This window comes from Pinus tabuliformis, chromosome Q (genome assembly GCF_031772625.1).
Source record: "Pinus tabuliformis cultivar Carrire ecotype Pingquan chromosome Q, CPIR1, whole genome shotgun sequence".
NCBI classification, from domain to species: Eukaryota; Viridiplantae; Streptophyta; class Pinopsida; order Pinales; family Pinaceae; genus Pinus; species Pinus tabuliformis.
This window is the reverse complement of record NC_142296.1, coordinates 1,227,526,839-1,227,598,927: the sequence shown is the minus strand read 5'-3', so window position 1 is coordinate 1,227,598,927 and position 72,089 is coordinate 1,227,526,839. Positions and strand designations below refer to the sequence as shown.

Genomic DNA, 72,089 nt, shown 5'->3' with positions numbered 1-72,089 from the left:
TACTGGTTTCACAGTGTGTTACTCCACAACAACTTTTGTTTTACTGGATAAAGGACTCGCACCCTCCATATGAATGTATTTCATGTATTCGAAAAAACGAATAGTTATTCACACCCTCCATAAGAATGTATTTCAAAAAAGTTTTATTGTGCTGCTCTAATTTACTCTGTTTAAATGCGTTGATGTCTTGAGAAAGACTCCTCTGGGAGTGGGTGCATTGATGTCTTGAGAAAGACTCCTCTCAAAGTGGGTGAAACTTTGTTAGTGTAAGAACAAGTGTTTTTACTGGGGTTAAAGGTTGTTTAGTGATGAGAAAGTTTTTTTTACAGTCAGAAATCAGCATCAAGCACAAGCTTTACTAATCCTCAGATACCTCAATTTAATGGGAAAAATTATGATTATTCGGCTATAACAATGAAGCTCTGTTTTCTTCCCAAGATATTTGGGATTTGGTGGAGAATGGGTTTCAAGAACCAGCAGATGCAGCAACATACAATGCCTTGTCACAAGCAGAAAAGGATTTGTTGAGGGAAAATAGGAAGAAGGATTTAAAATCCCTCTTCTACATCTTTCAAGAAGTTCATCAAAGTAATTTCCCAAGGATTGCAACAACAACAAAGTCCAAGCAAGCATGGGACACGCTCTAGAAATCGTACCAAGGCATGACAAAAGTGAAGACAACAAAACTATAAATGTTGAGGAGAGACTTTGAGAAAATTTGTATGAAAGAGTCTGAGAATGTAGACTCATTTTTTACACAAGTAATTGGACTAGTTACTCAAATCAGGTCTTATGGTGAGACACTTGAGGAAAGGAGAAACGTTGAGAAAATTTTGAGAAGTCTACGAGCAAGATTTGATGCCATTGTTATGGTCATAGAAGAGACAGAGGATCTCTCACAATTTTCAGTGGATCAGATTCATGCATCACTAATTTCTCATGAACATAGATTGAACAGAGCAACAAAATCCTCATTGGAGCATGCCTTCAAGAAACAAGTTTCATTTTCTTAAGGTAGAGGCAGAGGAAGCTCAAATTCTAGAGGAAGAGGAAGAATCCCACACAAAGGTGGAAGAGGTGGCCCTTCAAACTCAAGTGGAAGGGGCAACAATCAAAATTCAAGTCAAGGCCCAAGCCAGAATCAAGCATATGGTCAGAGGTATGATAAATCTGAAGTTCAGTGTCATTATTGTAAGAAATATGGTCATTATGAAAATTAATGTAGAAAGAAGCAACATCACATAAGTAACAAACCAAGTGCAAATTTCACAAAGGAAAATCAAAACCAAGATAGCATGTTTTTAGCTTGTAATGTAACACAAGAAAAATAAAGGGATGTATGGTTTCTAGATTCAAGGTGCAGCAACCACATGACAGGGAAGATAGAAATGTTTACCAATCTAGATGAAAGTGAGAAGTTTGAAGTGACATTAGGGATTGATAGCATAGTCTCTGTCATGGGAAAATGAAGAGTCAATATTATAACCAAGAAGGGGGATAAGAAGTACATTTCTGATGTTTATTTTTTCCCTGGTTTGAAGCATAACCTCATAAGCATTGGACAACTCATGCAAAAGGGCTACAATGTATTTTCAAAAAATTTATTGGGTGCACAATTTTGGATAAGTCTCCAAGCAGACAACTGATTGCAAAAGTTCAAATGAAAAATAATAGAATGTTTACCCTAAATATAAAACCAAATTTGGAGGAAGAAGGTGCCCAAGCACAATTGCCAATGAATTCACAAGAAGATGAAAGAGAAGTTGCAGCTGTCACACAAGTAAACTTACAAGCAGAGGTCAAAGATGAGAATTGGTTATGGCATTTGAGATTTGGTTATCTCAACTTTGGAGGCTCGAATTTGCTACATAGGAAAGGCATGGTGAATGGATTGCCACTCATAGAAAAACCGGAAAGCCTATGTGAAGGATGCAACTTGAGCGAATAACATAGAGAGACATTTCCAGCAGGAAAGTTAATAAGGGAAAAGAAACCTTTGGAGTTTGTCCATTTTGATTTATGTGGACCAATGAAGACACCATCAATTGGGTGCAACTATTATAATTTAACTTTTATAGATGATTATATAAGGAAGACATGGGTCTACTTCCTAAAATAGAAAAGTGAAGTGTTTGAGCACTTCCACCCATACAAATCCCTTGTTGAGAAGCAAAGTGCACACTACATCAAAGTCTTAGGGACTGACAAAGGTGGCAAATACATCTCAAATGACTTCCTTTGCTTTTGCAGGGAGCATGGAATTCACAAACAATTTACAACGAGGTATACACCTTAGAAAAATGGTGTCGTGGAAAGAAAAAATATGACCATTATGGAAATGGAAAGGAGTATGTTGAAGGAAAATAATTTTCCAAATGACTATTGGGTTGAAGTTGTCACTTGTGCAGCATATATCTTTAATAGGTGTCTAACAAAAAGTGTCAATAATATGGTTCCTGAAGAGGCATGGAGTGGAAGAAAGCATAGTGTCACTCATATGAGAGTGTTTGGATGTGTGGAATATGCATATGTCCTGGATGAGTTGAGGAAAAAATTGGACAACAAAGGGGACAATGCATATTTGTTGGATATAGTGATGAATCCAAGGCATACAAGCTCTACAATCCATCAACCAACAAGGTCATAATCAACAGAGATGTGCATTTCATAGAAAAGGAAGCATGGGATGGAAGTTTAGAGAAGACAATCAGTGCGAAAACATGTATACCACATGAAGACAAAGAGGAATTGACCACAACAAGTAATTCATCAACGGTGACTCCTCCTGCTCCTATTCAAGCTCAACAAAGCAATCAAGAAGTGGTATGGTCAACAAATAATAGGACAATGTCATGTATTCAAGAGAGTACTACTCCAAGCACACCGCAAAGACCCGCAATGTCATCTACCTCAAGCACAACATCAAGTGACATGTCAAGCCCATCTTCTACAAGAATAAGAAGACAAAAATTCAAAAATTTAAGTGAAATTTATGAGCAAGATGAAGTTGATAGTAGCATTGTTCTAAATTCCTTATTTGCATTATTTTGTCATGTAGATGACCCAATCCATTTTGAGGATGCATTCAAAGAAGAAAAATGGGTTGCGACAGTGGATGAAGAAATAGAAGCAATAGAAAAGAATGACACATGGGCGTTAGTGGACCTTCCGCAAGGAAAAGAAGTCATTGGAGTGAAGTGGGTCTATGAGACCAAGAGCAACGCTGAAGGAAAGAATAAAAGGAATAAAGTAATGCTAGTTGTTAAAGGATACAAGCAACATCATGGAAGATACTATGCAGAGACATTTGCGCCAGTCGTGAGGATAGAGACAGTGCATACAATGTTGTCAATTATCATGCAACATAAATGGAAATTCTATCAAATGGATGAAAAATCAGTGTTCTTGAATGGAGTGCTGAAAGAGAAAGTATATGTTGCGCAACCACCTGGTTATGAAGTAGAAGGTCAAGAAGACAACGTGTATAGGTTGAGGAAGTCTCTTTATGGGCTGAAGCAAGCACCACATGCATGGTATAGTAGGATAGATTCTTACTTGTTGGAAAATGGCTTTGACAAGTGTGACAGCGAGCCTACTCTCTACACTAAAGAGAGTGACGGTAAGCTTCTTGTTATTGTCTTATATGTAAATGATTTGATTTTTTGAGGCAATGATGTTTTCCTCATCATTGATTTCAAAGAAGTCATGAAGAGTGAGTTTGAAATGACTGACTTGGGGTTGTTTAGGTATTTTTTGGGCATAGAAGTGAAGCAGACATAAAATTATATTTTTATTTCTCAAGAAAAGTATGTATCAGAAAGTTTGGAGAGGTTTAATATATATAAAAACAAGCCCACACCAACTCCAACTATTATGGGGTTGAAGTTGAGCAAAGAAGATTGTAGCAGCAATGTCAATGTGACATTATACAAAAGTATGGTGGGAAGCTTGATGTATTTGACAACAACTAGGTCGGATATAATGTATGTAGTAAGATTGGTGTCAAGGTTCATGGAGATACCCAAGGAGATGCATTGGGAAGCAGCCAAAAGGATTTTAAGGTATGTCAATGCGACATAGGAGTATGGTATTTTTTACACCACAACAAATAATTTTAGGATGGTTGGTTACACTAACAATGACTGGGCAGGAAGTATTGATGATAGAAAGAGTGTGTCACGATATGTTTTTCATTTAGGTTCAAGAGTCATTTAATGGGCCTCCAAGAAGCATCCAATAGTGTCATTGTCAATAACATAAGTTGAATATGTCATCGCAACAGTAGCAGCATGTCAAGCAGTTTGGATGAGAAGAATGTTGTGGGATTTATGCCATGAACAAGAGGGAACAACCACTATTTTTTGTGACAACAATTCCACAATTTCACTATCAAATAATTTTGTTTTTGACAAGAGGACCAAGCACATTGACGCTAAATATCATTTTATTAAAGAATTTATTAACAATGGTGAAATTGTGTTGCAGCGCTGCAAGTCGCAGGAAAATTTTGCAGACATCTTCACAAAGCCATTGACACGTGAAAATTTTGTTTATCTTAGAGACTGTTTGGGAATTGTCAATAGCGGTAGTTGTGATTAAGGGGGGTGTTGGAAAAATTAATATCAACCACAGGAATTGCTAAACTGACAGCAACCATACTTTCCAAGTAGATTTTTATTGTATGTTGTGGATTTTGTTTGACATAATAAGTGAATAACTGAGTAGGAGTACAAATTCTCCATTCCGCAACACATATCAAATAATTAAGAACACATGTGCATTTAATGAAGGGTTGGTGAAAATGTATGGTCAAAAATTTATTCGGCAACTGTTATTTGTATTCTGCAACATGTACAAGTTTAGAAAATTATGTTTTAGAACAAACGCCCATCCTATGTTTTAATACTTTGACTTTTCATCCATTAAAATATTAGAAAATGTATGTTTTGAATATACATGTATGTAGAAGTCTTTTTCTAAGTTGTCGATGCAAAGTCTGAGAGGTCAAGGTATAAAAACTGTGGAGAAAATTTGAAAAAGAATTGTTACTGGTTTTATAGTTTGTTACTCGCAACTCAAATTTGAAAAAGAGTTGTTACTGGTTTTACAGTTTGTTACTCCGTAACTCCTCGTGAAAAGTAAATAGTAGTAAGAACTTGTTTTTACAGGATGAAGGAGCCGAAGCCTCCATATCAATGTATTTCATGTATTCGAAAAATAATCCAAACTTTTATTGTGATGCTCTCATTTACTCTGTTTAACTGCACGTAAATTTCTGATTTTTTATCTATGCTTAGTTGCAAAAGTCAATTGTGATTTAAACTCCAACTGAAGTCTTGAGAAAGACTCCTCTACCCTAAATCTTTCATGCTTTATGTATTAGTGTTCATGTATAGTTAAATCATGTGTAAGTAAGCTTTTTACTCTGGGTATTGTAAAAAGGATTTCTACTTTACTTCTTATAATATGCGTTATAACGCCCTATATACAACCTATAAGTTGCGTTATGGCATTAACCATGAGAAAAAATATATTTTGCCCCTCTCACATGGATTGCTACTAATCTGTTCTCTGTGACTCTTTGTAACCTCACTCTGATACCAATTTGTTGGAAAGACAGAGGAGACAAAACAAAAATTCACACACAAATCACACAAACTGCATCTGTTCTATTGATCACACAAAAGTTGATACTTACAATGAACCCGGTGAAGGGTATTTAACCTTTTCCAACTAGAAACTTGCCTAAAATATCTTGACATGCAATCACACACTAAAAGTATTGTATCACTTAACTCGACTTGACTCAACACTCCAACACTCAACTCTTAACACTTAGTGATAAGCCCCAAAAATGGGTAACTTATTGGGCTCAATTTTTCCTATTATTCTCAATTAATCCACCATTCTTCATAGTTTTATGCATGCTTTTGAATATATTTATGTTAATTGAATGAATGAGAATAGTCACTTGACCACAAAGTCTAATATGTGCTTATTGCAGATTTTTGGACATCTTTTGGACCAAGGTCAAGCATTTACGAGCCAGTTGACAGCCAAATATGAGGGAACAAGGCTGAGGATTGGTAGGAAGGGTGTCTCTTGCACTAAATGACGCCTTCCTCGAGTTCTCCACCATCAGCTCGTAGTTCCACAGCCCACCAAAGATGATTTCTAGGGGTAGCCAAGTAGATTTTGTGAAGTGGCTGATTAACTGCAGTTTTGAGTAGCCAAGCCCCTCAAGTTAAGGAGGGCTATTGGGAGTCCTCGTGGTGCATAAGTAGGAAGGCTTCAAGCCTTGGTAGTTTAGCTATTGAATAGTTTTTTTTCGCACTTTAGTGCAGCTCTACCTTTCAGCTCATTTTCGAGCTCTTGCTGTAAACAGTCTTGTGACATGATTATTTTTTGAGTAATGGAGATAAATTTCACTTTGCACCAGCTCTGATCTTCTTCTTAGGAGGCTGTAGCTCTTGGGGTTGGGCCCAACCCAAGTGCCAGTACCTCATTTGTGTACTATTATGTGTTTTCTTGCATTCATAGAATAATTTCTGCTATTTAGGTTAAGATCTTGCTTCGTTACTTAGGTTGTTTTTGATGATTAAGATAGCTTTTCATGCTTCAGGTTGATTTGACAGTTTGGTAACAGAAAATATTTGCAAAAATGCCATTAAGCAGTCCTTGATCTCATCTCTCCCTCCTTGGGACCATGAGCTTTGACCAAGGCATACTTGCTGCCACAAAAACACTATTTTTGCCTTTCAATGCAATTGCTAGTGTTAGATTTTTAATTGGAAAAGTTGATACCAGTTGCACTTGCATGTTTAGATCTATTTTTTCTTAGGTTTCCATAGTTATCTTGCATGATTTCCTATTTATAACCTTTTGTTCATCATGTTTCTGGTTTTTAGGTCAGATTAGGTCAAAATAGATATGTCTCTGGTTTTTCTAGTCTTTCTTTGATCCGTTTTGAGAAGTAGTGTGCAGAGAATTTGTAATACATCCCTACATATCCTTCCTCCATCATACCACCGATCCAACCCCTGATTCAAGATTTCTTCCCTTCATTTTCCACACTTTCCCAACTTGCCCTAATTTCTACATTTCTGTGCAACATTGCTCTCTCCATCCTTGAACAAATCTAGCCATCTTCATCACTCCTTAGCTTCATTTACCAAGTCCTAGACCCCTTCACATCCTCATCCATCCTCCATTTTCACTTTCCCACCATTTTTCCACCATCAACCCACTAAAATCCTCTTTCGGCTCTTCCTGTAGAACTTCCTGTAGAACCCTTGTAGACTTCCTGTAGAAGTTCACGTGAGCAGTTTTTCAAGATCCGATTGTTGTGAAACTCTCTGGAAGGGTGCTAGGGACCCCTTAGGCCCTCTTCTCACCTTCCCAACCTCTTGCAAGCACCCAATCCATTTCCTTTCGCCAATCAACCTCTGCACAATAAAAAACAGTTAAAGCACATGCATAATAATTCTGCAAAATTACTCAAAAATACAAAAAGATGTTTTTTCTAGATTTCACTTTAGAAGTAGCTTAGTCACATGCATTTTACCTTTCCAAGAGTCAATTGTATCCATTTCCACCACTTTCATCTCTTTTCTTGCATCAGTAGGGTTAGTCGGTAAAACTAGGGTTTGCTAGGGTTTGCATTTCCTTTCAGCTTTCAGCTTCTTTCTGCAAATAGACTAGCCTCTTTTGAGTTAGCTTTCATCCATCACAGTTAAAAGCTTCTTCTAAGATCTCATAGAAGTTGGCTTAAGCTCCTAGCGGACTTGTGCCAGTTGATCAAGTGACAGCTTGCGGTAAGAGCTAGTACTTGTGCATATAGCACCGTCGCTTCCAAGTTTGTTACGAACAACCAGGTTGATAAAAGTAAAGAAGGGAGTCCCATGAGTTGTCGCATCATTGCTGCAATACTGTAGCCCACCATCTTTTTGGCGCCGTTGCTGGGGAAGCATCATAGTATTTGTGATTGTTGCTTTGCTTCTATCTTCTACTACAACCTTCTACTAAATAGTTCATTTCCGCAAAAGTAGATTAGACATTTCCTGCTTTCCTAGACTAGCATTTCAATTTTGCAAGCATAGATTAGCATTTCAATTCCGCAATTTCAATTCTGCAAGCATAGATTAACATTTCAATTCTGCAATTTCAATTTTGCAAGTGTAGATTAGCATTTCAATTCCGCAATTTCAATTCTGCAAGTGTAGCTTAGCATTTCAATTCTGCAAGCATAGATTAGCATTTCAATTCTGCAAGCGTAGCTTAGCTTTTGATTTCTGCAATTTCATTTCAGCAACATAGATTAGTCATTTCCCGCTTTCATTTCAATTATGAAATTTTCATTCCAGCAAGGTTTACCTTAGTTAGTCGCAATTTGTTGTTCAATCACTTTCAGTTTTGCAGGTACAAGTAGAGAAAAACACAAAAGTCAACCAAAAATATTTCATTTCATGCCTCGTAGGAACAGAGACAATTCAGGAAAATTCTTACCCAACACCCCCACCACATCACTGAGTCACCCTTCTCTCTTCTTCAGTGGTAGTGATCCAGAGGAACCTATAGGCGAACCTCCAGATATATACGAAGATCCTATAACAGAAGAAGAGCAAGAAAATATTGCTCCTGAGACTATGGCTGAACACAGAAACAACATAGGAGATGAGGAGAGAATAGAAGGTGCCTTTCCCATTTGAGAGACCAATGGGGACACAAAAATGAAAAACATAAGTCCCTCAGCCTTGCTTCACTTCCATGGATTGACCATTGAAGACCCTGATACCTTCTTGTTTGAGTTTGCTATCCTTTGTCGAACCTATGACAATGCAGAAGATGAGCAAAAGTTGAAACTCTTTCCCTCTACCCTCAAGGATGCAGCACTGCGCTGGTTCATGGGGTTACCTGGAAACAGTATCACAACTTGGGCTCAGATGCAGCAAGCCTTTAACAACAAATATCGGGATTACTGTAGGTCAAAGGAAACGAAGGGAGAAATCTTTCGGATGACCATGGGAAGTGATGAATCCTTAGAAGACTATGAAGAAAGGTTCCAACTCAGTTATAAAAGGGCCAGGTGCACACTTGACCCCAAATCTCTGAAGCTGGTTCTGCTCCGAGGAGTCCCTGAAGACCTTCTAGATACCCTCCATTTGCTGGCTGGAGGAGACATCTACCAACTACCTTATGATGACATAAAGGCTGTGTTTAGAAACCATTCTATGGTAGCCCGGAAAAGAGGTAGGTGGAATCAAATTTAAGCTAGTGCCACCTTCTCCAAACATGTGTTTACAAATCAGATGGAAGACCTTAAAAGTGAGATGAGACAAACCATTGCCATGCAACTGGATACTTTCTGAGTCCAACAAAAGAAAGAGGAAGCTGAAAGGGCTTTGGCCATCTTTTGTCCCAGATGTACAAGGAAGCATCCTAGGAATGAGTGTCCATTGCACTCCGTAGAGGTATGTTTCATTTGTGGGGAAGACCACACTACAAACCAGTGCCCAACCTTACCCGGACTTAAAGCTATGTACCAAAGGGCTGAAGGAGCCACTGAACCACTCTACTTCCTGAACCAAAGGAGGCCACATGGATCCAGACCTTACCAGCAGGGGATGCAAGGGACATCCCAGACTTATTACAACCCCAACCAATCCACTCACATACCTTCTTGGGGTTCCCCTGCTCATCCTTCCTGGTCCGCACCCCCTCCTTGGTCATATCCATCTCAATACCATACTCAACCTGCTGCTCATTCATTTCATTCTCATGTTCAGCCACAACCTCAATGGAATGCACCTCAACAGGGGTGGAGGCCCCAGTACAACTCTCCTCCTGCCATTTTGCCTCCACCACCTGCTCAACCACAACCATTGCCTCCTGCTCCTCCGTCACAACCCTAGATGCCTACTCAACCGAACCCGAACCCCAATAACAGAGAGGCCCAGTAGGTATATACTAGAGAGACAACATGCCCTACTTATGTTGTGGATATTTAGGAGATCAACCTACGATCTGGGAAGGTCCTCCCAGATAGCCAACCTCCTCCTAAGGAGGATGAGGAAGAGAAACATGAAAGTGAGCCCAAAACCATTCCACCCTTTCCTAAGAGACTAACTAGACCACGCAACCAAACCCAAAAGAGACTGAAATTCTGGGAGAACTTAAATAGTTGTGTGTAAAAATACCACTTCTCTGAGCCATCAAAGATGTACCAATATACAACAAATTGATCAAAGAGAAGTGTTTCAGGCACCCAAGCAGGTGCAAGAGAGATGCCCCAACTATCAATGTCATAGGACAACTATCCGACCTGATGTTGGGATAAGTAATCTGTCCAAAATATCTGGACTCTGGGAGTCCTGTAGTCGATGTCCACATCAATGGCACCATAATCCCCCACACCCTGATTGATCTAGGAGCTGCCATTAATGTGATGACCAGGGACACTATGCTAAAACTCAACCTTCAGAGTTCCCTAAGAAAGACCTCGATAGTACTGCAGCTAGCAGACCGCTCGACTGTGACTCTCGAAGGGATTGTGGAAGATGTCATGGTCTCCGTTGATTCTTGGGAGTACCCTGCGGACTTCTTCGTCCTTCAACCAAAGGAAAAACTCACTAGATACCCCCTCATTTTGGGAAGGCCTTGGTTAGCTACTGCAGATGCTTACATCAGTTGTCGAGCTGGGAGCATGACTATCAAGAATGGGCCTATGTCTAAACAGCTAGTCCTATATCCTCCTGCCCAACCTCTGATAGAACATGACTTACCTCTCTGGTTGGAGGAGGAAGATGAGGATGAAGTCTACTCTGCACCATTGTGCATAGTGGAAGCCACCAGGGGAGTTCCTCAAACCGAGGATGACCTTAATCAGAATTTGATTCAAAATCCACCTCCTAGTGTGCTGCCATTAGAAGAGTTGGTAGAAGACACCCAAGCCAGTGCTTTAGTGGATCTCTGTGTGGTTGATCCAACCTGTTCCCGAGTTAAGAATGTGGAATTTGGCCCTGAAAGAACCTTGAAGATCAACTCGTCCCTATCCCCCTCTCAGGAGAAGGAGCTGTGTAGCTTATAGAACCGCCATTTGGATGCTTTTGCTTGGAGCTATAAGGAGATGAAAGGAGTCCACCCTTCAGTCTGTACCCATCACATTTACATTAAAGAGGATTGTAAACCAGTCAGGCAGCCTCAGAGGAGAATGAATCCAGCCCTTAAGGACATTGTCAAAGAATAATTGCAAAAGTTGTTGGATGCAGGATTCATCTACCCCATCTCTGATAGCGAGTGGGTTTCTCCTCTGGTGCTTATGCCCAAGAAAAATGGGAAGTGGAGAATCTGTGTAGATTATCGAGAACTTAACAAAGCTACCAAGAAGGACCATTTCCCTTTGTCTTTCATAGACCAAGTGTTAGATGGACTGGCAGGGAAAAAGTTCTTTTCCTTCCTAGATGGGTTTAACAGGGATAATTAGATCCAAATCAGCCCAGAAGACCAAGATAAGACCACTTTCACTTGTCCATGGGGTACCTTTTCCTACCAGGTCCTTCCCTTTGGGTTATGCAACACTCCTTCCACTTTCCAGAGAGAATTACTGAGCATATTTGCTGAGTTGGTTCATGATTAAGTGGAAATCTATATGGATGACTTTACTCCTTATGGGTCCAACTTCCAAGAAGCATTGACTAACCTAGGAAAAGTTTTAACCAAGTGTATTGAAATGAACCTGTCCCTCAGTCCTGAGAAATGTGAATTCCTGATGACTGAAGGGACAGTGATAGGTCATACAATTTCTCAGCAAGGATTACAGGTGGATCCCAACAAGATTGCTATCATCCAAAGGGTTCCACCTCCTGAAAAGGTAAGAGATGTTCGGAGTTTTCTAGGTTTAGCAGGATATTATAGAAGATTCATTAAAGATTTCAGTAAGCTAGCCTCTCCATTTTTTGGTCTTTTGGGGAAAGATGTTGAGTTTATATGGACTGACAACTGTCAAGAGGCTCTGGATGTGTTGAAAGATAAGCTGGTAACTGCCCCAATCTTAAGAGGTCCAAACTAGGCTCTACCTTTCCACATTCACACAGATGCCTCGAACAAAGCCATAGGAGCAGCCTTAGGACAAGTTGAAGAGAAGATACCATATGCAATATATTTTGTCAGTAAAAACCTGTCCAAGGCGGAGTTAAACTATACTGTAACCGAGAAAGAGCTCCTAATGTAGTCCATTCCCTAAACAAGTTCAGGCACTACATCACTGGTTATCAAACATTTGTACACACTGACCATGCTAAAATTAGGTACTTGATGAATAAACCTGCTATAAATGCTCGTATCATTATATGGTTCCTTTTATTGCAACAATTTGATTTGACCATTGTTGATAAGCTAGGTAAGGAAAATGTTGTTGTTGATTTTCTGTCCGGACTAGATTTACCTGCAGGTGAAGAAGGGATGGTGGATGATCAAATGCCAGATGAACACCTGTTTGCTATTTCAATACTCTCTCCATGGTTTGCTGATATAGCAAATTACTTGGTTTCAGCACAGTTCCCGCTGCACCTATCCTCAAAGGAGAAGAGCAAGATCGTGAGGAAAAGCACCCCATTCACTTGGATTGGGGCAACCTGTTTAAACTTGGCCCATATCATATTTTGAGGCGTCGTGTCAGGGAGGAGGAAGTTTTTTACATCCTCCTAACCTATCATGATGGGCCCTGTGGAGGCCACTTTGCAGCAAAAAGGACCACTTTCAAAATTCTACAGGCAGGCTACTATTGGCCCACTCTTCATCGGGATGTCTGGAGATACATCAGCCAATGTGACCGATGTTAAAGGATGGGGAAACCGACTCCAAGGGATGAAATGCCTCTCCAACCTCAAGAAACTTTCGAGCCATTTGAGAAGTGGGGAATGGAATTTGTCGGTCCTATCAACCCTCCTTAAAAAAAAAGTCTTACATCATTGTGTGCACAGACTACCTGACAAAGTGGGTAGAAGCAAAGGCAATCAAGGCAGCAACAGAAGAAAAAGTGGCTAAGTTTTTGAGGGAAAATATCTTCTACAAGTTTGGCTACCCAAGAGAATTAGTCACAGATCAAGGAAGTCAGTTTACCTCTAACTTGATTGAAGATCTGTTCGCTCATCACAAGATTAAGCACAGAAATTCAACCCCTTATCATCCGCAAGCAAATGGACAGGTGGAAGTCACTAACAGAGCTTTGGAAGAGATTTTGACTAAAGTGGTGAGCAACAGCATAAAATATTGGGCAGATCGCTTGGTTGAGGCCACCTGGGCCTACGACACTAGTTGGAAAACTACAACAGGTTTCACACCTTATGAGCTGGTCAGCTGGACCTAGATGTCAGCCATGCACAATAGGAAAGATTACTACATTTGAATGGATTAGATGAACAGAGAATGCAGGCCCTTCTCCACTCAGAGGTGGTCCAACTTCAAAGAAAGATATGGCATGACCGACACCTTAAAGAAATTCAATTTCAACCAGGAGATTGGCGCTATTATATGATTCAAGATACAAGGATTTCAAAGGAAAGCTGAGGACAAGATGGTTGGGACCATATACAGTGGAGAAATGCAACAACAATGGTTCAGTCCTTATCAGGACCATTGATGAAGAAGCCATCCCCATGCTCGTCAATGGGAATCAATTGAAAATCTATAGGAAGCCCATTTCTAAGAAGGAGTTCATTGAAACTCTGGATAAATCAGTGTTGGTGGTGGAGCAGGCCCCTGTCTCCACTCGACCCACACCTTGAACACAAAATAAAAAAATAAAAAATAAAAAAAACAGAAAAAAGAAAAAGAATAAAAGATCCTTGGGTGAAAACCTCTTGGAGGCGCCCAGGGCAGACAGTGAGGGTGAAAACCTCCTGGAGGTGCCCCAACTATCTCAGACTAAAAGAAAAAAAGAAAAAAAAAAAGAAAGAAAAAAAAAGGAAAACAGAAAAAGAAGAAATAAACCTAATTTCTGTTGAATAATTACAGGTTGCAGGAAGGACATTGCAAGTTAGGAGGATCGCACAAGACAAAGACAGAGGTTAGCACCAAGCTGCAAGCATCCCTCACAATCCATTCCTCCATGACCACTACCTTTTACTAAGATTTGGTCTCATTTGGTCTAAGATTTCACCTTCTACAGGAAGTTCTGTGTCTTCTACAGGAAGATCCTATAGAACCTACAGACAAGCCAAAATCGATCTCAGAAGAGGACTCGAAGGTTGGGATTCTATCTATGAGGCTTGTAAACCTCCTTGTTTCCATCCATCGCCATATGTCGCCTTTTTCCATCTCTTTACACCTCCATCGCACTCATTCTTTATATGTCTGCACAGTCACACACAGAAATCCTATTTTCTTCATACTGCCAGCAAAAACTTTTTAATGACAAAACAAGCAGTAGTTCTTCCCTCACCATACCTGTTACCCTCCATCTAGACTCCTCATCAGCCGAGACCCTCATCAGCAGTATATCCCTACTCATTATAGCTTGCATTCTAGGAGGAGAAGCAGCTACATGACATCCTACAGGAATCCTGTAGCAGCTGATCCCTCTGGAAGACATACTCTAGAGATAGGGACAACAAAGTATGGTAGAAGAGACATGCATGGAGCTCTTCTTGAACATAAGAATATCAGCAGTAGCCGAGGCCAAGCATGCAGTGTGCATGCAGCAACAAAAAACGAAGGAATGGGTTCCAAAACCCAAAATCTGAATAACACGGCCGCGACCACACAGGTAAGTGCCTAAACTCATTCTTCAATTGAATAAATCATATTTTAAAGCTGCATGACTATGGGAATGGTTTGGATTGAGTGGAATCGGTGGCCAGTCAACTAACCACCCTCGGCTAGTTACATATCCTCGTGGAATCCAAACGAGCCACGTTACATTCAAAATTGCCGATTAGATGTGCAGCCAACACATGTGGAGTGTCCATTCAGGGAGAAATCGTCAGGACTGGTAGTGGTGGTGGTGGATAACGGCAGAGAGGAGGTGATGGCGGTCAGAAACATGCAAAAAAATTATGGCTGTGACGTCGGATCAACGGTCCAGTCCGGCCACCTCATCCCCTCACCACAAATCATGTCGCAGTTAAAAGATGCTCAGTCAAAACATGCACCACCCTCTGTTCATTTGCACTCATGACGTTCTCGACTGGAGTATGCATCCACCGCTGCTAGAACATATAACCAATCATCCTCCACCAGTTTTTCTCCCTGTTTTCGAAAATCTCCTGCCTATCGGAATCTACTGAAAGCACAGTTCTATTCTATGGGAGCCATGAGACTTCTATAGGAAGGGTTCTACAGGAAAGGCAGAGAACAGCTCCGCGGGGAGAAAACCAAGAATTTTCGTCGAATTTCAAGCTCCAAATGAGGTAGGCTCGAGAAAACTCCTCTGTGCATGATTTGTTTGTGCAAGGTGGTGAATTGAACGACATCAGATTGAGAAACGAGAGTAAAAGTCTGCCTGTGCATTGAGACAAAACGTGAAAGTTGCCTGCATATTTCACTGAGTTTGCCCAGTTCTTCCTCTGCATTCCGAAATCTCCTTATCATTTTTAAATTCTCCTGTAAGGAAGATACATGCAGTAGTAGAGGCCAGCCTGTGTGTGTGAAAAGACTGAATTTACATATCTATCTATGTGGTGAGAAGAGAACCTGTGTCCCTATGCTCTGTTCTGTAAAAACAAAAGTTTTCTTTTTAGAAATAGACAGTCGAATTCTGGGTGACAGCAGTCTTAAAACAAGGGAATTATTGCTATTGTAAGGAACACACGAGGAATTCCTTCTTGGGTTCAGAAGAAACCGAAGTCAGCTATCCTCTGTTCCAGTGATTGACTGTTTGTTTTCCCTGAGCATTTCCTCTTCTGGTTAAAACATAAAAAGAGCACTCAACACCATGCCAGGAGGATTCATAAGGAAAGAACCCTTGGACTCTAGCAAATTGCACGAGCACCCTGAGGTGGTGGACCTTTTCACCGGAGAAAATTGGATAGCCTTCCTTGACAAAATTCAAGGTCATGATGAGGAGATAACTGAAGAGTTTTTAATGTCCCTAAGACCACATTCAAAGACACATGCCACAGTTATTTTTAGGGGTTTGACCCTAGAACTCACCCCTAAGCTCATCAGTGGAGTTACTGCTCTACCATTAGGGCTCCCTTGGAGCAAGGAAGAGAGATCATTGGGCCAAATCGCTAAGAAATCATTTTTTCTGCTCGAGGAGTGTCCTGTAGAAGACAAAAATGGGGTTAGAAGAACCAGCTTGCCTCCTCTCTGGAGTGAAGTTAGTTATCAAATTATGAAGTACATCACATGTGAAGGGAGGTTTAGCATCATCTATGGATATCATTTCAGGTTGTTGTGTGAATTAAGGCATGGGATTGACTTGCCTCCAGCCAAGAAACTGAGCATCCCATATTTCCTTCTTCAGTCCCTATTTGAATGTGGTACAAAGCTAAATGAAGGGATCCTAGAGCAGTTGGCCCATCATGGGCTCATCAAACTGTTGGTGGAAGATGCGTTACACACCTATACTATCCCCATATCTTGGGAAATCTTCATAAACATGTCCAGGGATGATAACATTAGAACTTTGGCTGAGAACATCACCCCATCTAGCAGTGAGGAGGGGGAGAAAACTGAAGAAATTGAGAAGAAAGATGATAAGGGAGCACAGGACATTCAAGTAGAGGGCAAAACAGAGGAAGAATAGAAAGAAAAAGAAGAATTTGGCAAGACTGCTGAGCCTAAAACAGAGGGAGAAACAACAGAAAAAATAGCAAGGGAAAAGAGGATGCAGAGTAGAAAAGAAAAGGCCGAGAAAGCCCAAATGAAGGATGCCACAACCAAAGCACGCACCCAGAAAAAAAAGGGAAAGACACACCCTGAGATATCAGCAACACAGACAGAAACAATGGACACAGAGATTTCTACAGGAAGCAAAGAAAAGGAGTAGCAGGAAGAGAAATCACCTGAGACATTGGCAAGAGAAGCAGTAATTGTGCTTGCTGCATTAAGCACACCTACAAAATAAAAAGGAAAGAGAAAGAGGCAAACCTCCATGTACTTTAAAGCCAGGAGAAGCACAAAGATCAAAGTGGGCAAACCCCAGCCACAATCAAAGGAACCAATTGTCATTAAGGACACAACTACTAAACCAAAAGAAGAGTCTCCTTCAAAGATATCTATCACCTATGAAAGAGGAAGCCCAAAAACCTCCACCTGGAGAGAGAGAATTAGGATGATGGACTCAAAGGCAGCTCTACAGGAAGTTGAAACATCTCTACAGGAAACTCTAGCTAAGTTAAAAGAGACTGAGAAATTGGAGGAGAAGGCAGCCAAACAATCACAGGGAGAGGAAAAGACCGAGGAGATACTGGAACCAAGCCCTCAGCCTAGCTTGGGCTCATATTACAACCTGTTAGAAAGTGGGAAGATCATCCCACAGAAGTTTGTGGTACCACTTTTCTTTGCATTGGAACAAGAACAGGTTAGGACTCACACTTGGATGAGGATTGCCAAATCCAAGGGTGTGGTAGACATAGGCCACCTAGAAGAACAACTCAAAGAATCAAGAAAAGAGTTGGCCATGGTGAGGCACATGGAAAGCAGTCAAAGAGCCAAATTACAGGAGGAGAATGAGTTGCTGAAACAACAGTTGTAGCTACAGGGAGGTCATAAGGAAGATAGGCCGTCCATTTTGGGAGAACAACAGTAGCAAGAAGGACCTCCAGCAGACAAGGAAACAACTAAGGAACAACAGAGAGAGGAAAAGCTGCAAGCTGATGTTGAGATGCTGAAAAAACTGCTACAGGAAAAGGAGTCACAGGCAGCAGAAGACATACAGGTTTTAAAACAACAGGTGCAAGAGAAAGAAGCCCAAATGGCCAGCTGGGTAGTAGAAGCCTTACAATGTAGGCAACCTGGTAAGTCATATGCCTTATATCTTAAAGATCAATGGTTGCAATTTCAAATTAACACCTTGGCCCAAAGGGGCACCATTCCATTTCAGAATTACCATCAGTTCATGGATTTATGTGACAGTAGCTTAGTAGAAGATAAGGCCAAGTTAGGAGAATTCTATTTACACAACTTGGCACTTCCAAACATGAATCTATGGGACCCCAATGCTGCATTGGGAGATGTGCAACTCATGGCCATGGCCTCTTGGTTAAACCATGAGGAAAAGAGGGCAGCAGAAATTCAGAAAGTTATGGACAGAGAGCTAAGTGAGCCACTCATGATCAAGGAAGAACCAGAAGATCCCTCAGCTTTAATATATGCCCATCAACACCTGGCCAACATCCTCAAGTTCTCCCTGACTACATTGAAAGACAAGCTCAGGCCATTGCTCACTTTGAAGACATGGAAAGACTGCTTGGTGATAACTGCATTCATGCTTGCACAAGGAGATGGAACACACTGTACCACAATCTGAAAATAAGAGAGTACCACTCCCTAACAAGGATGAGGGAGGCCTTGGCAAGAGTACCACTCTATAAACAATCAATGCAAAATCTGCAGGGCAACTGGATCAGCCTAAAGTTTAGTCCTCCATTGCTTTTAGGACTACTAGAAGGGGTCAAAGAAGAAGAAGAACACAGGCAATGGGAGGAATTAGAGAGAAAGGCAGGGTTTCATGACCGAGAAGATGACATCACCTCGAAAGCCTGGGATGTCAGAGAGGCAGTCAAAGCAATCAAAGATGATGAGCTGGATTGGTTGCTCAGAGGATGAGCAACACATTCAGTAGGAAGGTGATGATGAGCCCCAAAAATGGGTAACTTATTGGGCTCATTTTGCCTATTATTCTCGATTAATCCACCATTCTTCACAGTTCTATGCATGCTTTTGAATATATTTATGTTAATTGAATGAATGAGAATAGTCACTTGACCACAAAGTCTAATATGTGCTTATTGCAGATTTTTGGACATCTTTTGGACCAAGGTCAAGCATTTATGAGCCAGTTGACAGCCAAATATGAGGGAACAAGGCTGAGGATTGGTAGGAAGGGTGTCTCCTGCACTAAATGACCCCTTCCTCGAGTTCTCCACCATCAGCTCGGAGTTCAACAGCCCACCAAAGATGATTTCCAGGGGCAGCCGAGCAGATTTTGTGAAGTGGCTGATTAACTGCAGTTTTGAGCAGCCAAGCCCCTCAAGTTAAGGAGGGTTGTTGGGAGTCCTCGTGGTGCATAAGTAGGAAGGCTTCAAGCCTTGGTAGTTTAGCTATTGAACAGTTGTTTTTCGCACTTTAGTGCAGCTCTTCCTTTTAGCTCATTTTCAAGCTCTTGCTGTAAACAGTCTTGTGACATGATTATTTTTTGAGTAATGGAGATAAATTTCACTTTGCACCAGCTCTGAGCTTTTCTTAGGAGGTTGTAGTTCTTGGGGTTGGGCCCAACCCAAGTGCCAGTACCTCCTTTGTGTACTATTATGTGTTTTCTTGCATTCATATAATAATTTTTGCTATTTAGGTTAAGATCTTGCTTTGTTACTTAGGTTGTTTTTGATGATTAAGATAGCTTTTCATGCTTCAAGTTGATTTGAAATTTTGGTAACAGAAAATATCTGCAAAAATCCCATCAAGTAGTCCCTGATTTCATCTCTCCCTCCTTGGGACCATGAGTTGAGACCATGGCATACTTGCTGCCACAAAAACACTGTTTTTTCCTTTCAATGCAATTGCTAGTGTTAGATTTTTAATTGAAAAAGTTGATACCAGTTGCACTTGCATGTTTAGATCTATTCTTACTTAGGTTTCCATAGTTATCTTGCATGATCTCCTGTTTATAACCTTCTCTTCATCATGTTTTTGGTTTTTAGGTCAGATTAGGTCAAAATAGATAGGTCTCTAGTTTTTCTAGTCTTTCTTTGATCCGTTTTGAGAAGTAGTGTGCAGAGCATTTGTAATACATCCCTACCTATCCTTCCTCCATAATACCACCTGCTCCAACCCCTGATTCAAGATTTTTTCCCTTCATTTTCCACACTTTCCCAACTTGCCCTAATTTCTACATTTTTGTGCAACATTGCTCTCTCCATCCTTGAACAAATCCAGCCATCTTCATCACTCCTTAGCTTCATTTACCAGGTCCTAGACCCCTTCGCATCCTCATCCATCCTCCATTTTCACTTTCCCACCATTTTTCCACCATCAACCCTCTAAAATCCTCTTTCGGCTCTTCCTGTAGAACATCCTGTAGAACCCCTGCAGACTTCCTGTAGAAGTTCACGTGAATAGTTTTTCAAGATCTAATCACTGTGAAACTCTTTGGAAGGGTGCTAGGGACCCCTTAGGGCCTCTTCTCACCTTCCCAACCTCCTGCAAGCACCCACTCCATTTCCTTTCGCCAATAAACCTCTGCACAGTAAAAAAATAGTTAAAGCACATGCATAATAATTCTGCAAAATTACTCAAAAATACAAAAAGATGTTTTTTCTAGATTTCACTTCAAAAGTAGCTTAGTCACGTGCATTTTTACCTTTCCAAGAGTCAATGGCATCCATTTCCACCGCTTTCATCTCTTTTCTTGCACCAATAGGGTTAGTCGGTAAAACTAGGGTTTGCTAGGGTTTGCATTTCCTTTCAGCTTTCAGCTTCTTTCTACAAATAGACTAGCCTCTTTTGAGTTAGCTTTCATCCATCATAGTTAAAAGATTCTTCTAACAGCTCATAGAAGTTGGCTTAAGCTCCTAGCGGACTTGTGCCAGCTGATCAAGTGACAGCTTGTGGCAAGAGCTAGTACTTGTGCATATAGCACCGTCACTTCCAAGTTAGTTACGAACAACCGGGTTGATAAAAGTAAAGAAGGGAGTCCCAGGAGTTGTAGCATCATTGCTGCAATACTGGAGCCCACCACTTAGTTAACTAACTCTCTAATTTTGGCCAACTCCTCATGCAGAAGTAATTAGTTTATTTTAATAGTTCAAAGACTATTCGACCCTTCAAATTGCCCTCCATTATCTTATCATCGCTTGGTGTATCCATACGGGGGTTTCTATTGTCATTTTATCAATGGCACATTGGCTTTCATACTGGAATTTGAGGTGTTGGAGAAAAATGGAAATATGTATAATGCCACTAACCTTTGCCACCATAACATACAGAGCAAGGGATCCATTTATTGTCACTTATTTTTTGGGATACTCTTCTCTCGATCACTAAGGATAAACATTAAATTAGCTACCTGTTAAGCTTGGGATCTTCACAAATTTCATGCTTGGGTTACAGTATTAGGTCAAAATAATGTACTTGGTTTTTCTGAAACCAATTAGGAAAATCATGCGTTTCAATGTTAGTAGCTATGAAAGTCCACTCTACCTAATCTTATTTTTTTCTTACATCATACCCAGAGCCTATGTAATTATCATGTTTTGATTATCTTTGCATATTTGTAATTATGTTTGTTAGAACAAAGCATACATAACACACAACAGATTTATACTCAGAGACGTAGATGGCAATAGAAGAGAATAATTTCAAAGACAGACAAATGGAGAAACAACAAGATTACTCAATCAGAAACAGAGGAATAAATAAAACAATCACTGGAGAACAGAAATCACTTTGCATTACATAACAAGCTTGGGCCTTGGCTTGCTTGCTTTCCTTGGCCAGAGAAATTACAAATTTATAGAGGTAGAAGAAGGATCTAGAATCCTGTATGTGATTGAGATGGAGATCTGGAATGATATAGAAACTAATGTCGGTGTAGAAAGATCTAGAATCCTGGAGATCTAGAAACTAATGGCGGTGTGGAGATCTAGAAAGATCTAATCTAGAAGGACCTAGAATCCTGCGTGAATTTGGCTTCACACTTAACATTCTCCCACTTGAAGGAAAATAAGAGTCATCAAGTCACATCGAGTCCTACCATGCCTCTACATAACTCATGTTTATTTCATGGTAGAATCTTAGTGAGCATATCAGCAGGGTTCCTATCTGTATGGATCTTTTCCAAGGATAACTGTTCTTCCTCCAACAGATGCCGGATCCAACGGTACCTTAAGTCAGTGTGCTTGGTTTTTGAATGAAATGATGGGTTTTTTACCAAGTGAATGGCACTCTGACTATCAAAATATAACACATACTTGTCCTGCTTTATTCCTATCTCTCCTAGGAATTGTTGCATCCACAACATCTCTTTACAAGCTTCTGTTGCAGCTATGTACTCTTCTTCTATTGTAGAGAGGGCTACTATTCTTTATAGCCTTGACACCCAAGATACTACTGCACCTGCAAATGTATACAAATAACCTGTAGTGGACTTTCTGGTATCCGTATCTCCAGCCACATCCACATCTGTAAATCCTTCAAGCACAGTCTCATCATGACCAAAACATAAACAATAATGACTAGTACCCTTGAGATATTTGAAAATCCATTTTACTGCTTGCCAATGTTGTTTGCTTGGATTGGCAAGGAACCTACTCACTACTCCCACTGAATATGCAATGTCTGGTCATGTGCATACCATGGCATACATCAAACTGCCAACTGCTGAAGCATAAGGAATCTTGCTCATCTCTTCTTTCTCCTTGTCATCACTAGGACATAATTCAGTACTCAGCTTGAAGTGGGCTACAAGGGGTGTACCAACTGGCTTGGCATCCTTCATATTAAACCTGTCAAGAACCTTCTTGATATATTTTTCTTGTGACAGCCACAACCTTTTGTTTTTCCTGTCACGCATAATACGCATGCCCAATTTCTGTTGTGCTGGTCCCAAATCCTTCATTGCAAATTTGCTACCAAAATTTTTCTTCAACCTATTGATCTTATTCTTATCATGCCCAACAATCAACATGTCATCCACATATAACAATAATATGATATACTTTCCTTGATCATACCTCTTGATATAGACACAATGGTCAGCTTCCAACCTCTGAAAACCATGTTCCAAAATGAATGAATCAAATTTCTTGTACCATTGTCGAGGTGCCTATTTCAACCCATAGAGACTCTTCTTTAACCTACAAACAAGGCCTTCTTTGCCTTTTTCTATGAAGCCTTCTAGCTGCTCCATATAAATTTCTTCCTCCAATTCACCATGAAGGAATGCAGTTTTTATATCTAACTGTTCACATTCTGTGTCTAAAGTAGCAACTAGACCAAGAATGACTCTAATGGATGACATTTTAACAACAGGTGAGAAAATTTCAGTGAATTCAATACCTTATTTTTGGGAAAAACCTTTCACCACCAGCCTTTCTTTATACCTCTCCTTCTTTTCGTCACCTTCATGCTTAATCCTATACACCCATTTGTTTTGTAGAGCCTTTTTACCTTTTGGGAGGTTTACCAACTCCCAAGTTTTATTTTCCTGCAAAGAGTTCATTTATTCTTCCATTGCTTTCTTCCATTCTTTACTGTGCTCAACTTTACAAGCTTCTTGAAAACAATTAGGTTCACCTTCGTCAGTCAACAAAATATAGTTTGAAGGAGGATACCTTTGTGAAGGCTTATGAGGCATAGAAGATCTGTGAACCAACTGTGGTGGTGCATTATCAAGTTGAATCTCCTATAAAGGTTCCTGCAAGATTCCTTCTTCTTGTTGTTCATCATTTTCCACTTGTTGTTCTTCATGCTCCTGAATTTGCTGTTCATTTTCTTGTATTGGTGGTATGTTTTCCTACTGCTCTTCAAACTTGTCAATAACCTTCTTGACCTCCAACTCACCTACAGTCCTCTTGAACATTTCTGACTCATTAAATATAACATCCCTGCTTCTAATAATTTTATGTTTGATTGGACCAGATAGACGATAACTAAGATCTTCATCCGCATATCCCAAAAAAATGCATTTCATAGATTTATCATCTAGCTTAGTTCTATTTTCTTTGTGAATATGTACAAATGCTTCACATCCAAAGATTTTCAAGTGAGAATAATTCAAATTCTTACCAGTCCAAACTTCTTCAAGGATACCACCATCCAAGGCTGTAGTTGGAGATCTATTTATGAGGTAGCAAGCGGTTCTGACTGCTTCAGCCCAAAAATTCTTCTCCAAACCGGAATTGGACAACATACTTCACACCTTTTCCATAATGGTGCGATTCATCATTTCTGCAACACCATTATGTTGAGGAGTACTAGGCACAATATTCTCGTGCTTTATGCCAAACCTGTTACAATATTACTTAAATGCATTTGAGCAATATTCTCAACCATTATCTGTTCTTAAACACTTCAGCAATTTGTTAGTCTCTCTTTCAACAACAACATGGAATTTTTTAAATATTCCAAACACTTCACTTTTATTTCTCATAGGATATGCCCAAACCTTCTTGGATGCATCATCTATAAATGTTACAAAATATGATGCTCCTCCTAATGATTTGATGTTAATAGGCCCAAACACATCTGAGTGTACCAATTCTAACATATTTTTCTTTCTGTCATGGCCACCTCTAAGGAATGAAACCCTTCTTTGTCTACTATATATACAATGCTCACAAAGATCAAGATTATAGGATTTCAAACCTGGCAATAAATTTTTACCAACAAGGATTTTTAAGCCCTTCTCGCTCATGTGACCCAAACGCTTATGCCACTGATCTGCTAAATTTCCTTCTTTTGTGACAACAGCCAAATCTGATTTTCCTATTAGTGTCTTCAATGTGTATAATATTTCTGTCTTGGGTCCTTTGGCCACGACCAATGCTCCTTTGCTAATTTTCCAGCCTCCTTTTCCAAAGCTTGTCAAATAGCCTTCATCATCCAGTCGTCCCATAGAGATTAAACTCATGCGCATTTCTGGTACATGCCTGACCTATTTCAAAAATATATCTTGTCCATCTTTCATCTTGATCTGAACATCTCCCACTCCAACAATACTGCAAAAATGATTATTCCCTAAATGCACTCTACCATAATCACCAAGATTATATGAAACAAAACAATCTTTGCATGGGGTTACATGGTGAGATGCCCGAGAGTCAAGGATCCAATCAAAGCTACTGCTAGATGTATATACACACACATCCTCTACTGAAACAGTAAACAAAACATCACCATCTGTGGCTACAGCAGTAGTCTCACCTTCATTTGTGTTGGATGACTTGTGATTTGTACTCGACGGTCTCTGATCCTTTTGTCCTTTCTTCCAGAATCGACATTCTTTCTTCATGTGCCTAGGTTTGCCACGATGAAAGCAGATGATCCTACCTCTTCTTGATTTTGATCGGCTTCTCGATATTGATCGCTCTTGCCGGCCTTGATTCATTCTCCTACCATGATCAGTTAGAGCTAGAGCCTCTCCTCCCTGGTTTTCCGCAATTGAGTTGCGTCGTAGCTCCTCATTCATTAAACTGCTGCTGACATCATCAAACTTCAGGGTCCCTGTAGTTGTTGAAGTTGTCATAGCTATAATTAAATTTTCCCAACTGTCTAGCATAGAACACGCCAGCAATATGGCTCTAATTTCATCATCTAAAATGATTTTAACAGAAGCAAGTTGATTAGTAATAATATTAAATGCATTCAAGTGCTTAGCAACTGAAGCACCCTCCTTCATTTTGAGATTATAAAGCTTCTTCATCAAGAACACTTTGTTTGATGTCGTGTTCTTCTCATATAGATCATGGAGCTTCTTCCATAATCCTTCTGCCGTCTTTTCTCCATACACATTGAAATAAGCATTCTTTGCTAAATATTGGCGGATTGTTGAAATCGCCTTTTTATCTAGCTTATTCCACTCTTCATTTGTCATCGATGAGGGTTTCTTTGTTGTGCCCTCAATCGGCAAATATTGATCCCTTAAAATCAGTATATCCTCCATCTGTGATTTCCATAGGGCAAAATTAGCCCCGCTCAACTTCTCCATATCTGTAACTGTTGTCTCCATTTTCAATCAAATTCACACCCCAAAACACAAAAACTCCACCTAAAAATAAAACTTTAATTATTACTCTTTAAAATTTAGTAATAATGACCTTCCTCCTTTTAAAATACCTTTTCAAAATTCCTTCTCCTTTTTAAAATATACTTTTCAAAATTCCAACATATAATTATATATGTTTCATAATAAATATAAAAACATATATAATGTTTTAACCTTTTCACATTTCACATATACATATGTTGGTTTGAGAAAAAACTTGATGTATACGTGCAAGCTTGATGTAAAAAAAACTTACAAACACCACATTTCAACTCCAAACTCCACGGATCCCCACGTTTCAAACTCCAGCAACACGTTTCAACGTAAATCCACGACCTTGTTTTTCTTGCAGTAACTGTCTTTTAGTTCCAGCGTTCCTCAGCTATCTCTTGGACAGATCCTTCAACAGCTCTAGGGGTAACAACCAACGTTTTAAAAAACGCTTCCAGAGTAAGGCGATGGCACAAAGCGGCTTGCACAGTGGATATTTGACCTTAGCTCTGATACCAGTTGTTAGATCAGAGCATACATAACACACATCAGATTTATACTCAGAGACTTAGACGGCAATAGGAGAGAATAATTTCAGAGATAGACAAATGGAGAAACAACAAGATTACTCAGTCAAAAACAACAGAATAGATAAAACAATCATTGGAGAATAGAAATCACTTTGCATTACATAACAGGCTTGGGCCTTGGCTTGCTTGCTTTCCTTGGCCAAAGAAATTACAAATTTATAGAGGCAGAAGAAGGATCTAGAATCCTGTATGTGATTGAGATGGAGATCTGGAATGATCTAGAAACTAATGGCGGTGTACAAAGATCTAGAAACTAATGGCGGTGTGGAGATCTAAAAAGGTCTGATCTAGAAGGATCTAGAATCCTGCGTGAATTTGACTTCACACTTAACAATGTTCCAGTGATTACGGGTGTTAAAAATTTATTTGAAAGTATTAGGTTTTATAGGCTATGAGGATGTAACTTTGACCAAAAAAAAAGTGTATGTTCGCGTACATTAAGCTATAATAAAGCATCAAAATAAATTTATTTGCATATTAACTTTAATTTAAAATATACAAAGTTGAACAAACCCATTGAATTTTGATCTTTTATTAAATAAATAGAGGAGATTTGATTTCAAAGGAACATTTTTAGTCCTATACACCCTCTAAAGGATGATATCAAAATCTTTTGAATCTTTTCCGTTCCAAACCTAAAAATAACATTAAATTTAATTATTATTTATTTTTCCATCTATTAATCTGCGGCTTCCATTCTCTTCTGTAGGCGTTTTGATGTGTTCAATGTATTCTTGGTTAGACAAGGAAGGGATTTTTTATGCCACTATTTTCCACTTGTGTGTTTACATTTCATTTTTGTTTCACGTACCATCATGTCCAAGAATACGATGGATAATTTATTGCGTAGCTTCCACCTGGGTTCTCTACCCTCGACCTCCTGCCTGTTTTTTTCACATTCCAGATGTGATTGTCGTTGAGTGAGTTGGGATGCTTGTATCAAGTTGTGAAATACTTTCCAATAATCCCTTAACTTCAACTACGAACACCCCATGAAATGCAGCAATGACGCACTTTGTGCTCTGTATGCGACAAAACAACATCGAAGCCTTCTAGATCTCTACTCTGAAATTAAAGAAACTCTTAACTCAATTTCATTACATTCGTTACTATTATCAATATTTTGTGTAAAATTGGTTGTTCAAATAGTGGTTATTCACTGATGGTTCTGATAATGTAACATTTAACGTGGTTTTGAAAGGTTTTACAACGAAGCGAAACTACCAAAAGCTCTTAGGGTTCAACAAAGGATTTTCCTACTTCTAGTGAGCTTCAACAAATATTTCTTCCTCCGACAATGATCAGTGAGCTTAGTTGGTTGGAGGTGCAGTACGAAGGATTTTGTGCAGGTTGCAAGGCTCTTGACACTTCTTTTGGTCTTCTTATTGTATGTTGGTCTGCATGGTGGTTCTTATTCAATTCTTTAGGGAACATGTCACCTCTTCTAATCCCCTTGCCGCGTGCAATATTCTTGGTCTAGTTATCTTGGTCTTGTTATACTTGGTCTAGTTACCTTGGTCTTAATCTTGGTCTAGTTATCTTGGTTTTGTTATTTTGTGTAAGGGTTGTGAAAATTTTGTATGGTTATATGTTTGACTTACGGGAATATTTTTTGTGGTTTAAAAAGTCATCGACATCATTTGTATTCAGGAAATATGGTTGTTATCTTTGTGTGGATCTGCTAAGTAATGCTATGCTACAGTCCATTTTTGATCTTGACCCTAATGTAATCTAGGTTATAGAAGTCTTTAATTTTTAATAGAATAGCATGTTATGGAGTGGTTGTTTCTTCCATGGGACTTCTAATTTTTAATAGAATAGCATGTTATGGAGCGGTTGTTTCTTCCATGGTCTAAATTCATGTAATATAAATTTGGTTTTTGATTAATATAAAACCTTAATTAAAAAAAAACACAAATAATCAAAACAAAACAAATCAAAAAACTTTCTATATGTAGTGTTTCACAATATCTCTCATAATTAAAAAAATATAATATTTTATATTTTAAAAACATATAAACTATCATAATTAAAAAACTTAATATTTATATCATAATCACACAATTTTTAATAAATATATAAAAATTTATATATTTGAAACAATTATTTTATATTTTTCATTTTATCTCCATTGTATAAATATTTTACAATATCACTCCAAATTAGAAGATACACTACCCGTTTATACTTTAGTTGTCACACTTATATATTTTAATTGATATTAACATATCATGAAAGACTACTATCCTTAATTAGTAATCATCTTTTAATAACATTTTTAACAATATACTAGTTATTAAATAAAATTTTAAAATATTGATATCAACAATAATAAGATTAACATAACCTTTATTAGGTAATAAAAAATATATTTTTCTATTACCTTTATTAATATACAAATCTCCCAATGACATACCTCCTAGCGTTAACACAATTGAGAAGATGTTTTTATTACCTTCACTAATAACAACAATGGAGCAGATGTTTTAATTACCTTCACTAAATGAAGTTTTGAGTAGGAGTACAAATTCTCCATTCCGCAACACATATCAAGTAATTAAGAATGAATGTGCATTTAATGAAGGGTTGGTGAAAACGTATGGCCAAACATTTTTTCTGCAACTGTTATTTGTATTCCACAACATGTACAAGTTTAGAAAATTATGTTTTAGAACAAATGCCCATTCGAGGTTTTAATACTTTGACTTTTCATGTATTAAAATATTAGAAAATGTAAGTTTTGAATATACATTTATGTAGAAAACTCTTGCTAAGTTGGGGATGCAAAGTGTGAAAGGTCAAGGTTAGAAATTGTGGACCAATTTTAGTGGGTGCGTGAAAACGAAGTTTTACAATTTGTGACTCTGCAACAACTTTTGTTTCATTGGATGAAGGAGCCACAACCTCCATATGAATGTATTTCATGTATTCAAAATATAATCCAAATTTCATATGAATGTATTTCATATACTCGAAATATAATCCAAAGTTTTATTGTGTTGCTCTCATTTACTATGTTTTATTGTTCTGGTAAAACTATGTTAGTGTAAGAACAAGTTTTTTTACTAGGAGTTAAAGGTTGTTTTGAAGGCATTTTTTTGGAGTGTATTTACTAGTAGGGAGAAAGTTTTTTTTACTGTCAGAAATGGTAGCATCAAGCACAAGATTGAATAATCCTCAGATACCTCAATTTAATGGGAAAAATTGATTATTGGGCTACAATAACGAAGGCTTTGTTTTCTTCCCAAGGTATTTGGGATTTGGTGGAGAATGGGTTTCAAAAACTAGTGGATGCAGCAGAATACAATGCCTTGTCACAAGAAGAAAATGATTTTGAGGGACAATAGGAAGAAGGATTCGAAATCCCTCTTCTACATATTTCGAGAAGTTCCTGAAAGTATTTTCCCAAGGATTGCAGCAACAACAAAGTCCAAGCAAGCATGGGACACCCTCTAGACAGCCTACCAAAGCATGGAAAACGTGAAGACAACAAAACTACAAATGTTGAGGAGAGACTTTGAGACAATTTGTATGAAATAGTCTGATAATGTAGACTCATTTTTTATATAAATAATTGGACTAGTTACTCAAATCAGATCTCATGGTGAGACACTTGGAAAGGAGAATAGTTGAGAAAATTTTGAGAGGTATTCCAACAAGATTTGATGTCATTGTTGTGGCCATAGAAGAGACAAAGGATCTCTCACAATTTTCAATGGATGAGATTCATGCATCACTTATTTCTCATGAACATAGACTGAACAGAGCAACAAACTCCTCATTGGAGCATGCCTTCAAGACACAAGTTTCATTTGGTTGAGGTAGAGGTAAAGGAAGATCAAATGCTAGAGGAAGAGGAAGAAGCCCACACAGAGGTGGAAAAGGAAACCCTTCAAACTCAAGTGGAAGGGGTAGAAATCAAAATTAAAGTCAAGGCCCAAGCCATAATCAAGAACAAGGTTATAAGTATGATAAATCTCAAGTTCAATGTAATTATTGTAAGAAGTATAGTCATTATGCAAAAGAATGTAGAAAGAAGCAACATCACATAAGTAACAAACGAAGTGCAAATTTCATAAAGGAAAATCAAAACCAAGATAACATGTTTTTAGCTTGTAATGTAGCACAAGAAAAACAAAGGGATGTATGGTTCCTAGATTCAGGGTGCAACAACCATATTGCAGGGAACATAGAAATGTTTACCAATCTAGATGAAAGTGTGAAATATAAAATGACATTAGGGACTGATAGTAAAGTCTCTGTCATGGGCAAAGGAAGATTCAATATTCTAACAAAGAAGGGGGAGAAGAAGTACATTTCTAATGTTTATTTTGTCCTTGGTTTGAAGCATAACCTCATAAGCATTGAACAACTCATGCAAAAGGGCTCTAATGCCTTTTTAAAAAAAATTAATGAGTGCAAAATTTTGGATAAGTCTCCAAGCACAGAACTGATTGCAAAATTTCGAATGACAAACAATAGAAGGTTTCCCCTAAATATTAAACCAGATTTTGAGGAATAAGGTGCCCAAGCACAATTGTCAATGAATTCATGAGAAGATGAAAGAAAAGTTGCAGCTGTCACACAAGTAAACTTTCAAGCAGAGGTCAAAGATGAAAATTGGTTATGGCATTTGAGATTTGATCATCTCAATTTCGGAGGTTCGAATTTGTTGCATAGGAAAGGCATGATGCAACTTGGGCAAACAACATAGAGAGACATTTCCAGAAGGAAAGTCAATAAGGGCAAAGGCACATTTGGAGATTGTCCATTCAGAGTTATATGGTCCAATGCAAACACCATCAATTGGGGGTAGCTATTATTTTTTAACTTTTATAGATGATTATACAAGGAAGACATGGGTCTACTTCCTAAAACAGAAAAGTGAAGTGTTTGAGAGCTCCTGCCCATACAAAGCCCTTGTTGAGAAGAAAAATGGACACTACATCAAAGTCTTGAGGACTGACAGAGGTCACGAATACATCTCAAATGACTTCCTTCGATTTTGCAAGGAGCATGGAATTCATAAGAAATTTACAACAAGGTATACACCTTAGCAAAATGGTGTCACAGAAAGAAAAAATACGACCATTATGGAAATGGAAAGCAGTATGTTGAAGGAAAATCATTTTCCAAATGACTATTGGGTTGAAGTTATCACTTGTGTAGCATATATCATTAATAGGTGTCCAACCAAAACTGTCAATAATATGGTTCCTGAAGAGGCATGGAGTGGAAGAAAGCATAGTGTCACTCACATTAGAGTGTTTGGATTTGTGGCATATGCACATGTCCCGATGAGTTAAGGAAAAAGTTGGACACCAAGGGGGAGAAATGCATATATCTTGGATATAGTGATGAAGCAAGGAATACAAGCTTTACAATCCATCAACCAAGAAGGTCACAATCAACAGATGTGCAGTTCATAGAAAAGGAAGCATGGGATGGAAGTTTAGAGAAGACAATCAATGTGAAAACATGTATACCACATCAAAACAAAAAGGAATTGACCGCAACAAGTAATTCCTCAATGGTGACTCCACCTACTCCTATTCAATCTCAACAAAGCAGTCAACAAGAAATGTCGTCAATAAATAATAGGACAATGTGTGCAGTCAAGTACTACTCCAAGCACACTGCAAAGATCCGCAACATTATCTACCTCAAGCACAACATAAGAAGACAAAAATTCATAAATTTAAGTGAAATTTATGAGCAAGATGGAGTGGATAGTAGCGTTGGTCTAAATTCCTTATTTGCATTATTTTTTCATGTAGATGACCGAATCCATTTTGAGGATGTAATCAAAGAAGAAAAATGGGTTGCGACAATGGATGAAGAAATATAAGCAATAGAAAAGAATGACACATGGGAGTTAATGGACCTTCCGCAAGGAAAATAATTCATTGGAGTGAAGTGGGTCTATAAGACCAAGAGCAATGCTAAAGGAAAGATTGAAAGGCATAAAGCAAGGCTAGCTATCAAAGGATACAAGCAACAACATGGAAGAGATTATCCGGAGACATTTGCGCCAGTCGCAAGGATAGAGAAATTGCGTACAATGTTGTCGATTGTCGTGCAACATAAATGGAAATTCTATCAAATGGACATAAAATTAGCATTCTTAAATGGAGTGCTGAAAGAGGAAATATATGTTGCGCAACCACCTGGTTATGAGGTAAAAGGTCAAGAAGACAAGGTGTATAGGTTGAGGAAAGCTCTTTATGGGTTGAAGCAAGCACCGTGTTCATGGTATAGTAGGATAGATGCTTACTTGTTGGACAATGGCTTCGACAAATGTGACGGTGAGCCTACTTTCTACATCAAAGACAGTGATGGTAATATTCTTATTGTTGTCTTATATGTAGATGATTTGATTTTTATAGGCAGTGATGATTTCCTTATCACTGATTTCGAAAAAGTCATGAAAAGTGAGTTTGAAATGACTAACTTGGGGTTGTTAAAGTATTTTTTGGGCATAGAAGTGAAGAAAACAAAAAACAATATTTTTATTTCTCAAGCAAAGTATGTAGTAGAGATTTTGGAGAGGTTTAATATGCAAAACAACAAGCGCACACCAACTCCAACTGTCATGGGGTTAAAGTTGAGCAAAGAAGATTGCAGCAGCAATGTCAATCTGACATTATACAAAAGTATGGTGGGCATATTGATGTATTTGACAACAACTAGGCCGGATATAATTTATGCAGTAAGCCTGGTGTCAAGGTTCATGGAGACAGCCAAGGAGACGCATTGGGAAGCAGCCTAAAGGATTTTAGGGTATGTCAATGGGACAAAGGAGTATGGTATTTTGTATACCACAACAAATTATTTTAGGCTTGTTGGTTACACTCATAGTGACTGGGCAAGAAGTGTTGATGATAGAAAGAGCATGACATGATATGTGTTTCATTTAGGTTCAGGAGTCATTTCATCGGCCTCCAAGAAGCAACCAATAGTGTTATTGTCAGTAACATAAGTTGAACATGTCGCCACAACAGTAGTATTGTGTCAAGCAGTTTGGATTCGAAGAATGTTGATGTATTTATGCCATGAACAAGAGGTAACAACCACTATTTTTTGTGACAACAATTCCGCAATTGCACTATCAACGATTTATGTTTTTCACAATAGGACCAAGCACATTGAGGCTAAATATCATTTTATTAGATAATTGATTAACAATGGTGAAATTGTGTTGCAACATTGCACGCAACAGGAACAATTTGTAGACATCTTTACAAAGCCATTGGCACATGAAAATTTTGTTTATCTCTAAGACTGTTTGGGAATTGTCAATGGCGACAATTGTGATTAAGGGGGAGTGTTGGAAAAATTAATATCAACCACAACAATTGCTAAACTGACAACAACCATACTTGCCAAGTAGATTTTTATTGCAAGTTGTGGATTTTGTTTGCAGTCTGAAGGACAGATTAAATGAAAGTTTTGAGTAGGAGTACAAATTCTTCATTCAATAATACATATCAAGCAATTAAGAATGAATGTGCATTTAATGAAGGGTTGGTGAAAACGTATGGTCAAACATTGATTCTGCAACTGTTATTTGTATTCCACAACATGTACAAGTTCAAAAAATTATGTTTTAGAACAAACACCCATCCTAGGTTTTAATACTTTGACTTTTCATGTATTAAAATATTAGAAAATGTATGTTTTTGTTTTGAATATACATGTATGTAGAAGTCTTTTGCTAAGTTTTGGAAGCAAAGTATGAGAGGTCAAGGTGAGAAAATTGTGGAGTAAATTTTGGTGCGAGTGTGAAAAAAAACAGTTACTGGTTTTACAGTTTGTTACTCTCCCTGCGAAGTGCAAATGTGGGTAAGAGGTTTTATTCTACTAGATGAAGGAGTCACAACCTCCATATAAATATTTTTCATGTATTCTAAATATAACACAAAGTTTTATTGTGTTGCTCTCATTTACTCTGTTGAGAAAGACTCCTCTGCCCTAAATCTTTCACCCTTTATGTATTAATGTTCATGTATAATTAAATCATTTGTAATTGAGGCACTACATTTCCAAATTTATTTTATGAATGCATACTTTGCATTTTATTTAAATTTTTTCTATTTCAAAATAATTAAATTTACATTTTTTTAATACCATCAATCAAAAAATTAATACAACTTTTAAATTAAATTTTGAACTAGACAAATTCCCATATTTAAAAATTTGTAAAAAGAATATTATATTTATTAATATAAATCTTATTTATCTCTATATAAAAAAATTATTGATAGCATGAACAAGTTTAAAATTAGGCCTATAAGTGTATTATTAAAATATTCTTTGATATTAAAATTACTCCTTGAATATTTTTACTTTGTAAAATTTTAGTGAGTTTTAAAAATATTCGTTGATATTAAAATTACTCTTTGAATAATTTTACATTTGTAAAATTTTAGTGAGTTTTATGATTAAAAATATATTGGTATTTAAATAATAATAATAATAATAATATATATATATATATATATATAATATATATATATATATATATATATATATATATATATATTTATAAACTTCAGCAGTCAAATTATTTCAAGTTTTCCACAGTAAAAATATAAAATATGATAAACTTTATTAATCAAATCACTTTACCTTTACATTAAATTATAAAAATATAACAATAAAATATAAACAATTAAATCATAAAAATATAAACATGGAAAATAAACATTTGTTTTAAAAGATTAAAAAACACAAAACCAATCAGATAAAATTCATAAAAGTATATACATAAATTGTTAAGATTCTTTCCATGGAAACAACCTAAAAACATTTTATTTGAAGGCGCTCTAATCAAGCCTTTTTCAACTATAAGGTTATTGCGAGCAACCCCTTAGGGTTAGTGTCCAAGCCACAAGCAAGCCATGTATGATATGCGAAGTGCATCAATAAGACGAGGAATGAGACGAGGATGCGATCAGAGGCGATGGAGAATCCTCTGTCTTCGGTAGTGCAATTGAATACAATGTACTTAAACTATGAACCACTTCTCTCATGCTTGGTCTATTTTGAGGTGTGTATGAACTGCAAGCCAATCCCAAATACAACACTTTAATCATCTCATCTTTAATTGGAGATGAGCACTCGCTGGACATGCCTCCCTCGAAGAAGTGAGGAGCAACAGCTCTCAAGGGATTGCCATCGCCAATCGCATCCACCACCCACCGTCGAAGTGTCGTTCTTCCATCTGATAACGTCTCACATGTTGGGCTTCTACCACTCACCATTCCCAGAAGGATGATTCCATAGCTGTATACATCAACTTTTGAGGTGATTTTCGAACCAGCTGCATACTCTGTAACACACAAAGCCAAGCACATGCAAAATCTAACTTCCATAATCAAAATTAATAAAGTATACAAACACAAGTAAGAGGGTCGATTATCTTGTTTCTACCTGCTGCCATGTACCCAATGGAACCCTTAATGTTGGAGGTACTGAATCCATTGCTCATGTCGCTATATTTCAGAACTCTTGAAGCCCAAAATCAACAATTGCAAGTTTAAGGTCGAAATCAAGCAAGATGTTGGAAGGTTTGAGATCACAATGAAGAATAGGTTCTAAACCCTCTTTGTAAAGATAAAGCAATCCATTCGCCATGTTAGACCAGAGCATACATAACACACAATGGATTTATACTCAGAGACTTAGATGGCAATAGCAGAGAATAATTCACAGAGACAGACAAATGGAGATACAACAAGATTACTTAGTCAGAAACAGCGGAATAGATAAAACAATCACTGGAGAATAGAAATCACTTTGCATTACATAACAGGCTTGGGCCTTGACTTGCTTTCCTTGGCCAGAGAAATTACAAATTTATAGAGGTAGAAGAAGGATCTAGAATCCTGCATGAATTTGGCTTCACACTTAACATTCTCCCACTTGAAGCCAAATAAGAGTGATCAAGTCACACCAAGTCCTACCATGCCTCTACATAACTCATGTTTATTTCATGGTAGAATATTAGTGAGCATATCAGCAGGGTTCCTATCTATATGGATCTTTTCCAAGGATAACTATTCTTCCTCCAACACATGCCGGATCCAATGGTACCTTAAGTCAATGTGCTTGGTTTTTGAATGAAATGCTGGGTTTTTCGCCAAGTGAATGGCACTCTGACTATCACAATATAACACATACTTGTCCTACTTTATTCCTATCTCTCTTAGGAATCGCTTATCCACAACATCTCTTTACAAGCTTCTGTTGCAACTATGTACTCTGCTTCTATTGTAGAGAGGGCTACTATTCTTTGTAGCCTTGACACCCAAGATACTGCTGCACCTACAAATGTATACAAATACCCTATAGTGGACTTTTTTGTATCCATATATCTAGCCATATCCGCATCTATAAATCCTTCAAGCACAGTCTCATCATGACCAAAACATAAACAATAATGACTAGTACCCTTGAGATACCTTAAAATCCATTTTACTGCTTGCCAATGTTGTTTTCCTGGATTGGTAAGGAACCTGCTCACTACTCCCACTGAATATGCAATGTCTGGTCATGTGCATACCATGGCATACATTACACTGCAAACTGCTGAAGCATAAGGAATCTTGCTCATCTCTTCTTTCTCTTTGTCATCACTAGGACATAATTCAGTACTCAGCTTGAAGTGCGCTACAAGGGGTGTACCAACTGGCTTGGCCTCCTTCATATTAAACCTGTCAAGCATCTTCTTGATATATTTTTCCTGTGATAGCCACAACTTTTTGTTTTTCCTGTCATGCATAATCCGCATGCCCAATATCTACTGTGCTGGTCCCAAATCCTTCATTGCAAATTTCCTACCCAAATCTTTCTTCAACCTATTGATCTTATTCTTATCATGCCCAACAATCAACATGTCATCCACATATAACAATAATACGATATACTTTCCTTGATCATACCTCTTGATATAGACATAATGGTCAACTTCCAACCTCTGAAAACCATGTTTCAACATGAATGAATCAAATTTCTTATACCATTGTTGAGGTGCCTATTTCAACCCATAGAGACTCTTCTTCAACCTACAAACAAGGCCTTCTTTTCCTTTTTCTATGAAGCCTTCTGGCTGCTCCATATAAATTTCTTCCTCCAATTCATCATGAAGGAAAGTAGTTTTTACATCTAACTGTTCACATTCTAGGTCTAAAGCAACAACTAGACCAAGAATGACTCTAATGGATGACATTTTAACAACAGGTGAGAAAATTTCAGTGAAGTCAATACCTTCTTTTTGGGAAAAACTTTTCACCACCAGTGTTGCTTTATACCTCTCCTTCTTTTCATCACCTTCATGCTTAATCCTATACACCCATTTGTTTTGTAGAGCCTTTCTACCTTTTGGGAGGTTTACCAACTCCCAAGTTTTATTTTCCTGCAAAGAGTTCATTTCTTCTTCCATTGCTTTCTTCCATTATTTATTGTGCTCAACTTTACAAGCTTCTTGAAAACAATTAGGTTCACCTTCATCAGTCAACAAAATATAGTTTGAAGGAGGATACCTTTGTGAAGTCTTATGAGGCCTAGAAGATCCGCGAACCAACTGTGGTGGTGCATTGTCAAGTTGAATCTCCTATAAAGGTTCCTGCAAGATTCCTTCTTCTTGTTATTCATTATTTTCCACTTGTTGTTCCTCATGCTCCTGAATTTGCTGTTCATTTTCTTGTATTGGTGGTATGTTTTCATGCTACTTTTCAAACTTGTCAATAACCTTCTTGACCTCCAACTCACCTACAGTCCTCTTGAACACTTCCGACTCATTAAATATAACATCCATGCTTCTAATAATTTTATGTTTGACTGGATCCCATAGACGATAACCAAGATCTTCGTCTGCATATCCCAAAAAAATGCATTTCATAGATTTATCATCTAGCTTAGTTCTATTTTCTTTGGGAATATGTACGAATGCTTCACATCCAAAGATTTTCAAGTGAGAATAATTCAAATTCTTACCAGTTCAAACTTCTTCAGGGATACTGCAATCCAACTCTGTAGTTGGAGATCTATTTAGGAGGTAGCAAGCGGTCCTGACTGCTTCAGCCCAAAAATTCTTCTCCAAACCGGAATTGGACAACATACTTCGCACTTTTTCCATAATCGTGCGATTCATCCTTTTTGCAACACCATTTTGTTGAGGAGTGTTACACAGTAATTTGTCACCATTGGTCACCGTCCCTATCGCCCCGTTTCCATACATTGGAGGACGCATTCCGGGACCTGTGAGCAGTGACATAACCCAAAAACACTTGCATTATGTTCCCCTGAGTATGTACTTCATGTTCACTGAAGACACCTTCTGCAAATTATCCCTGAAAAGTACTCTTTTTCCATTGGCGCAGGTCCACAGTATCTTACCCGCGCCAATCACTGAGATCCTCAAAAGAGGGCGCGACCATTGGCGCACTGTCTTAGAGCAACACCTGCGCCAGCCCAGTTTGGTAATGATTTTTGCTTTAACGCACGCCCGACTGTTGTTTCCTTCATTACATGGAGCTTTTTGAGGATACGAGTTCTATCCTATCTCCATCCTTAATGGCTTTTGGGGATAATGTTAATCCACAACGGGTGTCCTGGTTCATCGAATCTTTCTCCCTTCTCCATCTATATAAGCTTGTCCTCATGCATTTGACAAGCTAGTTCAAAGTTAGGGTAGTTGTTTAGTTCTGAGTTCTTAGCGTTGGAGTAATGCTAGTTGTGGTTACGTTTGTCGTGGGTGATAGTGAAGCATAGAGAGGTTATGCTGCCAGAGAAGAGGTATACTGCAAGACACACATAGCTACTCGTCCAGGCTGAGGAGAATTACGACATCAGAACTTGGTTGTACTCTTCTCTATTTATCATTAATAGTAGAAGACTACTATTATGGTTCCACTTTCATTGTTTACATGATGTTTGATGTAAAGTTATGTCCTTTCTGACTGACATATAATTGCCTATATCAGATTCCACGCTTGTGTTTGTATCGTTCTTTGTGTGTGCAGGTGTCTGTTCGTGAGGATAGCGAAGGATTGTGACCAGCCAGGACAAAGGAACGAAAGTAGCTCTGCTTCTTCGACACTAGCGTTGGATTCCAACTAGGTCCTTCTTTACCTACTTTTGTTATTTGCAATTAGGAACCTGCATAGTAGCTTTGACTGATTGTTGCTAGACCCCTATTGGGCTAGTGGGATCGCCTCTGTCCGCAGAGGGGATTTACCTATCCAACAATTTGGCGACTCCACTAGGGAGAAGCTATTTGAAGTTTGTCTTGCATGTTAATTTTCTCTTGCTTGCTTGAGTGAATGAGCTTTCTGGGTCAGTTTTGAGATTGTTCTTTACTGTTTGATCCATCTGAACACTGTCAGCCCGACCTGGGGTCGTGTTATTTATTTTTTTAGCCGGCAAGCTTAGTTGGCGCGGTTTTTACTCTGACAGTCGCGCCAATTGGCGCCATTTTCCAGTGTACAGCTCGCGCCAATGCTCAATTAGCGCAGTTTTCTTCCTGACAGTCGCGCCAACCCTATGAACTTGTTCATTTTGCTTGTTTACAGCCTCCCAAGCTTGGGTTTCCCGTTTTGTTCAATCATCTGAATGTATCAGAGCCTTTTTTGACTGGTTTTGAGTCTTTTTCTGGCAAATTATTAATTTTATTTCCTTTGATCATTACTTGGAGGTTTGTCTCGATCTTTTCACAATTTTGCATCTTTTTGCTTTTGTTTTTGCAAAAAAAATTCCCCCTCATTCGCCGGGGGGGGGGGGCTAAATTGCGTATGAGTGTTAATCGCCTTTGAGTGTTTTTAGTTTATGATCTTTGGAACTCTCACCCGTTTTTCTTGGTTTGCACTTGATTGGTTCTTAGATTACATTAGAATCATCGTGTGTTTGAGAATTCTCTTGCATAGATCACACTTGCATAATTAGAATTCTCATTTTCAGGATATGAATGAAAAGTGTGCATAGATTACATTTGCATACTTTGGGTGTTTGCCAGTTTCTGTTTTGGTCTTCTCTTGACCCAGTCAACTTTTTGGATACTCTTTTGCATTTGTTTGGTGGTTGTTAAAGCTTGGTATTCTATGCTTCGGGTGATTCACTTCTAGCTTCTTTGGATTTTGCTCGACTTCATTTGAACTTAGATTACATGGTTCATAGAAAGTCTTTGTGTTTCTCCTTGCTTGCACGGTTCATTTTGGTGTTTCAGAATTGGTTCTATTTTCATTGAGTGAAGTTTGTTTGTTTATACCTGTGAATATCTCTTAAAGATTTGTTTAAATGCATCATGCTATCTTAAAGAAAAGAAAAACAAAAGATCTTTTGCATCATTTTAGCTAGCATTTATTGTTATTTGTTGCTTTTAAAAAGAAAAAGAAAAGAAAAATTTTATTTCTTGTTATTAGCTGCATTAGGATCTTTGTTGTTTGCTCAGCGATCATTTCGTTTGTGTAAAAATCTCAACTCTCCTGTAGATAGAATTCATTGAATGAAGTGATATAATTTTGGCATGTCGTGTGCATTTAGGAAGTTTTGAGAGATCACATACGGTAGGACCAAAAAACTGAAACATAATTGAAGATAAACTTTAAAATCAACTGAATGAACATAACAACGCATTGGAACCTAACGTGAACATTCTAGAGGTCTAGGTTAGAGACGTGTTCCGGCGTCTTTAAACCTGGTAGCTTACCGTCGAGTGGTTGGGTGATTCCTCCACGGTGAAACGATAGGTGCCAGTACGGATTGTGCTCCCACGTACCGTCGCGTATACATTGGGAGACCCTTATAGGCTTAAAACCATTTATCCATAGGAAGCCGTGTCAGCCGCCCTACTGATCGCAATGCACTGAACACAGCATTCGGGAAGATTGACCGCCCGTACCCTAAAAAGTATTCTGCGGTTTTGCGAAAAGTTTGGCACACCCTCTACCTAGAACTCCAGAGCAGTTCCTTTTGGCCTTTTTCAGACTCTATAACGGAAAAAGTCCACCTGAGCGTCTTGTCACTTCGTGCTCATTAAATATTCGAAGGAGACTAGAGTCATCTTTTGTCCTTTTCTCGACTCTTAAAACATGAAAGGGTCAAGTTCAGTGTCTTAAAATTTATTGGCCACGATAACATTTACCCAATTAGATTTTGTTTGCGTTAGCTTGAGTAGGATTCTTTCTCGCTCAATGGCATCCTTCCCTAAGTCCACCGGCCAAGGTGTTCCCCCTGATGGAAACCCTAGGCCATTTCCTTCTGTTGGAAATGTCGGTGTTCAGTATATCGCAACTTTGTCTTTGCCTGGGTTAACCATCGGTTTGCCTGTATGGTTGTTTTCAACCTCGGTGGTCCCGAGTGTGATGACTCCTGTTCCACCGTCTCCTCCACCCGAACAACATTATGTTGATTCCAAGGTGGACCTCTCCCCTTCTTCGCCTATTTCTGCGTCCTCATCTTCTACTTCGCCTGGTGAAAGTCTGGATTCAAGTAACCAGGTGGCTAAGAAGAAGAAGAAGAAGACGAAGAAGAAGAAGACTCCTCAGCGAGAGGTTAAAAGTACAACTCAAGTCGAGCCACCTTCTGCTCCTTCGCGGAAGGTCAAATTTCCTTGTAAGTTGTGCAAGGAGGACCATCTTCTTCGTGATTGTCCTGGCATTCCCAAGGTCTTAGAAGTATGGTCTCACGATCCGGCCCGCCCTTCATCGTCCTCTGGAGATCATGGCGATGTTACCTTATCACCTGGAAATGCTAAGGGAAAAGGGAAGATTCGAATCCCCTGTAAACTTTGTGAAGGCAATCATCCCCTTCACCTTTTTCCATTCATGGATAGAGCCTCCATTGTCTTGGGAAGTCTTACAGCTCCCTCACCCCAGTTTCTCGTTGGTTATCAACGTCTTTCTGCACCCGCAGAACGTTCCCCTGCTGACAAAGAAATCAACCAAGATTCCTCTCTTGTCCAACCTCCTCTTCCTGAACCTGGCTCTGCTAAGCCCGTTCCCGACCAACCATTGGTCGGAAAGAGTGTCGATTCGAGTTCACCACCCGATCACTCTGTTTCGGAAGAGCATCATGTTCTTCTCGTCTCCTCAGATTCTCCTGCGTCCGAAAATGACTCTCCTACCCCAGCTGTTTCAGAGAGTTCTGCTTCGGTCCCTTTAGAGCAGGGGGGCAATCATACGATTCCCCCACCAAGTAATTCAGTCGTTTCCTTCGACTGGAGACATTTGACTACCTTCTGCCTCCCATCCCATGTGCCTTTCTGGATCACGGTACACGCCTACGACAAGGCAATACCTGGGACTGTTTTGGATGAGGGGGCACCTGTTAGTCTTATGTCTGCCACTACTTGGCAAGCTTTGGGTTCCCCACAGCTTGTGCCCGTCACATCGAATCTGACGGCTTTTGACGGAGGAACTAGCCAACCATTAGGGATCCTTCCAAAGTTACCTGTTACTTTGGGAGGTAAAACCGTCTATATAGACGTCATGGTTACCCAAGGTGCTTTAGATTTCCGTCTTCTCCTTGGCCGCGACTATGTTTATGCCATGGGGGCCCTTATTTCTTCACTTTTCCGTGTGGTTTGCTTTCCACACGATGGAAGAATTGTGACTATCGATCAATTATCGTTCGTTCGTCCACGGGTCCCCCCTGCGCAGTCGTCATCCCCTCTTGGTTTACATCCACCAGTTGCATCTTCCCCACCGCAGGTCAACTATGTGGGCACCCATCCCGTGCCTGTCACCAGCGATGTTGCTGTCGTGCATAGTGTCCTGGGGGCATTGGGCGCTGATTTCCAAGATGTTGGCCTTCCCTCCGGAGCGGCCCTCTTGGGAGCCTCCACTTCCCATTCATTATGATGAAGTCGGGACGGAGCATAGTTCCTTTCCCGTGTCAAGCTCCTTAAAAAATGAACCTGGTACTGGTTGGAGCATAGTTCCTGATCTTGTGTCAAGCTCGTTACCAAATGAAACAAGGGTTATCAGGATAATTCTTTTACTGTGTCAACCTCATTAAAAAATGAAACAACTCCCTTTCCAAATCGAGTCTTTTGATTAAGATCTCGTAAAATACAAGTCGAGTCTTTCACAAATCTCGAGAGTGAACCTTCATTCCATCCACCTCGTTGAATGCAATGAAGCTTGGGGGGCATGTACCTCGATTTGCGTCATTATGGTGGGGGCATGCAAACTTATAACAAGCATAGTTTTTCGTTTCAAGCTTGTGTAAAAATGAAACCGAATCCAAGCAGAGTTCTCCATGGTTCAAGCTTGTGTAAAAATGAACCCATACCTGATTCACATCTTGTGATTGCCGCCTATCCGCTAAATTTTGTTAGATGAGCCTTGGTTGTTTTCATTCCATCGCCACCATCTCTTTGGCCGATCATACGCTTTCACTTGGTTGTTTATCCTTTCCTGAGGAACCGCAGCGATGAGTGGTTTTATAAGCCAGCCTCTTGACCATTACATGTTTTGAGCAGTTCCACCATTACCGGAACCAGTTGCTACCCTTTATACCACTCGTTCCTCTAGGACGAGTCACCTTTACGCTCTTTTCTGACTCGTAAAATATGAAAAGATTGCCGAGTATTTTTTCCCTTTTTGACTCGTTAAAGAGAATAAAAATGGAGGTCCGCTTTCAGCTCTTTTCTGACCGTTTAAAGACGAAAAGATTGCCGAGTTACTCCTCTTGACTCGTTAAACGTTAATAAGGGGCGGTCGTTTTAAGTTCTTTTCGTCGACCGTTAAAACATAAAAAGATTACCGGGTTTTTGTCGTTTCAAACTCGTAAATGGTTACGAAACGACGTGGTTTTGATCTCTTTTTTACTTTTTCAGATTAAAATCACTACTTATAAAAAGTACTCCTCGATTGTAATGGTCAGGCGGTTCTTTCGAGCATTGTTTTATACTTTTTCGGGCTCGAGAGACACAACTTTATGAAAAAGGACACCCCTGGAGTTTCCTTTTCTGCTGTCTTTTCAAACTCTCTAAACATGAAAAGATGCCGAGTTCTTCCTTTGTCAGACTCGCTAAAACCTGATGACATCGGATTTTGTCGAAATGACACACCACAAGCATATGCTATCCCCATCAAGCTTGTTAAAAATAATTGGGGTACTCGCCAGAAATGGTGGGGGAAAAGAAATTTTGGAACCATAATCATTGTCGTGTCGGCAGTATGTCGCTCTTGAACATGGCACTTATCTGTTTTCGTGTCTGGGTGGGGATATCTCATCTCATTTTTCACTGGCCTCCATGGATTTGGGTAATCCTATTTGACCTCTCATCTGCTCATTGCCTCGTCATCATGACCTCTGATCCATTGATGTCAAATACTGCCAATTCCACTATCGTGCCGCCGATATGTTCAAGAGAAGTTGACCTCTGAAAAGAAACAACCGCCATCTGATAGTTCACATAATCTTGATTCACAAACATTATCTCTCTGTCTCGTGTCGATGATGTGGGAAACATTATGGCCCACCTTCGATCAAGGTCACTTCCTATCGACTTCAGCTCATTATCCAGGAAGCTGATCTAGAGACTCCCTTCCGGTGCCTTGGAGCCTACATGCCTCAATGGCAGGTTCTTCATGTTCGACGTGAGGTTTTCATCATTGGCCTCCGATCGAATGATTCTACGGGTGTTCGACGCCAGCTCATTAATTCGCACGCCATAGATTGTACCTATAGCACCTTGAGGGCCATTGTCATTATTGGTGGTACCTCTCGCGTCTGTTAACAGTTTCCATTATTGACTGGTAATTAGACGATGTTCATGCATGTTCGACTTCAGCTCCTATATTCGCATGCTTGAACTTGTACTCTTGTTCGGGTCAAGATGGAGCGCAAGACCCTGGATTGTGTCTGTTGTAATCCAGGCGTGATTCTTGATACATGACTCATTCACTGGATGGCTGCGACCATACCTGAGTCAATTCATTGATCCTAACCAAATGGCTGCGTCCATACTATGGATCTAGATTATTTATGTACTCTCTTATGGATGGCTGTGACCATACCACGTACATCATGTAATTGAACTATCAGTTGTGTCTCTCAATGCAGATCCTCGGCGGCAGCTATATGTGTTCTTGTGTGTTCCTATAAAGCATTTCACCCCTCTCTCTCCCTCTCGGACTTCATGCTTTAGGGGGCATCTGTTACATAGTAATTTGTCACCATTGGTCACCGTCCCTATCGCCCCGTTTCCATACATTGGAGGACGCATTCCGGGACCTGTGAGCAGTGACATAACCCAAAAACACTTGCATTATGTTCCCCTGAGTATGTACTTCATGTTCCCTGAAGACACCTTCTGCAAATTATCCCTGAAAAGTACTCTTTTTCCATTGGCGCAGGTCCACAGTATCTTACCCGCGCCAATCACTGAGATCCTCAAAAGAGGGCGCGACCATTGGCGCACTGTCTTAGAGCAACACCCGCGCCAGCCCAGTTTGGTAATGATTTTTGCTTTAACGCACGCCCGACTGTTGTTTCCTTCATTACATGGAGCTTTTTGAGGATACGAGTTCTATCATATCTCCATCCTTAATGGCTTTTGGGGATAATGTTAATCCACAACGGGTGTCCTGGTTCATCGAATCTTTCTCCCTTCTCCATCTATATAAGCTTGTCCTCATGCATTTGACAAGCTAGTTCAAAGTTAGGGTAGTTGTTTAGTTCTGAGTTCTTAGCGTTGGAGTAATGCTAGTTGTGGTTACGTTTGTCGTGGGTGATAGTGAAGCATAGAGAGGTTATGCTGCCAGAGAAGAGGTATACTGCAAGACACACATAGCTGCTCGTCCAGGCTGAGGAGAATTACGACGTCAGAACTTGGTTGTACTCTTCTCTATTTATCATTAATAATAGAAGACTACTATTATGGTTCCACTTTCATTGTTTACATGATGTTTGATGTAAAGTTATGTCCTTTCTGACTGACATATAATTGCCTATATCAGATTCCACGCTTGTGTTTGTATCGTTCTTTGTGTGTGCAGGTGTCTGTTCGTGAGGATAGCGAAGGATTGTGACCAGCCAGGACAAAGGAACGAAAGTAGCTCCGCTTCTTCGACACTAGCGTTGGATTCCAAGTAGGTCCTTCTTTACCTACTTTTGTTATTTGCAATTAGGAACCTGCATAGTAGCTTTGACAGATTGTTGCTAGACCCCTGTTGGGCTAGTGGGATCGCCTCTGTCCGCAGAGGGGATTTACCTATCCAACAAGGAGTACCAGGCACAGTCTTCTCAGGTTTTATGCCAAACCTATTACAATATTCCTTAAAATGCATTTGAGCAATATTCTCCACCATTATCTGTTCTTAAACACTTCAGCAATTTGTTAGTCTCTCTTTCAACAGAAACATGGAATTTTTGAAATATTCCAAACACTTCACTTTTATTTTTCATAGGATATGCCCAAAATTTCCTGGATGAATCATCTATAAATGTTACAAAATATGATGCTCCTCCTAATGATTTGATGTTAACAGGCCCAAACACATCCGAGTGTACCAATTCTAACACATTTTTCTTTCTGTCATGGCCACCTCTAAGGAATGAAACCCTTCTTTGTCTACCATATATACAATGCTCACAAAGATCAAGATTGTAGGATTTCAAACCTGGCAATAAATTTTTACCAACAAGGATTTTTAAGCCCTTCTCGCTCATGTGACCCAAACGCTTATGCCACAGATCTGTTGAATTTCCTTCTTTTGTGACAACAGCCAAATATGATTTTCCTATTAGTGTCTTCAATGTGTATAATGTTCCTGTCTTGGGTCCTTTGGCCACGACCAATGCACCTTTGCTAATTTTCCAGCCTCCTTTTCCAAAGCTTGTCAAATAGCCTTCATCATCCAGTGGTCCCATAGAGATTAAACTCATGCGCATTTCTGGTACATGCTTGACTTGTTTCAACAATATATTTTGTCCATCTTTCATCTTGATCTAGACATCTCCCACTCCAAAAATACTGCAAAAATGATTATTCCCCAAATGCATCTACCATAATCACCAGGATTATATGAAACAAAACTATATTTGCATGGGGTTACATGGTGATATGCCCCAGAGCCAAGGATCCAATCAAAGCTACTGCTAGATGTATATACACATGCATCCTCTACTGAAACAGTAAACAACACATCACCATCTGTCGCTACAGAGGTAGTCTCACCTTCATTTGTGCTGGATGACTTGTGATTTGTACTAGATGGTCTTTGATCCTTTTGTCCCTTCTTCCAGAATCGACATTCTTTCTTCATGTGCCTGGGTTTGCCACAATGAAAGAAGATGATTCTGTCTCTCCTTGATTTTGATCGGCCTCTCGATCTTGATCGCCCTTGCCAGCCTCGATCCATTCTCCTACCACACTCAGCCAGAGCTAGAGCCTCTCCTCCCTAGTTTTCTGCAATTGACTTGCGTCGTAGCTCCTCATTCATTAAACTGTTATTGACATCATCAAACTTCAGGGTCCCTGTAGTTGTTGAAGTGCTCATAGCTACAATTAAATTTTCCCAGTTGTCTGGCATAGAACACATTAGCAAAATAGCTCTAATTTCATCATCTAAAATGATTTTAACAGAGGCAAGCTGATTAGTAATAATATTAAATGCATTCAAGTGCTTAGCAACTGAAGCACCCTCCTTCATTTTGAGATTATAAAGCTTCTTCATCAAGAACACTTTGTTTGATGCCGTGTTCTTCTCATATAAATCATGGAGCTTCTTCCATAATCCTTCTGCTGTCTTTTCTCCGGACACATTGAAATAAACATTCTTTGCTAAATATTGGCAGATTGTTGCAATCGCCTTTCTATCTAGCTTATTCCACTCTTCATTTGTCATCGATGAGGGTTTCTTTGTTGTGCTCTCAATCGACAAATACTGATCCTTTAAAATCAGTATATCCTCCATCTGTGATTTCCATAGGGAAAAATTAGCCCCGCTCAACTTCTCCATATCTATAATTGTTGTCTCCATTTTCAATCAAATTCATGCCCAAAAACACAAAAAACTCCACTTAAAAATAAAACTTTAATTATTACTCTTTAGTAATAATGACCTTCCTCCTTTTAAAATACCATTTTCAAAATTCCTGCTCCTTTTTAAAATATACTTTTCAAAATTCAAACATATAATTATATATGTTTCATAATAAATATAAAAACATATATAATGTTTTCACCTTTTCACATTTCACACATACATATGTTGGTTTGAGAAAAAAATTGACATATACGTGCGAGCTTGAAAAAAAAACTTACGAACACCACATTTCAACTCCAAATTCCACAGATCTCCACGTTTCAAACTCCAGCAACACGTTTCAACATAGATCCATGACTTTGCTTTTCTTGCAGCAACTGTGTTTTAGTTCTAGCGTTCCTCAGCTATTTCCTCGACAGATCCTTCAACAGCTCCAGGGGTAACAACCAGTGTTTTAACAAACGCTGCCAGAGCAAGGCGATGGCACTAAGCGACTTGCACGGTGGATATTCGAACTTGGCTCCGATACGAGTTGTTGTTGTTAGACCAGAGCATACATAACACACTGCGGATTTATACTCAGAGACTTAGACGACAATAGTAGAGAATAATTCACAGAGACAGACAAATGGAGAAACACCAAGATTACTTAGTCAGAAACAGCGGAATAGATAAAACAATCACTGGAGAATAGAAATCACTTTGCATTACATAACAGGCTTGGGCCTTGGCTTGCTTTCCTTGGCGAGAGAAATTACAAATTTATAGAGGCAGAAAAAGGATCTAGAATCCTGTATATGATTAATATGGAGATCTGGAATGATCTAGAAACTGCTGGCGGTGTACGAGGATCTGGAACCCTGCATGTGATTCTAGAAACTACTAGCAGTGTAGAAAGATCTAGAATCCTGCATGAATTTGGCTTCACACTTAACACGCCACTCCCATTGCGACACTCACGACAGATTCCCAATCGAGAATTTTCTCTTGTATTTGCCTCGCCAATGTTCCATTCGGCATCATCTCCATAACCAGCGATGCCATTCCGGGGCTGTTGCAATAACCTAGCACTCGAACTAGGTTTTGGTGTCGTGTCATGGCTAACACCCGCAATTCAGCGATTAGATTACCCTGCAATGACTCCATGCTCGTATCGTCTTTGAATCTCTTAATGGCGACCTGCAATCCATCTGGAAAGGAGCCTCTATACGCTATTGCTGATTTCCCAGAACCAACTATATTCTGTGGACTAAATCCTCTAGTTTCCTCTAACAGCTCAGTTGGGGACATCGATTTTATCACGTTGGCCTTCCCTGAGATTCCTGCATAATATTTCGTAGAGGCAAGTTGCATAGCATTCTACTTCTTCGACTTTGCTCGAGCACGGAGAAAATACAATACCCAAGCTGCTGCGGTGACTACCAAAAAACCCAAGGCGGAGAATATTATGGCCAATCTCTTCCCTTCGCTAGGTCTGGGGGATGAGGAAGGGGCCGAAGCTATAGGGCAAGCTCTGCCGAGGATCGGTCCGCATAAACCTTTGTTTCCCAAAAAAGAAGCGGCTGTAAGATTTTGGAACGCGCCCTTGTTTGGAATCGGCCCCGACAGACAGTTGTAGGAAACATTCAGAGAGAGGAGAGTTGCCATGTCGCCGAGGTATGGTGGTATTGAACCGTACAACCCATTATCAGAAAGATCCAAATCTGTGAGAGTGATCATGGATCGAAAGCACAGCGGAACTTGTCCCACAAGGCAGTTGCCCGAAAGGTTGAGATGAAGCACCTCCACGCAGCTTCCCAAACTAGCGGGAATCTGACCACTGAGCAGATTCCCTGCCAGGTCTATGTTGGGAACAAGCATCATGCCTCCGATCTCGGCTGGAATGTTGCCTTCAGGTAGATTGCGTGGCATAGAAAATGATTTAACTATCTGCCTTAAATTTGCAACAGCAGGAGGAATGGTACCTTGAAGCCGATTGTAGCTGAGATTCAAGTCTTGCAGGTGAGTACAGTTGGACAGGCTCTCTAGTATCGTACCGCTCAAATCGTTGTGGTCTAGAGAGAGACTAGCAAGTTTCATCAAACCGCAGCCAAGTTCTTCTGGTATACGCCCACTGAGCCGATTTCCTGAAAGCAAAAGCTGGGCCAAGTTTGAGCAATTTCCTAGCTCTGCTAGTATCCCTCCGCTGAAGTCGTTATCCAATGCCACAAATCTGGTCACCGATTTTAAGCGGCCATAGACGGTGGGTATACATCCTATTAGCAAATTACCCCTCACATTTAGGTACTGGACGTTTATAAGATTACTTAGCTCTGGTGGAAGGGAGCCCGTGAAGGAATTGGCACTCATTAGAAAAACACCCACATTAGAGAGTTGTCCAAGAGATTTAGGGATTGTGCCCGTCAGATTGTTACGGTAGATGGCGAGGAGTGTGAGTGTAGTAACATTCCCAAGTGCGCTAGGTATGGGACCTTCAAAATTGGCTACATCTATGAAGAGCGTCTCGAGGTACCGTAATTTTCCCAATTCTGTAGGAATTATACCAGACATCCAGTTGTTTCCAATCATCAACGAACGCAGTTGAGTGCAGTTGGAGGGAATCGATGTGGGAATAGTACCCGTGAGGTCATTGAAGTCTAAACACAGGTATTGTAACCTAGACAACAAACCCAACTTTGGAGGTATAGTCCCATTCAACAAGAAATTCAAACACAAGTCTAGCACAACAAGCTTTGTGTTGTTTGATAGAGCCACCGGAATGTGACCCATGAAGTTGTTCTGACAAAGGTTGAGATGGTAGAGATTGGACAGCAGACCAAGCCGAGGAGGAATGAAACCACCGAGGTTGTTGTACGAAAAGTCTAGATACTGAAAAGCTGTGTAATTGAAGAGATTGGTGGGAATGGTGCCACTGATTTCGTTGTGGGCAAGCGACAGAATGGAGAGCGAGGAAGTAGGTCCTCCAAAGAGAGAAGAAGGAATGGAACCCCTGAAACCATTGTAGGAAAGGTTGAGTGATGCCAAGTGGTGGAGATGGCCCAATTCCGGTGGGATTGAACCGGAGAGGCTCTTGTTTTGCAGATTCAGAGCCACTTCTTTCCGTCGATTCTTCTCGTCGCAGGTGACTCCGGTCCAATTACAGAAGTTGGGGATGGACGTTTCAACCAGTCATCCAGCGACAAATAATTGTAAGTTTGTTTGATTGCTAACAAGAGTTGGGCATCCTGTGGAACATTCGTGTAATTTGCCTCCGATGCACATACTGATACCGAAATCATCTGTAGCGCCAACCACAGGAGCGGAGAATTGAGATTCCTTCATCCTCTCATCATGAAAAGATGTTAAACAAAACCTATCTGAGCGCGGTTTCTGTTGTTAGAGAAAACCCCAGGCCCTGTGTGCTCGATAGCATAAACAAACCCACTTGCGCTGCGTAATGCACTGCCCTGAAATAAAATGCGATGGTAAGTGCTCTGTGATGGATGATGACGCGGGCCTGTTTTGCTTGATGTTTGTTTATCTATTTTGATTGGAAAAAGTGAGGTGGGGGCAGAAAATGTGGCAATTATTAATGATATAAATGAAAATGCATCTCTATAGGCTAAAGACTTTTATTATAAAAGACTTTTATGTTAAACTGAATGACATAAAGGCAAATGGATCTCTGTATGTTAAAGACTTTTATGTTAAAATGAGATAGTAGGTAGATTCTACTGTGATTTTTAGTTTGGTTGTTTTGATTTCATTGGTGGAAACGGAGTGACCAGGGACAATCTTTTTGAAATGCGACAATCCTCTTTGACATTAAGGCCATTGCAGTTACAAAGTTAAGCAGACTTTTATGTTAAGTATTTTTTTTTAAACTTACGTAATTATTAGATTTCCGAGAGGACTAAGTCTTTTCAAATATAGTTTTATTATTAATGTATGTGTTTCTGCCATTTATTATTAATGTATGTGTTTGTGGAATGTTTTTAAATGAATATGTTAAAGTCGAAGTATTTATGTATGAGTTATTTGAAAATCTTTACATTATTGTTATTTCTTATTTTATATGTACAATATTTTATATTTAAAAAAGTTCGTATTTATAGTATATTTATTTTTAAAAAATTGCATATTTGTAATAAGTTTATTTTCAATACATCGTGATGTAGGATGACTTGTAACAATGACAACACAATACAACATAGTATTTAGATGACACTTAGTATTTGGTTATAACTTATTTGGTTCTATTTGCCTCGTAGATAAGTGCACATTTCTTTTCTAGGGTTGATTTGTATTTGTTTTTGGGAGTTTAGTGTCATTTTGGAGTGTAGTTTAGATGTATGAGTTTTATGGAAATATAAATTAACATGCATGACTTCTCACTTGTAGATAACTGATTCTATTTATAGCTAATTCCATTCATAAACAAAGTTATCTATGGTTCTTAATTGCATTTATGACTAATTAAATTAAAGAATTTATTTTTTATTTTATTTTTACTTGTATTAAGAGCCACAATCTAGTGCTCACTTCCTCTCTCTTAAATAGTCATATAACTAATATATACTCATGGCAATACTCTAATATCAATTGACAAGTTAAATAATAAACTTAGTTAATTTCTTATTTTTTCTAGTTTCCCTTTTGTCTTAGTTTTTATATTTTTCTTTTGTTTCCTACTTACCATTGTTATTACTATTTCTATTTTACATCTAAAATTTTCCTATCCTATAATCTCCAAATTCCTATAAACTAATATAATATTAGATTAATTCAATTCCTTAAATATTTTTAATTTCCTACTTACCATTGTTATTACTATTTCTATTTTACATCTAAAATTTTCCTATCCTATAATCTCCAAATTCCTATAAACTAATATAATATTAGATTAATTCAATTCCTTAAATATTTTTAAGCACATCAATGTTCATTAAATCTACCTAATATATATTATTTACATTTAAATTATTAATATAAAAAGAAGTTAAAATGAAAATAAACATGGTTAATGATTCTAAATGATTCAAAAGGGTGTTTTTGGGTTGAAACCAAAGAATGATATACTAAAAGAAATGAGAAGTAGAGAAATATTTTTCAACACAATGGCTTTTTAAATCATGAGATAGGAAGTTAATATTTTATACATAAATATTAAAAGAAATTGAATTGAATGGTTGATGATGAATGGAAATGTGTCACACACTTTTTATTCATTAAGTTATTTTTGGAAGAATCGAAATGAAGATAATGTACATAACTATTTTGCATAATAATTCTAATTGATGCATCCATGAAATCTTTCTAAAATAAATGTCTAGATATGAATTAATTAGCTTTCTAAAATATAGGATAGGAGGTTAGTCATATATAAGTAAGAGTAGTGTGAAAATCATTGAAATTAATATTGCAATTTAGTCTCATTTTTAAGATGAGGAATACAATTTTGCCTTTTAAAATTATTTTTTTACCAAAACTTTATTATATATATATATATATATATATATATATATATATAGATATATATATATATATATATATATTATTTAAAATATTATTATCATTATTTAAATTTTAATGTTTCTTATTTTTAATTGTGATGCAATACATCTATTTAAAGATATTAATCTCACCCTTAATACAAAGTAATTATGAACATAGTAAAAGGAACTCAGATTTAAAGATCTTAATCCCACCCTTAATACAAAGGTAATTATGAACATAGTAAAAGAACTCGGATTTCAATGAGCTTTTTAGGATGACATTTTTCCATTCTTTAATTATTTATATTTTTTTATCAAAATTTTGAATAAAATTGATAATCTGATATAAATGAGGATAATTAGTCCTTTGTTATGATAAATTTCAATATAAATATATTTTAGGAGGAAACCTCTACATATACAATCTAATCTAGTTATCTTTCTCTTTTTAAAAATAATTATTCTTGCCCACGAGGCATAGAATAAATGGTGATAGGGTGTTATGTTAAGGCACTTTGTGGTGAAAAAGTCACCAGTTCAAAACTTTGTGGGAAAAATATCCAACCATGCTAAGGGTTGGTGTGGCCTAGGCCAGGTGTGATCTCCAAATGGTTTTGATGTCTTTGATGCCCCTAGGTCTCAGCTACTCAAGCCACAGTTTAGGTGTGCCAATCATGTCAATACTCACATTACCTAACAAAAAAAAAAAACTTCTCAAGTTATTAAGGATTTGAGGAATTTAATTAATGACCATATGAAAATTGAGAATATTAAGAATTCATATCAAAAATTCATTTCTAATCTATTTATGTGATTAAAAAGATATTCTCAAAAGTTATATATATAAGAGAAAAACAACATCTTTCAAACCCATACTATGACTAAGGATGTAAAAATGTAAGAAGAGATATTAGAAGTTGTTAGAACAATATGTTCATCTCACTTATGGATCTTTTGGAGCCAACCAATTGATGACTTAGGGTCAACTCGGAAAGCCAATTAAGATGTTAGCTAGACAATTGACTAGTTATTTAGGTCAACTAAAGGAGGTTCAAACTTAGTATATTGGTGCACAAGTGGAAGTAGAAAAGCTAGAGATTTGGGTGCATCTATGTTGATCAAATTTGACTATGTCTTTTATTTGTAAACTATCACAGATAACCCATTGGAATATTTCATCAGAATAGATATTATAATATTCCAAATCTTATTTTATGCAATTTATTTCCTTGTATCCCAAATTAATTATTATTATCTCATTCTTTTAATTTATGAAATAAATGTAAAAGGATCTTAGCTCGAGTGGTTTCGTGAATAATTTATTTCCCCATACATGTGGGTTCAAGTCTCTCAAGACATTGTCATTGGCTCGTTTGTGCCATTTATGAAATAATTGTATCTAGTTTGATAGTGGCAGTCAATCTTTCAAAGTTACTAATTCTCCAAAAATTCTCATTCCATTTAAAAAATAAATAAATTGTGAAATAACTAAAATTGAAAACAAAAGAAGTGAGTGAAGGAACAAATCATCCACACAAAGGAACATAATATATATCTTGGTAAACCCTATATCAGAGAAACCTAGCTAGAAGGTGAGGCCTGTGCTTTGCTCTCTTTTCTTTAGTTATGGAAATTCAAATACAAAGAAAGAGATACTCATTATCAAGTTTCAATCGACACTATGGCTTGAATGGACACTATAGAATCTTTTCATCCTCCATTATGCTCTTAAATACCACTCCTTGTTTCTCTACTCAACTATGGAACAAGTACAATAATAAATAATGAAACCCTTTCTCCTCCTAGTGGCCCAATATTTAACATAGCTTGATGTCCATCTAGGGTTCAGGTTTTCTACATCATAAACCTGTTGGACATTAGTTGTCATTGATGTCAACCCAAGTAGAAGGCAGAAGAAGCCTCACTTTTGATGAAGAAAATGGAAATGAAGATTAATGTTCCTACAAGCAAGACCATCTTCATTTGATACCCCTCATCATGCCAATTCCAACAATAGGTGGCACACCTCATAGCTCTTCATGGTTGACGAGATATGCCTAATCAAATTTATGCCCAGAAAGTGTAGTCAAAGTTCGAAAAGTGATTGAAGGAAGGAAACTTAATGATTGGCAAAATATTGAAGAAAAATTTGATTAAATCACTGGGGTCGAAAATTTTAATTAAATCACGAGGGTATTATCAACCCTTAAAATAAGAGTTTTCTTAGCCCAAATTAGTTGGCTAATAAGGATTATTTTTTGGGAAATAATTTAAAATTTTGAAGGTTAGGTTAGCTTCAAAGGGGGTTCAAGTTTTGGCTGCAAATTTCTCAAATTTCAAATTCAAATTTCAAAGTTTACTAAGATTGACTCAGGGCTTAAGGCCAGGTTGGTCACCTCTATAGAAGCCCAATTTGTCCTCTACACATAGAGCTCAAATTGCTACATTAGAGCTATCATTTTGAAACGCAATAATCAATCTATGTTTCTATTTCAATAGGTCAAGGGTAAAATGATTATTCCTTAGGAAGTAGGCCTGAGTTTTAAGGGTTTTAAGGCATGATTTTTTGTTTTTGTGAGTGGCTTTTCATTGGGTTTTCCGAGGTAGAATCGTATTGGGGTCTAAGGGATTTTCAACCCTCCAAGGCTATATATATGCGACCATCCCAGGGCATAAATTTGGGCTCATGTGGAAGTATGTTTTAGGCATATTTTAGTGGATAAAATTCGTTGAATCTAACATGGTTTGGGCTTAATTCTTATGATTTTCTATGGTGATCGAAGACCATTCTTGAGGCCCTTCTTGTCAACTCTTCTAAGGTTAATTGTGGGCTTCTTTAAGCATTTTCGAGGGCTCTTATTCATAGAAAAGAGGCCTCATTTCGACACTAAAGGAGTACATTTGTAAAGGATATAAGTCATATCTTTGTGGCATAATCCAATCCTTATCTAAGACCTATATCCAGGAATATATATGTGGTTGAGTCTGAGCCTTTCTAAGCAAGCTTACATCTACGTTTTCAATCCTTATGTGAATAATACCCCTTGTCACTGAGGTAGAGCATCATTGTGTTATTTATTTTGTTGGACCAATGCCTAGAGTAAGGCTACTTGGAGGAATATCTCATACCTAATCTCAGTCTTCGTGAGGCTCATCTATGAGGTGGATCTAGGCAAGTTTAAGCCCCATGTTTGTGACATTATTTCATGATGTTTGCAATAGGATAAAGGTTCATCACCTAAGGATTTACTCACATTATTTTGGGCTTATCCAAGGTTAGACCAAGATCTAACATTTCTACCATAAATTGAAGGATTTGTTGAGCTATATCTAGACTTTTTTGAGGTTTCATCAAGACTTAGTTGAGAGTTAACTTGATATCAATTATCTTATATTTATTTGAATATGATTGAAGGCTACATTAGGGAATATTCCAGAGATATGAAGGAATTTCAATGTGAAAAGGAGATATGTTTCCTATAGATAGAAATGTATTCCTTCAAGACATATTTAGGGTCATTGCTGATATATCTTGAGGTCTGAGTTATGAAGCAGTTTCTTGAACTTGTTGAAGTAAAAACTGATGCAAAAGTGTAGTTTGGTTAAATCTATTGATTGAAGGTATCCATGAAATCATTGCAATCTGAGGTATGTGTTGTGGCCACCAACAACCCCCCTCCTTATTTAGTATTAGCAATAACACTAGGTAAGTGGGGACCCTTGGTAAAAAACTCAAAAAATTCAATTAAGACTCATATATTTTACTCCTTAAGAAACATCGCATTGCGTGAATAATGATAGGACATTTCCTTATGAGTAAAAATGATAAACTGCAAGAGTGTGACGCGAATTCCATCGCATCGCATTAAAAAAAAAAAACGCTCACATTGGAAAAACCTTAAAATATCGCCGATATCCGATATGCGATATCGCATATCGCACATCGCAAAGTGACATGAAAAACATACAACGATTTAATGATTGTAGCGATCTGTGATTTTGCGATAATGCGATCTGTGATTTTGCAATAATGCGATACTGCGATCTGCGATTTTGCGATAGCGCGATCAAGTGACCTTGCGATAACACAACACAATGAAATTTGCGGTAATGCGATACTGCGATGCTGCGATGCAAATCGCAGAAACAGTCCATCGCAGATTTTCCCCGGCTCAACATTCAAGAAAATTTTTATGAGACCAAGAACTGGATACACGCTTTAATGATAATTAATGATTTATACGCCAGTTGTTAATAAAATATGGTTTTGTTTTGATCAAAGAGCCAGTTTACGTCAGGTGGCATGTTTTTGGTACATCCGTAGAGTTTAAAGCTTTCCTGTCGATTTTTATTATCATTACTCTCTCCTCATGTGTGAACTACAGAAACGAAAAACAAAAGGTTACGCAAAGCAATGTGCAGGAGGCTATAAGGAAAAAGGGTAAAACTCAAATGTTCAAACACGGAGAAAAGGCGCCCGCATGCAACAGAGTTGCAGATTCACAGAACGATGCTGATATCAACAAACAGTTTAAAGCTCAAGGTCAAAGAGCTCACGAAAGCAGTATTTTTATAAATTTCGAAGCTTATACCTAGTGAAGGAAGAGACGAAAAACGCATCAGAGAAGCCCGGATCAAAGAACGGAGGCAGTTTCCGATGCGCAATTAGCGCCTAGCGCTAATCGTGCATCGCTGAGAAAATTGCTCAAAAATCAAAGCCTCTAACTGCTCAGTCAGTTGTAAGCCCGGAAAATGCAAAGAAAGCAATGGTAAAGAACAAACTAGAAACATGAAGCTGAAAGAAAAGGCATAAACGATTCAAGGGTTAACCAAGTTGAACTTGGATTATTACTGGGCATACGCAGTAAATCCACATAGTCGGAGGATGACTCTCGAGTATATCATCGACCTTGCCGAGAGGATGGTGCCAGCTCTTACCATTTAGGTTTGCTTAGCTCAACCAAAAGCGGAAGACAGTCAACCGACTCTCCCAGGCAAATACGGAATGCTCTCAACATTAAGGAGCAAATGCAGAAATAGTTAGATATTAGATTTAATTTTTAGAAATAGTTTTGCTTAGAAAAAGGGCGGTCATTTAAACCGTATCCTAAAATTTTTGTAAATAAGTTATTATTAGATTTAGTAAATAGTATTTAAACCCTTCTCATGCATTTAGAGAAGGGTCCAGAAATTTATCAAAAACTTGTCCTCAGAACATGCACTTTTGCACCCTCCGAGGAGGTTTTGGTAAATGAATGGATCAAGATTTGTTGATGTTTGCATTTGATATTTGCTACTGATGTTGCACTTCTGTACTCTTAGTGGACGTTAGAGCAAGGAGAGATAAATCATTTTTGCTTAAAGCTTATGAGTAGGACTAGTCATAAATGGTACTTTTATCTCTTGACCATTTCTGCTTATATGTTAAAGTGATATACAGTTTTAGTTGTTTATGTATTAATGCATGAATGCCTGAGCTAATCATTTGGCACTTTTGTACGGTGATAGCCATTTGTTTATGCTTAATGTATGAATAGCTCATTATGCGATATGTTTTTCACAACTGTTTCGTCTAACTTTTTATGCGAAGTGGTTCATCTTGATTGATTTCCTTTCTTATAATCGCTGAATGATCTTTATTACCAGTTGTTATTTGAAATCTCTTTAGATCGAATAATAAGAAGAATTACATCCCGGGTTAGTATAGATTTAGATGTGTTGTTTATTAGATTACAATAGCATAACATTAGATTAAAATTAGAATTAGAATATCTTAAATAGGAACTGTTAGATCAACAACATCAAATTCTACACACACACACTCATAGATTGGGAAACTGGTCCCATTATCCCCAGTCGGACCCGCTATACCAAACGGATAAGGAGCTGCCAACCAAGGTCCGGACTGGGTGGGTATCCCCCTTGTTGTCGACCCGATTTACGGGGCCTTCAACATATTTGGCGCTAGAGTAAATCGCCCTCATCATCTCCCCCGACTTCTCCATTACACTTAAATCCAGAGTCAAAAGTCACTCGAGTATCAACTGCTGCTACACACCCTGATATTTCAGAACAATCTACCGTTGAACTTCCTGAAGTTGAATCTCTCATTCACAAACTTCAGCGATTTTCCATTTCTCCTCAGAAGTATGATAAATCTCAAGGCAGCGTGACTTCGTAGTACAATCCTGCTCATCCCCTGACCAGGCTAAAGAGTGAAAAGTTTGGCGTTCAGCCAACCGAATTACCTCTTCCCACCAGGAAAAGAGCGAGGAAATCACCTAAGGAGTCTGAAAGTGAGACTCTTTCGTCAACATCGTCCATCTCAAATACTTCACCATGAAGTCGACCATCCACTCCACCACTCCAGATCATCGTCCATCCGTCCACTGGAACCCCCACAACTCCTCCTCAATCATCTACAATCGTAATATCCTCATCCTCCCAGCCACAGGGATCATCTTCTGCACTTTCCTCTTTTAGCGGTTCAGCAATGGCCTAGACTCCATGGAATAACCCTGGGGCAGTCTTAATGCCTGCACCCTTGAGTCAAATACCGGCCCATCCTGAGAAATGGCTGCCTAAATTCAATCCCGAGGCAGGCATGTTAGCAGAAGAGCACATAAACAACTTCATGCTTTCCATTAATCTCAATGGGGTTACTAATGAGGATGTTGTTGTTCGGCTTTTTCCTTATACTCTGCAAGGAACAGCCGGGTCATGGTATTTTTCATTACCCTCTGGATCCATCACTAGTTGGGACATCTTCCAGGAGCAATTCCTAACCAAGTTTGGTGATGACAGGTCTACGGCCACGTTAATCAACGACCTATCGAACCTTAGAGCCGAAACTAGAGAGCTTATTAAGGATTTCAATTTACGTTTCAACAAAATTTTCAACAAAATTCCTACTGCTTCCCAGCCTAGCGAAGAAGTACGATGTGAGTGGTATATCACCGCTCTACCATCAAACATAGCAATCTTCGTGGACAGGGCCAATAAAACAACCTTAGCTGATAACATGAAAGAAGCAATAGCAGTAGAGAAACGAATAATAACTCTCGAAAAGAAATCCGCGATAGAGGAATGTAAATCCAAAAAAGTCGCCTTCAAGGAAGACTCCAAGAAGAAACAAGCAAAAGATCCATTTGATTTGGAAGGATTGCAGAAGGTTCTAAAGACCATGTCCAATGAAATGGTCGACATTAAAAAGCAAGTAGCAGAAACTTCTTCGAAAAAGCCCTACAGATCTTTTAAAAGAGGTCCTTCAACAGATGCAAAGCCACCCAATACTATTTCAAATGCCGAATCCGAGGAAGAGGAAGAGGAAATTGCCACTGAAGGGCAGACTGATGACGAAGAAGTTGTGGAATTACAAGGAATGTGGGATTTCATCCTCCCACAAGAAGAAGATCAAGAAGTATTTCCAGTCAGCACACGAAGCAAAAATCAGCTTGATCCTCCCCAAACTACCCCTAAGCCGAAGAGCGCAAGCTCTCCAACAAAGGATAAAGTCGCAACAAAGAAAATGACATCTAAAGTGACTCAAATCAGCCCAGTCCAAACAGATGAAACAACTCCATCTAAAACATTGATAGTGTCGGATGAAATGGAGTACAATATTATAGAAGACATGAAGAAGACTAGGGCTAACATCACCCTTTACGAACTGAGCAAGTTGAAGCATCAACAGAAGATAATGATGAAAGAATTACATGCTGTGTCGATTGCACCTTTGCCTGCCGCTGTACTTTCCCAAGCTTCCCATAACATGGGAAGACCTCCAACTAGCGCAATCAATAAGATTGATCCAAATGACATCGCCCTAATTGGAGGAAGATCAAGATCTCACACTCCCCCATTTCTCCTTACTTATGAAATCTTCAATAAAAATGTGCACAATTGTTTGGTAGATTCTGGTGCTTCATCGAATATTTTACCCAAATCCATATGTGCCAAGTTAAATGTTCAACCACAGAAATCTGCAGTGCGCATAGTTCAGCTAGATCGATCTCAAGTCGAAGTGATTGGCAAACTAAATCAAGTAACCATAAGGTTGTCATCCAACCCAAAGGTATGTCAGGTAATTGACATCCTAGTTGCTGACATTCTGGAATTCTATGGCTTAATTCTTAGCAGGGATTGGTCAGAAAAACTTCATGGATATTTAGCAACCGACTGGTCGCACATGTGGTTGCCCTACAACGGTAAACCGAATCAAATAAAAGTTGAACGAGAACTACACCAGAAGTACATAGTAACGGAGCTAGAGGGGGAAAATGAACCAGTAGCGTATAACAGTAGCATTATTGGCAATTACTCGGTAGATTCTTTCCTCGGCAATTTCAATGCTCATATGTCACCCTATTTAGAACATTCTTTTTTGTCCCAAGTCGAAAATTTTTCTCGAACAGATAGTTCAAAATGTATAAATTTTTTAGATAAACCTGTACATAAATCTTTGTTTTGGAAATTATTTTTTGATGGTTCTAGATCTAACGAAGGAGCAGGAGCAGGATGCGTTTTGATTAGTCCAGAAGGAGATAAAATCATGCTCACATGTAGACTCGAATTTGATTGCACCAACAATACAGCAGAATATGAGGCTTTGGTCCAAGGCTTGTACAAAGCAATTGGGTTAGACGTCAAGTATCTTCAAGTTTTCGGAGACTCTGAGATCGTGGTTAGACAGGTACGTAACACTATACATTGCTTATCAGGTCATTTAAAACATTATCAAACCTTAGTTCAAGATCTGACTGAGCATTTCATAGCGTTTAATATCTCTTCAATCCACAGAATCCAAAACGCAAGTGCAGACCTTTTGGCTAACGTAGCTTCTAAGCTTATTCCTTCGAAAGATTTTAGTCCAGATAGATTCTCAATAGAATTAATCTTTAGACCATCCATTCCTGATAACATCACGAATTGGAGAGTATTCAATGATGATCCTGATATTGTAAATTTTCTCACATCTGAAGGATCCTACTCCAATCAAATAATTGACGAAGACCAACATGATCAACAATTGCAACAAGATAGCACTAACAATGCTATACCTAAGTTAGTGGTCAAGTTAGAATACTTGTACGATTTGAAAGATTGGTTTAAGAAGTCTACCAATTCGAAACTCCAAAGTTCAACCTTGAACTACGAATTAGTAAACCTAGGGACCGATGACAAACCACAAAACATTAATCTGGGCCTTGGCCTAGCCCCTGAAGAAAAACTAGCGTATATTCGTCTTTTGAGACAATATAAAAATGTTTTTGCATGGAATTATGATGAGCTGAAAACATACGACACTTCCATCATCCAGCATACTATTCCCATGATCGATAATGAAAAACCTGTCCAGCAAAAGCTGAGAAAGATCCACCCCAATTTAGAAAATCAGATAAAAAATGAGCTCAATAAGTTATTGAAAGCCAGAATAAGCTTTCCTGTTAGGCATTCCAAATGGGTCTCCAATATGGTACCTGTTAGGAAGAAAAACGGAGATATTAGGATTTGCATTGACTTTCGAAACCTCAACAAAGCCTGTCAAAAAGACAATTTTCCTTTACCACCCATGGAACAGATACTGCAGGCAGTGGCGGGCTCAGAACTAATGTCTTTCTTGGATGGTTTTTCAGGATACAATCAAGTTTTGGTACACCCTGATGACCAATTGAAGACCACATTCAGAACTAAATGGGGCACATACGCATATCGAAAGATGCCATTTGGTTTGATTAATGTTGGTGCCACATTTCAGAGAGCTATGGACATCGCATTCAAAGGTTTAGTCAATAAATCTGTAGTAATTTATTTGGATGATATAACAGTGTATTCGAAGAAGCGAAGCGACCATCTCAAAGACTTGAAACAAATCTTTCAACGATGTTTGAGGTATGGAATTTCACTTAACCCAAAGAAATCTTTTTTCGCACTAAGTGAAGGGAAACTTCTAGGATTCATAGTGTCAAAATCCGGTATTCACATCGATCCCGACAGAATCAAAGAAATTTCTGAAATATCCCTACCTCACAACAAAAAATCCATGCAATCTTTCCTTGGTCAAATCAACTTTGTAAAGAGATTCGTTCCAGATTTTTCACGAATCGTGTCTCCTTTACAAACCATGATTAAAAAGAATTCAAATTTTAAATGAGGCCAAGATGAACATGAAGCATTCAACCTGATCAAACAAGCTATTATTAATGCTCCATCTTTAGCAACTCCCAATTTTTCAGAGCCTTTCATTTTATACACATTTGCCTTAGATAAGTCATATGCTGCGATTCTAACTCAAGCAAATCAAGAAAAAGCGGAAGCCCCAATTGCATTTTTTAGCTCAAATTTACAGGGTGCTGAATTAAATTATTCAGACGTGGAGAAACAGGCTTATGCCGTTTTCAAAGCGGTCAAATACTTCAGGCCTTTCTTACTTAAAACCCATACTAAAATTATAGTACCGTTTCCAGCGGTAAGGAATCTTCTAGTCCAGAGGCATGTGGGTGAGAAAAGGGCCAATTGGGTTACTGCCTTACAGGAATATGACATTGAGATTAAACCAGCAAACATTGTAAGAGGTCAAGGCTTTTGCAAAATGTTGGCCGGAGCATCGCAAATTTATGAAATTCCATCTGAAGAGGTACAAATGTATGAGGTAAGCCTAAACGATGTAGAATCATTATATGCTGATATCATTTATTATCTTAAGAACGGGTATGCTCCTTCACACCTCGATCATACTAAGAAAAGAGCACTAAGGTTGAAAGCCAAACAATATCAGCTTATAAATGATATTCTTTTTAGAAAAAATTATGATTCTGTTCTTCTTAGGTGTCTTGAGAAAGCTGAAGCTGAAAAAGTTTTGCAGGAACTCCATGATGGTCCAGCAGGCGGACACTATGCTGGAGATGCTACTGCACATAAAATCTTGCGCGCAGGATATTACTGGCCCACGTTATTTAAAGACTCGCACAGTTACGTGAGGAGATGTCAAGTCTGCCAAACTATTGCTGGAAGACAAAAGAAGCCATCCTTGCCACTACAGCCGGTGAACATCGAGCAACCTTTCAGTCAGTGGGGATTGGACATAATAGGTGAGATCATTCCTCACTCTTCTAAATAGCATAGATACATCCTCACAACAACAGATTATTTTACTAAGTGGGTAGAAGCAGTTTCGCTCAAGACGGCTAATTCTGAAAACATCATTGAGTTCATAGATCAATTTATAATCACCAGGTTTGGATTTCCATCCGCTTTAATGTTTGATAATGCATCATACTTTTCTGGAAATGCAATGACTGAATTCGCACTTAAAAGAGGATTCAAACTTAAATATTCGGCCAATTACTACCCACAAGGCAATGGGTTAGCTGAGTCAACAAATAAAAACCTAATCAGGATTATTAAAAGAACAGTTGACCAAAATCAGAAGAATTGGCACAAGGCTTTGATATATGCTTTATGGGCTGACCGAATAACGCAAAAAGCTTCTATCGACACTTCTCCCTTTAACTTAGTTTATGGGAAAGAAGTGGTTCTTCCGACTCACTTAGCAATTCCCTCTTTGTCTTTAGTTCAATACATCGATGAAGCACCCACTTCCTCCTTACATCTGAGACAAATGGAAATAATTAAATTAGAAGAACAACGAGAACATGCTAGGAAAACGCATGCTCATCATCAAGCACTGGTAAAATCCTCTTTTGATTCAAACATAATGACCATAAAAGACATTCAGATGGGAGATTTAGTTTTAAAGTGGGACAAGGCTCATGAAGAAAAGGGAAAACATACAAAATTTCAAAGAATGTGGCTTGGTCCTTTTCAAATTGTAGAAGTCATAGGTCCATCAACATTTGTGTTACATGATTTAGTAGGAAGGAGGGATCCCTTGCCTGTTAATGGACAAATCCTCAAGAAATATTTTCCATAGAAGATTATTCTTCTATTTTTGTAGAGTAGTTGTTTTTCTTTTCATAATAAAACCAGTTGTAAGTGGTTACATTAGGCATTTACGAAAAAGACACCAATTCTCTTTCAGATTTTGAACTTTTCGCTTGTATAAATAGCAAATATTTTGGAAAACTGATCTTTATTATTGATAGATACAGTCAAAGACTCTAGTCTAAGATATGATATTAGTTTCAACTTAAAAAAGTTTGATGAAAATAACCTTTAGTGAAGAAATTGTTTTATCTCAGTACAATGAAAGGTATCAATAACAAAATAAAGATTCTCTGTAAAAAAATTGTTTCCAAAAACTTTATTATTGTTGTCCAGAGCTATCTTAAGGAAAAAATGACTTCCTCCCTACTAAGGAAATCACAACTTTCAGAGGAACGACCCAAGGATACACTTTATCTTGAAGAATAAGAGGTCTCATCACGAGTCGGCTTATCATAATCACAGATATTATAACTTGCTGACTTTGCCAATACTGTATACCACAATAGGGCAATGACTCAAGATTTTTGCAATCGAAAGACAAGGGGTCTCATCACGAGCCAGCTTGTTTAGCAAAGTTATAAATCAAGTGAATGACTGTGTCATAATTTGGCTACCAAACCAAGACATTGTTCTTTAAGAATAAAAAGAAAATCAAAACAACAAGTGTGGATATGGATTCTTCTTTGAAAGTTGTAGGCTCTCTTAAAGTAGGATACAGGATCATTGCTGGGTAACAGGTAACCCTGTCGAGGCTATGAACGCCTGCTGGCAGCAGAGGCTCTACCTACGACAAATGAGCATATTTAAAACTAGCTTACAGAGGAGACTTTGTTTTATCTTTACAAAACCAAGTAATGGTTGATGTAAATACAAGGGCTAGCCTGAGGAAGCAAATAATCAAATGAAAAATGGTTGAAACAAAATATCATTGACAGTTTAGAGCATAATATACTTTATCTTTACATAATAAAGTTTAAAAAAAATTTCACTTGGGAAAGGAGATGATATTATAGGCTGTCTGCATAAGCTTTTGCCGGGTTGGAGTTTTCATGCAGTGGATGCAAATGGGCATTCTGGAGGTGTGGTTTTGGGGTTTAATGTGAAGGTAGCGCGTGAAATCTCTTCATGGGGAGCAGAAAACGTTTTGGCGGTGGAACTCTATTCCAACAAACTCTGTATTCCTTTTCTTTTTCTGAATATCTATGGTCCTAATTCGGAGCGGGAGAAGTTCTGGAACTCTTTCTTTGCGAAGTCTTTTTTGGCGCATCCAAATCTTATTATTGGTGGAGACTTTAATTTTTCTTTGGGCCTGACTGAATCCTGGGGGGTTAATGCTAGAGCGGATCCCCTCTCTGCTTTCTTTCATCAGAAATTGGCCTCGTCGCCTCTTGTTGATGTTAACCCATCAAAGATGCGCCCCACTTGGAGGAACCGTAGAATTGGCGATGACTGGATTGGGAAGAAATTAGACCGCTTCTTAATAAGCGATCTGCTGGCTGAGAAACTACAGGCGTTCAGGCATTGGGTTGGAGATGGTGGCCTCTCTGATCACTTACCGGTTCTTCTGGAGGTGAAAGGTGATTTATCTAAGCCAGGTATCCCTTTCAAGTTTAACTCTTCTTGGCTTTTGGATGCATCTTACATTAGTCTTTTTCATAAAACTTGGAGGAAAGCCGTGGTTAATGAGAATGAGAACCGAAGTCAGCTGTTTATGGAAAACTTATTAAGGATGAAGGCCGCTTCAAAACGCTGGGCTCTTCAAAAGAAGCTAAAGGAAGAAGAATTAATGCAAGCGGTGAACTCAGAACTTGCCCTACTCGAGGATCCAGACAGTCAGGGCTATGGCTCAGGTGCATCTCGATCGAGGATCCATGAGTTGGAAACGGAAAGAAGGAGAATTCTGCAGCTCAGGGAGCAAAGCTGGCGCCTTAAAAGCAGAGCGATTTGGTTACAGGCAGGGGACGAAAATTCCAAGTTTTCCCAGAATTATGCTAAAGGGAGAAAAAACTCAAACACAATATGGGAAATGAAGAAAGAAAACGGTGATTTAGCGCTCTCTTTCGAAGATTTGGCTACTGAAGGGGTAAATTATTTTAAACACCTCTTTAAAGCTCCAGGTGAAGCTTCAATTGCTGAAGTTATAAGGGTTGCCCAACTTTTCCCTCGGTTCATTGAGGAGGAAGACAATGAACTTCTCATGGCACCTATTTCTAAAGAGAAGGTTGCAAGCATCCTCAATTCGATGCAAAAAGAAAAAAGCCCGACCCGGATGGCTGGACAGTTGAATTCTTCCAGCATTTCTTTGAATTCATTGGTGATGAGTTAGTGGAGGTAGTGGAAGAATCCAGACTTTCAGGTTCTATCTATCAACCCTTTAATGCTACATTTTTAACTCTCATTCCCAAGTCTGATCTCCCAGGTTCTTTTGCCGATTTCAGGCCCATTTCTTTGTGCACCTGTGTTTACAAACTTATTGCTAAAATCATTGTTGTCAGGCTAAAACCCTTCCTTTCTAAAAATGTTTCTCCGGAGCAGTTTGGCTTTTTAGATGGCAGGCAAATTCATGAAGCTGTGGGAGTTGCTCAAGAAACGCTCCACAGTCTCAAAGTTGGAAAGAAAAAAGGAGTCGTTGTGAAAATAGATTTATCGAAGGCTTACGATAGAATCAGCTGGCTGTACCTGAGACTCTTGTTAACTCATCTGGGCTTCAGTTTTGAACTTGTAAGATGGATTATGAGCTGTGTCTCGTCTTCCTCCATAGCTGTTCTGATCAATGGAGCAGCCTCCAGTTTCTTCAGTCCTAAATGTGCCCTGCGCCAAGGCTGTCCACTCTCTCCCCTCTTGTTTTTGCTGGCAGCAAACAGAATCAGTCGTTTGATCCATGAAGCAAAAAGTCAAGGTTTGTTGAAAGGAATCGAAGTTGCTTCAAATTTCTGGGTCACTCACCTTCTCTTCGTGGATGATATAATACTCTTCAACAATGGCAGCCTTGATGACTGCAGGATGCTTAAGAGGATCTTGGACCTCTTTCTGAAAGCGACTGGCCTCTGCATAAACGAGAGAAAATCTACTATTACTTGCTCTGGTCTGGCTAGAGAGGAGGTGCGTAGAGTGACCTTGGTTCTGAACTTTGAAGTTAAATCGCTCGAGGATTCTTTCAAATATCTGGGGTTCTATCTGAAACCAGATAATTACAGGATAAAAGATTGGCAGTGGATCCTTGTAAAATTGGATTCGAAACTGAAACATTGGAGCCACAAGTGGCTCTCCCGGGCAGGTAGGCTTGTTTTAATAAAATCTGTTTTGATGGCAATTCCAGTCTATTGGGCGAGCTTGACTTGGGTGCCCAAAGGTATTCTAAACTCTATTGAGAAACTTTGCAGCAGCTTTCTGTGGGTGGGGTCCAAGTCTGAGAGAGTTACCCTGTGGATCGCATGGGACAAAATAGCTCGCCCTAAAGAGTGGGGGGGCTGGGGTATAAAAAACCTTGCTAGTTTCTCCCAATCCCTTGCAGCAAAGTTGGCTTGGAGGATCATTACAACAGAAAATCTATGGACTGCAGTGACTAAAAGGAAATATATAGATCCATTATCAATGCTAGATTGGATCAGACTGCCGCAAAAGCCGTCCAAAAATTCCTCAGTGGTCTGGAAAGCAGTGGTTGCATCTGTTCACATCATTGAGAAGGGGTTGGCTTGGTATGTGGGAGATGGAACACAAATCCGCTTGGGGCGAGATCCTTGGATTGGATGTTCTGAGGGGTTTACTCTATCTCAAGGTTTGGTTGCAGTTTTAAAAGACAGAGGTCTATACACTCTAAACCAGGTAGCTGATCCCCGGGCCTCTTCCATTTGGAATCAAGGGTGGCTTCAAGGGCGAGACTTAGATTTGACCGAAGACAGGTTGGAGGAATGGGACAGGTACACAAGGGATCTCCTCAACTCCTCTGTGCGGCTATCTGACTCTCCGGATGAGCTAAAATGGGTTTTTGCTCAGAATGGTTTTTATTCCCCAAAGGCAGGTTACAAATGGATGATGTCTCAAAACGGATGGGAAAATCCGGACTGGTGGACTAAACCGTTATGGAAGTTAAAAGGACCAGCTAAATCAAAATTGTTCTTCTGGTGTGTCCTTTTCCAGAAAGTTCCTACGTGGGATTTCCTTCAAAGAAGAGGTAGAATTGGTCCTGGTAGATGTCCACTGTGTAAAGACAGTGCTGAATCAGTTCAGCATTTATTTCTCCTTTGCCCTTTCAATTCTAGTCTTTGGGCAGCAATGCTAAGCTTAATAAATGTTCCTCATAGATGGGAAGGGCAGGGGCTCTTAGAGGCCTGGAAGAGTTGGTGGAACGTTTCTTTAAACGAAAGGGAACGAACCATTCCGTTACTCATTACTTGGGGGACCTGGCTTGCCAGAAATCAAGCTATTTTCAAGGACTCTGCATTCCCTATTGGAAGACTTGCCGCTGAAGGAGCTGCCATCTATGAAAGCATTCCTATCCCTCAAGCTCCTAATTCCTCCAGAGCTGTTAGTCAAGAAGTCATTAGACACTCTATGCCGTGGGCTTATTTTGATGGGGCTTCGGATATTAATGGTCGATGTGGGGCTGGCTTGATCATACATTTTTCAGAGGAGAAGATTGTTAAAGCCTCAGTAGGTCTGGGACAGGGTTCAAATAATTTTGCCGAATTGAAAGCCCTTCATCTCCTCCTCTACTGGCTTATTCTTCGTAATGTGAGAGAAGCTCAGCTTTTCGGGGATTCCATGAATGTGGTGCAATGGTTCAACGGGGCTTATCGCTGCAGCAATCTCACTCTGCTTCCTCTGTTTAGAGAAGTTTCTCGGCTTAGGAATCGCTTCATGGAGATCTCTCTTAGTCATATCTTCAGGGAAAGGAATTCTGAAGCAGACCGTCTTTCTAAAGAAGGAGTAGAACTTGCGATGGGGTCGTGGGCTGTCTCGGAGGTTGATAATGGGGTTGTTCGACCTGTTGAACAACCCATCTTCGCTTAATTTTACTTCTCGTTTCCTCTTTTCTTGTAAATATTCGTGTGGTGTTCTGTCTCTTTATCCATGTTTTTTCATCTCTTTGTTTTTTTTCCCCTGCCGGTTTTCTTGGGCTGTTCTCCCTATTTGTGGATGCCCGGGCAGAGGTTCCAGTCTCTTCTTGCAGCGGCTTCAGAATCCTCAATGTTTATTGTGGATCTCTGAGGCTTTCTTCCCTGATCGCGTTCTCTCCCGCGTGGTCTTGTTTCCAACGATTCGGTTGGTTTTGGAGGTTTTTTCCCCTTGCGGTGGCTTTCTTTGATATAGCTGCGGGCAGTTTGGACTGTGTTCAAATGAATTGTGTGGTTTGGGAGGAGTTCCTCCTTCCTGCAGTGGCTTGCACTGTCAGCGAGCAGTTTTGGTAGCTGAGACTCTCCCCGCTTGCTGGCGGTTACAGTCTTGGCGGTTTGCTTACATATTTTATGTAACCCTTTTTATTAATAAAAGGTTGGACTTTTTCTGTGGAAAAAAAAAAATAAATTTTAATTTTCTGAAAATTTTTCTTTTTTGGAAGTTTAGAAAATTCAATAGAAAAACAGAGATAACTGGTTCTTCCAAGTGAATCGCCAATTGTTGTGGCCACCAACAACCCCCCTCCTTATTTAGTATTAGCAATAACACTAGGTAAGTGGGGACCCTTAGTAAAAAATTCAAAAAATTCAATTAAGACTCATATATTTTACTCCTTAAGAAACATCGCATCGCGCGAAGAATGATAGGACATTTCCTTATGAGTAAAAATGATAAACTGTGAGAGTGCGACGCAAATTCCATCGCATCGCATTAAAAAAAAAAACGCTCACATTGGAAAACCTTAAAATATCGCCGATATCCGATATGCGATATCGCATATCGCACATCGCAAAGTCACATGAAAAACATACAACGATTTAATGATTGTAGCGATCTGCGATTTTGCAATAATGCGATACTGCGATCTGCGATTTTGCGATAATGCGATACTGCGATCTGCGATTTTGCGATAGCGCGATCAAGCGACCTTGCGATAACACAACACAATGAAATTTGCGGTAATGCGATACTGCGATGCTGCGATGCAAATCGCAGAAACAGTCCATCACAGATTTTCCCCGGCTCAACATTCAAGAAAAGTTTTCCA

General features: G+C 38.8%; 3 protein-coding genes across 3 annotated transcripts; all 3 read right to left on the bottom strand.

The window, feature by feature from the left end:
* Positions 1-35,426: 35,426 nt before the first annotated feature.
* LOC149224229 (L-type lectin-domain containing receptor kinase S.1-like) lies at positions 35,427-35,995 on the bottom strand. Its single transcript, XM_089388124.1, has 2 exons — positions 35,938-35,995; positions 35,427-35,836 (listed from the first exon to the last, which is right to left on the bottom strand). The coding sequence occupies exons 1-2, from the start codon at positions 35,993-35,995 to the stop codon at positions 35,427-35,429; spliced, it is 468 nt and encodes a 155-aa protein (XP_089244250.1).
* A 13,438-nt stretch (positions 35,996-49,433) lies between these two features.
* Positions 49,434-49,867, bottom strand: LOC149224228 (protein CLAVATA3 INSENSITIVE RECEPTOR KINASE 3-like). Its single transcript, XM_089383512.1, has one exon. It carries the CDS (start codon positions 49,854-49,856, stop codon positions 49,434-49,436), a length of 423 nt encoding a protein of 140 aa, XP_089239638.1. The 5' UTR covers positions 49,857-49,867.
* On the bottom strand, positions 49,863-51,671 carry LOC149224227 (uncharacterized; the record flags this gene model as incomplete). Its single annotated transcript, XM_089388123.1, has 1 exon — positions 49,863-51,671. A coding segment is annotated over one exon (1,809 nt), but the record flags the coding sequence as incomplete, so codon positions are not given.
* Positions 51,672-72,089: the final 20,418 nt, after the last annotated feature.

Bases quoted from the DNA above. Each gene is read 5' to 3' on its own strand.
- LOC149224228 (XM_089383512.1), bottom strand. From the start codon at position 49,856: ATGCAACTTGCCTCTACGAAATATTATGCAGGAATCTCAGGGAAGGCC.
- LOC149224229 (XM_089388124.1), bottom strand. From the start codon at position 35,995: ATGAGCAATGGATTCAGTACCTCCAACATTAAGGGTTCCATTGGGTAC. The intron at 35,837-35,937 runs GTAGAAACAAGA...TGTGTGTTACAG, and splicing joins CATTGGGTACATGGCAGCAG to AGTATGCAGCTGGTTCGAAA.